Source organism: Coffea arabica, chromosome 11e (assembly GCF_036785885.1).
Source record: "Coffea arabica cultivar ET-39 chromosome 11e, Coffea Arabica ET-39 HiFi, whole genome shotgun sequence".
Classification (NCBI taxonomy): domain Eukaryota; kingdom Viridiplantae; phylum Streptophyta; class Magnoliopsida; order Gentianales; family Rubiaceae; genus Coffea; species Coffea arabica.
This window is the reverse complement of record NC_092331.1, coordinates 49,390,252-49,451,199: the sequence shown is the minus strand read 5'-3', so window position 1 is coordinate 49,451,199 and position 60,948 is coordinate 49,390,252. Positions and strand designations below refer to the sequence as shown.

The following is a 60,948-nucleotide window of genomic DNA, read 5'->3' as shown; positions in this document are numbered from 1 at the left end:
GGAACAGGGTGAATCAAGTAACCCATTGCACACCTAGAGTCCCTGCTCCAGTACTTGGAATTGGGTTTGGTCATTTTAACTGACAATTAGGTTTAATTTTATTATTGTACAGGCTTCGACACCCTGTCAATTTTTGGCGCCGTTGCCGGGGACTGGCGTTATTATTTGTTTCTTTTTAAACTCATTTTTTGTTCTAATTTTCTGGTATTTTTTTTTCTAGTGTATGCCTCGGTCTTCTCGTACAGGTGATTTGGTTTTTGACCCTGAAGTAGAGAAAACCGCGCGTAGGACAAGAAAGAAAACCAGACATCTCAGAGAGGAGCACTCCAGTGCTGTATCTCAGGGATCTGAGTCAGAAGTTGAACCAACAGACTCGTTTGGTGACACTTCGAGTGACTCTGACCAGGAGGAAGACACCATGGCTAATGCACGAACATTAAGGGAGTTGGCTGCTCCTAACTTAAATCAGCAGCCTTTGTGCATTACTTTCCCAAATTTAGATAATAGCACTCCATTTGAATTAAAATCTGGCCTTATTCATCTTTTACCTTCTTTCCATGGTTTACCAGGTGAGGAGCCGTATAAGCATCTGTAGGAGTTCGATGTTGTGTGCAATAGTATGAAACCCCCGGGAATCACAGAAGAGCAAATAAAAATACGGGCATTCCCTTTCTCATTGAAAGACTCTGCAAAGGACTGACTATACTACCTGCCACCAGGTAGCATTATCACGTGGGACCAGTTGCAGAAAAAATTTCTAGAAAAATATTTTCCTGCATCCAGGGCTGCAAGTCTAAGGAAAGAAATTTGCGGGATCAAGCAGCACCCAGGGGAGTCACTCTATGAGTACTGGGAGCGGTTCAAGAAGTTGTGCAACAAGTGCCCCCAGCACCAGATAAGTGAGCAGTTGCTCATATTGTATTTTTATGAGGGGCTCCTTTTCAAAGATATGAGTATAATTGATGCTGCAAGCGGAGGGGCACTGGTGAACAAAACCCCTCGGGAAGCAAGGGAGTTAATAGAGGGGATGGCAGAGAATTCGCTGCAATTTGGTACAAGGGAGGATGTCCCGGTACGCAAAGTGAACGAGGTAGAGACATCCTCTATCTAGCAGCAGTTGACTGAATTGACTTCTTTTGTTAGGCAACTTGCTGTAGGAAATGCATCTCAGGCCAAGATGTGCGGGGTATGCACGGGTATGGGTCATCCTACAGACATGTGCCCAATGCTCCAGGAAGAAAGTGCAGAGCAAGTGAACATGGCTGGTCACGCGCCCGCGCCACGAAGGCCCTATGCCCCCTATTCAAGTACCTACATTCCCGGCTGGAAGGACCACCCGAATTTCAGCTATAGAGGAAATATGCAGCCCAACTTTGCACCGAACAGGCAGTCTAATTTCGTGCCAAATAAGCAACCAGGGTACCAGCAGCAATACCAGCCCCGACCACCTCCGCCCCCAAGTTCTGGTCCATCTTTGGAGGAGATGATGAAACAGCTGATGGCAACCATTACGTAAAATCAGCAAAGGACGGACTCCGAAATGCAGGACATAAGGACTCAGATGAGTCAAATGACCACATCAATCAACCGTTTGGAGTCTCAAAACCAGGGTAAATTGCCCTCTCAGCCTGAGTTGAACCCGAAGAATGTGAGCGCCATGACCTTGAGGAGTGGCAAGGAAATTCAGGGGCCTGAACCTGTAATCCCTAAGGATAAGGATGAGGAAAAGATCGAAAATGAGTTTGAGAGGGAGGACAGCAGTGGTGCAGATCCAAAGGTACTTCCAGACCCAGTAATTACAGTTAAAACTAACCTACCTCCTTTTCCTAACAGGTTGAAAAAATCGAAGAAACAGGATAAGGAGAAGGAGATCTTGGAGGTGTTTCACAAGGTGGAGATAAATATCTCCCTCTTAGACGCCATCAAACAAGTATCAAAATATGCCAAGTTCCTAAGGGACTTGTGTGTCAACCGAAGGCGATTGAGGGGAGATGAAAGGGTCATTGTTGGGGAGAATGTGTCAGCGGTCCTGCAGAAAAAGCTTCCACCAAAGTGTGGGGACCCAGGTATGTTTACTATCCCCTGTAGGATAGGCAACACTGTGATTAGAAGGGCCATGTTGGATCTGGGAGCATCAATTAATGTCATGCCTAAATCTATATATGCTTCTCTGAAATTAGGTCCATTAAAAGAAACTGGAATAATCGTTCAATTAGCTGACCGAACTAATGCATATCCTGATGGGTTGGTTGAAGATGTGTTGGTGAAAGTTAATGATTTGGTGTTTCCAGCTGATTTTTATGTACTTGATATGGATGATGATCACTCCCCCGATCCCTCACCTTTGTTATTGGGTAGACCCTTTATGAGCACAGCACAAACAAAAATTGATGTTAATAAGGGTACCTTATCCATGGAATTTGATGGGGAAATTGTGCATTTTAATATCTTTGATACTATGAAATATCCCTCGAACTCCAACTTTAGCTCAATTTTCTCTGTGAGTGCTATTGACCCTGCGGTGCAGGAAGTGTTCGAAACTGTTGGCAGGGATGAGTTGGAGGTGACTTTAACGAAGCACCTCGAGTTGGGGACAACTCCTGAGGTGGAATGGAGCGACGATCTAAAATGCACAATAGGTGCATTACACTCATTGCCGACCACCACAAAAAGGTATGAAGTCCTACCTATCTTTATTCCCGAACCTCACCAGAGGGTATTGCCATCTGTGGTGTATGCACCTGAATTGGAGTTAAAGCCCCTACCAGAGCACCTGAAGTATGCGTATCTGGGTGACAATGAGACACTCCCAGTGATTATCTCATCGGCATTGTCAAAAACCCAGGAGGAGAAACTGATCCGAATCCTTCGAGAGCATAAAGAGGCGATAGGTTGGACAATCGCAGACATTAAGGGGATCAGCCCGGCCATCTGTATGCATCAGATTAGACTGGAAGAGGATGCTAAACCTGTTCGGCAGGCTCAAAGGAGGCTCAACCCCCTCATGATGGAAGTGGTAAAGAAAGAAATTTTGAAATTGCTAGATGTGGGAATTATTTTTGCAATATCAGATAGCCCTTGGGTGAGTCCAGTCCAGGTTGTCCCAAAGAAGGCAGGAGTGACGGTAGAGGCCAACCAAACGGGTGAGCTCGTGCCAGTGCGGAAATCCACTGGATGGAGGCAGTGTATTGACTACCGTAGGCTGAACGCCGTCACCAAAAGGACCATTTTCCTCTCCCTTTCATTGACCAAATGGTTGAACGTTTAGCTTGTAGGGCTTACTATTGTTTTTTGGATGGATTTTCAGGATATTTTCATATAGCAATTGCACCAGAGGATTAAGAGAAGACAACCTTCACGTGCCCGTTCGGGACCTTTGCCTATAGACAAATGCCATTTGGGTTATGCAATGCACCTGCAACATTCCAGAGGTGTATGGTAAGCATCTTTTCTGAGTATGTTGAGAAAATAATTAAGGTTTTTATGGATGATTTCAGTGTGTATGGTGATAATTTTGATACGTGTCTAGATAACCTGAAATTGATCTTGATAAGGTGTATAGAGACTGATCTCTTGCTTAATTGGAAAATGTCATTTTATGGTTGAGCACGGGATAGTCCTGGGTCATATTGTGTCGTCTAAGGGCATTGAGGTTGACAAGGCTAAAATAGACATTATATCTGCATTACCTTGTCCCGCGAATGTGCGGGAGGTGCGTTCTTTTCTTGAACATGCAGGTTTTTATCGAAGGTTCATCAAGAATTTTTCAAAAATTGGGGCCCCGTTATTCCAACTCTTACAAAAAGATGTGACCTTTGAGTTCGATGACAAATGTGAGAAAGCTTTCAACAAGTTGAAAGATCTACTGACCTCGCCCCCGATTATCCAGCCCCCCGATTGGAGTTTGCCATTTGAGATCATGTGCGATGCCAGTGATCATGCTGTTGGGGCTATACTGGGGCAAAGAGTAGGAAAGGTGGCTCATGTCATCTATTATGCATCCCGGGTTTTGAATGGGGCCCAGTTGAATTACTCCACCACTGAGAAGGAGCTTCTTGCAGTTATTTTTGCTTTAGAAAAATTCAGGTCATATTTGTTAGGTGCTAAAGTAATTGTATTTTCTGATCATGCAGCATTGAGGTACCTAATGACCAAGAAGGATGCCAAACCGAGGCTTATCAGGTGGATATTGCTACTACAGGAATTTGACTTAGAGATAAGGGATAAAAAAGGCTCAGAAAATCTAGTAGCAGACCATTTGAGTCGCATACCAGTTGGGAAAAAGGACGAGCCATTGAAGGATGCATTCCCTGAAGAGCATTTATTTTTCTTAAATTCTCAATTGCCTTGGTATGCTGATTTGGTCAATTATCTAGTAACGGGTAATTTTCCTGCAGGTTGGCCGAAATCGAAGAGGGATAAATTGAAGAGTGACGCCAAATATTTCATCTGGGATGACCCGTACTTATGGAAGAGATGTGCAGGTCAAGTGATGAGAAGATGTGTAAGTGAAGTGGAATTTCAATCGATTTTAGCTTTTTGTCATACTTTTACCTGTGGATGTCATTTTGGACCCAAGAGAACTGTTCATAAGGTTTTAGAGAGTGGATTTTATTGGCCTTCATTATTTAAGGATGCTTATGTGTTCTGTAAGTCATGTGATCGTTGTCAAAGGGTAAGTAATATAGCCCGTGGAGATCATATGCCCCAGGTCCCGTTGATTTTTGTTAAAATTTTTGATGTTTGGGGTATAGATTTCATGGGGCCTTTTCCTACTTCATTTGGTTTTCTATATATTTTGCTGGCAGTTGATTATGTGTCTAAATGGGTGGAGGCTAAGGCCATTCAGACTAATGACTCGAAAGTAGTTACAGATTTTATCAGGTCTAATATTTTTGTGCGATTTGGAATGCCAAGAGCTATTGTCAGTGATAGGGAAACGCACTTCTGCAACAGAACCATAGCAGCGTTGTTTCGCAAGTATGGTGTACTCCACAGGGTCTCAACGTCATATCACCCTCAGACCAATGGTCAAGCGGAGGTATCGAACCGGGAGATTAAGTCCATTTTGGAGAAAATGGTGCGCCCCGATAGGAAATATTGGAGTCAACGGTTGGATGACACACTCTGGGCCTATCGGACTGCGTACAAGACTCCTATAGGGATGCCACCGTACAGGTTGGTATTTGGGAAGCCGTGTCACCTTCCAGTGGAGTTCGAGCACAAAGCTTTTTGTGCGATAAAGCAATGCAACATGAGCTTAGAGTAGGCCCGTGCCCAACGGAAGTTGGATTTGCAAGAATTGGAGGAGATTCGGAACGAAGCCTATGAAAATGCACTGATTTATAAGGAGAGAAACCGGACATTTCATGATCAACAAATTTTTAGAAAAACCTTTGAAGTTGGTCAGAAGGTCCTCCTGTACCAATCCAGGCTCAAGCTATTCCCATGTAAGCTACGTTCCCGTTGGATTTGACCTTTTATTGTCACTCACGTGTTTCCATATGGTGTAGTTGAAATCCGGAGTGCTAAGACAGACAACAAATTTGTGGTGAACGGACACCGCCTCAAGCATTATTACGAAGGTTACTTAAGTGGAGAGGTTGAGACAGTAAGTCTAGACACACCACCGTGTCCTAATTAGTGACACTTTACCATGTCTAGCCAAAGACATTAAAGAAAGGCGTTCATTGGGAGGCAACCCAATCTCTTTTAATTGTTTGTTTGGCTTTGTGTGATAGTTTCACTTTGTTTTCCTTGAGTTTGATTGGTTTCGGGCTTGAAATTTTCGTTTTTGGTAAGTTGTAGGTGTCTGTCTGACTCGGCGCGCCCGCGTCGTGATGAACAGAAAGCTCACGATCAGAATCGTCAAAAGGGGTTCTTGCCTTTTGACGTGCCCGCGTCACGTTCGCGGGAAAGGTAAGGATTCAAAAAAAAAAATTTATTAATTTTCATAAAAAAAAATAAAACAAAAAAAAAAAAGAAAATATTTCTCACCGTAGCGCATATGGAGCCTAAATTTTTTTTTTCTTTTTTCCTTCTTTTCTTTCTTTTCTTTTCTTTCCTTCTTCTCCTTTCTTTCTCTTTTCTTTCTTTCTTCTCTTCTGTTTCGCCCTGCGCACGCCGACACCCGTGAGCCGCCCGCTGCGCGCCGCCGCTGTTCAGCCCTGCACGCTGCCGCTGCTCTACGCACCTCCCTCGCGCGAGCTATCCCTCTCTCAGCAGCGACCCACTTTACAGCGCCGCCGCTCCCCTATTCGCCTTTTCTTTCCTTCCCCCCACCTGCGCACGCCGCTCTTCTACCTCGCGCCGCCACCATCTTCGCCGTGAGCTGCAACCGCGTGCCTCGTTTCGCCAGGCGCGAGTGATCGGGCACGCGTCGCTTGCAGCCGGACGACTGTCGCCGCCACTCTCCAACTGGGGGTCGCGGGCTGCTGTCCATCATCTCTCTCTCCTCGTGCCTCCAGCAAGCCGACCAGCCCCACGCCGCCGCTGCCTCCCGAAGCCACAGAAGCACGCTGACCTCTGCCCGTTGCTCTGTTCGCCGCCCGACGTGGTCCTGGTGGAGGTATTTGGAATTTATCCCCCGATTTCTAATATTGTTTGGTGCTGTTTGAGCCCCTCCACAATTGGTATTGGTGGTCGTGGGAGTTATTTCTTCAATTGTGTGGTCAACCAGTGGTATTGGTTGTGTTATTTGCCCTGACTTTGTTGATTACTGGTTGGCCATTTTCTTGCATATTTTAGTCGCACTTTTGGGTGGGTTTGAGTTCTATTGGCTTAGGTCTGTTGAGCTGTATTGGTTGTGCACTGCCTGTTGAGTCCAGTCATTGCCTTGTTTGGGTATTTGGACTACATTTGATCCTTCCTCTCTTATTGGCTGGTTAATAGGAAGCTGAAGGTTTGGAATTCCTTTGTCACTGTCCGAGTCTGAATGCCTGAATTGTTGATTTTGTGGAATTTTTGCTACGATTTTGGTTGGCTAAGTTATTATTGTCAAATATCTAAGCTGTCATTGTTGAAATTGCTAATTCTGAGTTAAGGCATTAATTGGCCAACTGGAGCCATTTGTTGGGACTTTGGGTGAGCTGAATTGCAGTGGTTGTTTGCTAACTTTGGAGGAAATTTTGAACCTCATTTTGCTTGTGAAAACTGGTTGACTCGTAGTGAATTGCTGGGCACTATTCTGCTTGAATTGATGGAAGACTCGCTGAGGCTTCTTTTGGGATTTTGGTTGAGTTATTTCTGAAATTGCTTGTTGAATTAGAGAGGCTGGCCGCGTGAATTACTTGTTGATATTGGTAATATTCGGTTTAATTACTTGTTGAATTGCTGATTGGGAAGGCCTTACTATATCAGGCTACATATTGACTTCTGTGGACTGGCATACTTGCTGGGGTTACTTTCATTGCTATAGTCATTGAGCTCATAACAGTTTGTTCGCCTTCTGTGGGGCATTGGGCATTTTTACTTGCTGGAACTCTTTTGTTTGTTATTGATTGGGTTACTACTGGGAGATTTTTAATTTGTTTTTGCTGAGCTTCTTTTGCTAGTTGCTTTTGCTGGTTTCTATACCTGTTGGATCTTCTGTTGCTTTGAGCTGACTGTTGGGAGACATAGTGAGACCTAAATCATCCTCAAGGTTTAGGGCCCCTCGTTCTCAACCCCCTCCACATGCATCTATTCCTGTGAATACACCTACTAATCTACCCTTCTCTTCTAATGTCCGAACCCGCTTGAGTAGGGGTAGGGGTGCCCAGGTAGATACCCCAACTCACTTTGGAGGGCACCTAACCTTCACTAGACCCGCCGATCAGCAGAGATATGCTAAGGTCTGTGAGCGGCGTATCATACCTTGTAAATCTTGTAGTAAACTAGCTATGATGGGCCTAGGCATACGAGAGGAGGTCGAGCAGATGTTTACAGCCATCGGGTGGCGCCCGTATCTCTATATCTTCTGCCCCGCCTTTGTCGAGCTCACTCGGGAGTTTTATTCTACCTTTGAGTTTGAGTTGCCCACGAGGTACACCCTTGAGACACCCAATGTCATCCGCTTCCGTCTGATGGGTCGGGAATTTAATTTTTCGATTACCCAATTTAATCTGGCATTTGATTTATTACTCGGGAGTATGCTGAAACTAGAGAGTATGGTGAGAGTGCCTGTGATTACATAGAGCCTTTTCTCTCCCGCTACCGCACTATGTGGGAAGACATGTCTACCGATCGGCACCGCTACGACCCTTCTAGGTCTAGGAGCTCCTTTCTTAAGGACCCTAGCGCCCGATACGTTCAGCGATTCTTAGACTACAGCTACTCCGGTCGCAAGGATAGCTCAGGTATTCTCTCTCGACCCGAGTTTTTCTTCATCTGGAGTATGAAGAATAACAACAAGGTCAACTTGGGGTGTTGGTTGGCGGCACAGTTCAAGACCGTCTTAGCCAAAAAGAACAAACCCCTGATCCTTGGGTCCTATATCACACACTTGGCGACACAGTTGGGAGTTCTTAACCTGGAGGACCACGACCTACATTTGGCATTCGAGATGGAGCTCCTGGACGTGGACTGCTTAGAGAAAATGGGAGTCGTTGAGCGCCTACCCGATGGTTCTTACCAGTTTACCTCTCTGGGACCAGTTCGAGCTCCAGGGGTGCACCCTTCGACCCGAGCAGGGTCCTCTTCATTTCATGAGTCAGCCGAGGACACAGCTGGGCCATCATCTTCTGCGCCACCTCCACCACATGGGACGACTGAATGGCAGCAACTCCGGGAGCAGGTTCGGGCTTTGGAGGCTCGAATGGTCAACGTTGACGCCAATGTCGCAGGCATGGCACAGAATTTGGTGCAGTTTCTGTTTCACACGGGCTTCGCTGCTCCATTTCCACCTCACCCACCTCTTTGACCCTGCTTCAGGGAAGTTTGGTTGCTTTCTCTCTCACTTGTGCTGTTTATTTGACCCATTGAGGACAATGTGTCCATTGAGGACAAGTTTTTAGTTTTATTTCTAGTTGATCATTTGCTTACTTTCTTTTCTTGGTGCTTATCCCTCATGTGAAAAAAAAAATGTTAAAAAAAAATGGATGTTGGTTCATTGCCTCTAATTCTATTTTTGCCAAGTTTTTAAAATAAAAATGTATCAGGTTAATGTGGTTGGGTCCAAGATATCTCCTTGGTGAATATCGGATTGCTTGGCTCTTTTGATTTCTTTGTTAACTTTTCTAGGCATAGGGAATGGCTGTTGGCATTTTAATGTGAACTGGTCCAATATTGACTCCAGTTCTCCATGTTTGGCAATAATGAGGCGAGCTGCTCCTATGCGTGGTTATTAGTGTTGTTATCTTGCATTTTTGCATTATTTGGCTGTGAATAAGCTTGACTGTACTCCGCTAATAGTTGCTACAGAGTAACCGGGAATCTGCACCTAAAAGTGTTGATTCTCGCGTCAAAAGGTGGTACTTTTTATGAGTACGTGGTCGTATAGCGGTGAGAGCTGAGTAACCGGGCTCCTTCATCTAAAAATATTGGAGTTCGCGTCAAAAGGCTCCAACGGCTAGAGACTAAGTCTTTTGTGTATTGTTATTATTATTGGAAATGAAAAAAATGAAAAAAAAACAGAAAAGTGCAGGTTGTGTAATATGTTAGAGGTCAGCTTGCCCATTTATGGACTGAATATGGAGGCTTTGGTTAATATTTGAATTGTTTGCTGATAAGTGTTATGCGTCATTCCTTCTTCTTAGATTAGCTAATTTGGAAATTGAAGGAATTTGCAGTTTAGAGGCTAACTGGGGGGATGCTCCTCAGATTTTGATCACTAGTGCTCGATATATGGTTTTTCTTGATATCTTGGCAAGTTGGTAGAATAGAGTGATGACCATTATCAAATTTTGGTGTCTGTACACTTTTCTTATGCTTGAGGGCAAGCATGGTTTAGGTGTAGGGGGAATTGATAGGTTACAATTTATCTATTTATTTTATTATTAATTTCCCCTATTACCTGATCTGATGTGGATTAATTAGTAGATTCTACTTACTTTTCGTAATTTGCACTTATTTCAGGGAGTAGAACGAAAATATGATGACAGGTACACATTTGGCAGAAAAAGAGTCCCGATGATAGAGATTGACCCAGGGATATTTTTGGAAAAGAAGATGTTACGTCCATTTTGGTAAATTCCGCAAGGGAATGACGGCTGGAAGGGCTTCATTCTGCTGAGATGCCGCGGGGAATTAGGAGAAAAAAAAGAGAAGGAAGAGAGCAGGGGCTGGAGAGCCGCACTTTTTGACTTTTTCCTCTGAGCCTTTTGTAGGCATTCTCCACGGCTGGGAGAAAGACAATGAGGACTAGCTTAGCATTTCATTAGCTTCTTCCTTTAGAATTCCTTTTTGCTTGTTCTCACGCATGTCAGGAGAATTGGAGGCTATCTACTTTGACTTTTCCTCCTTGTACCTTTTGAGTAGCTTTGCTCTACGGATGCTAGAAACAATTAAGAGACTCAATTGTTACCTGTAACTTTCATTCGCCTTTCAATTGTTCGACGAATTGTGGCTTCCTGAAATGCAGACAATGGCCGTGACTTTTGCTGAAATTTCCCGCGGACTTAGTTCATCAAATATGAACTAATTTTCTCATTCTAGTCAAGAGACGACGGATGCTTTGGGTAGCCTAAAAATTGTGAGATCGTTTTAATTTAATCTTTCCCTTTTATTTATTGATATCCGCTTATTCCTTGTTTGCTATGTTTATGGTTATTTAATTAATTGATTATCTTGGATCCGGATAATTAATTGATTTGGTAACCTACTGTCAATTAAGGCATTAAATCCGTAATTGTCCTGAAATAGTGACAACTGGCACGATTAGATTCGTGTCAGGGGGATACGCGGGCTAATCTAAAATAACCCTGGTAGTGCGTTATTTGGTTAGAATAGGGCTCCTCTAATACGTAAGGCAATTGGAGAATTAAATCTTACGGGCGGACCTAGGATTATTCCTTAATTAGAGCAGTGATTAACGGACGTACCTTAATCATCGACACAGTAAGGAGGGGTTGACTGCTATCGCTTGTTTGGTAGTTATAACCTATTTATTGATAAACAATTGGGATTGCCTTTGCTTCGATGATCAATTAGGTGAACTATTGTTGAAGTCATTTCTTGGCTAGACTTTTAATTAATATTACCTTAATTTTGGTGAATTGCCATTTGACTTATAGTTATCTATTTTATTTTATTTTTAAGTGCTTCCTTGTTTTAATTGATTTGGGCCTTTAATTATTGTTACTCTGAGTTCAGTGAATTATTGTTTAATTTCTAGTCAGTTATTTATTTTCATTTTTATTTTCTTATTTGAATTTATTTGATTGTTATCATTCCTACAAAATCACCCCCTGTGTTGCTTTGAATTTCTTAAGAAACAAGTATACCCAGTCCCAGTGGATACGACCCTACTTGCCCTGTCTACGAATTCATAATTATTTGTGAAAAGAAATAACCATTCCATTCGGGTATATCGGACCAAGCAAACTCTTCGGGAATAGGGTGAATCAAGTAACCCATTGCACACCTAGAGTCCCTGCTCCAGTACTTGGAATTGAGTTTGGTCATTTTAACTGGCAATTAGGTTTAATTTTATTATTGTACAGGCTTCGACACCCTGTCAACAAGCAATCTCGCAAACGCCAGGTTGCGAGTAGATAATAAACATACATGTGACCATCTAGTTGATGCATCAATTAGCACCATAAAATATCGAAATAGTCCACATGGTGGATCTACAGGTCTACATATATCACCATGAATTCGTTCTAGAAATGTAGGGGATTCAATCTCAACTTTAACTTGTGATGGTCTAATAATTAATTTTCCTTGAGAGCAAGCAACACAGGACGGAACTGAGTGAATAGACGAAAATACCCTTTTGATATAAACGAAAATAGACGAAAGTAATTTTGCACTTTCATTCTATCGAAACCAATGAAGAGAGAGAGAAAGAAATAGGAAACCCTAGAGAGAGATAGAGCAGCCCCTTTGGTAGCCAATTTTCAGCAAAAATTTCGATTGTTATTTCAATCAAATATCAAGATCGACGGAGAATACGAGAAAGTGAAGATTTGCGGTAAAAAATCGAAGAAAAATGGGTTAGTATATCATCTCTCATCTATTTCGATTCGGGTTTTGGGGTATGTTGTACAAGAAAAATTGTTATTTACTGATTTCAGATTAAATTGGGAGGCCATTATTTAACAAAGATAGCTTTTTTGATGTATTTACGAATGTTGTTAATGAAGATAAAGGTTTTTGACGTATGCCCAGCAAACCTAGCTGCATAGATAGATAGTTTAAGCGTCCCTTTCAAATTGGTAAAGTTTTGATAATTTTTGAAAGATTAAAAAGAGACAGCTTTATAGAAGAGGTCCCTCCAAAAACGCGTTTAGCAGCTTTGGTTCCAATGCCTCAGTTGTTTGGGATGATAAGGCTACGTGTTTCAGGTCCTAATCTGGTTATCCCTTGTTTTTGGTCAGACTCAATTGTTGAGTCTGACAGTCCGTCTTTTTGGCTTGAAGTTATACTATCAAAGTGCAGTATTACTTCCATTGATCAATTACTACTGTTAAATGCCATGATTAGTCAAGCATGCCAGTTTCTGTAATCTGTCATTATCTTAATATGGCTTATATCGAGACATGTTGTGGTCCAATGTGGTCCCCAATTGTTTGTTCTGATTGTATTATGTTAGTTTTTTGTGTACTTGTGAAAGACTCTGAGAACTTTATTGCTTGTCAGGGTATCACAGAGGAGAAATCCAAGGACAAAGTTGAGATACACATGCATTTTGGTGGGAGATTTAGAGAAAAACCAAGGCTCCACTACACAGGAACCCACATGGCTATTTTCAAAGACAGAATTGAAGATCAGTTGTCGATAGTGAGCCTGTGCAGAATGTTTAAAAAAGTAGATGAAGGAGCAAATAAAGTAACGTTTTGGTTTTGTGTCCCAGATGTTGATTTAGAAGGTGGTCTACACCCAATTAGGGACAATAATGATATTAATTTAATGAAGCAGTGCTACTAGAACTTGCCAATGGAAAGGCTAATTTATGCTTGTAGTGGGGATGAGCCATTTGAAAAGGAGCCAGAAGATGGTGGGGTCAGTAATGGAATAAAAAATGAAGGCCCTGATACAACCTGTGGACATGAAAATAGTGGGGTCACTAACACTACGGGGACAGGTGCATGTGAAGATGATGAAGAGCCAGAATGGTTAAAAGATGGGTTGGAAACAATAGAAGATGAAGACATCTTTAGCCCCAAGAAAGATACTGCTGGACCCAGCAACTATAACAAAAAAGGTGGGGCAGGGGCAGATGGAGACATAAAAAAATTGCCAGTGCATATATTCTCATTTGGTGGAAAGACAGATGAAAAAAGTTCTCCTAAAAGGGGTTCTGTGAGAAAGAAAAGGGCCAGCAAAACTTCACAATCTAGAGGGCCAGATGTGATTCGGCAAATTAACCCTCCTGTTTCATCTCAAAGGCCATCAGATGCTGAAGATGTAAGCATTGAAAAAGGACCTGTATCATCTCAAGGGCCATTAGAAGATGAAGCTGCAAACATCAAAAAATCTTCTGCAATATTTAGAGAATCAGATTTGAGAGAAGAAGATGAAAGGGTAGGGAATACTGAGGTGACTGAAGAGGATTGGCAAGAACCTGTGGTTCCAGATGAAGATTTGCTGGACAGATTTAGATCTGATAGTGGAGAAGAAGATTACTGCCTTGACTTCAATCCTGAAGTTGAGTTTGGGAAGCCACACTTTGAGTTGAAAGTGGGGCAGAAGTTTACTAATTTTAGAGTGTTTAGATCTGTGTTGTGTGAATGGCTAGTAAGAGAGGGTTATGAAGTTACTTGGGTGAAAAACTACTCCAAAAAAATTATTGCCATCTGTGCAAAAGGTTGTAGTTGAAGGATTCGAGCAACACCAATTCAAAATGAATCGACCTTCCAAATAAAGTCACTGAAGGGTGAGCATGTGTGTGCTCGAGAATATCAAAATAAGCATGCAACAGCCTCATATCTGAGCAACAAATATCAAGAGAAGATCAGGGATAATCCAAAAGTTGATTTGATGGGGTTGAAGAATGACATCAGAAGAGATTTAATGATTAATGTGTCAATTGCTAAGGTTGGTAGAGCTAAACGTAAGGCAAAGGATATGATGCTAGGCACGGACATGGAGCAGTATCAAAAACTCTGGAATTATGCAGCCACAGTCCGAGACACAAATGCTGGAAGTACTGTAAAAATGCAGATTGACAAGCCTCCTGATGGTTCAAGGGGTACATTTCAAAGGTTATATTATTACTTATATGCCTGTAAGAAGGGTTTTCTTGATGGTTGTAGACCAATAATTGGTCTAGATGGCTGTTTCCTTAAGACAGCATTTGGTGGACAATTATTATCAGTACTTGGCAGAGATGGCAACGACAACATGGTGCCAATAGCATTTGCAGTGGTAGAGGTAGAGCGGTATGACTCCTGGAAATGGTTTTTGGAGTTGCTAATGGCTGATTTGGGCATGGGAAGAGATAACATTCCTTGGACCTTTATCTCAGATAGACAGAAAGGGCTTGTGCATGCTGTGAATGAACTGTTTCCAAATTCAGAGCATAGATTTTGCTTGAGGCACATGTACCAGAATTTTAACCAAAAGTTCAAAGGAAAGGAAATGAAAGACATGTTTTGGGCTGCTGCAAGCGCTGGCAATGAAAGGGAATGGAAAATGGCAATGATTGAACTAGAAAAGACAAACAAAGAAGCTGCTGAATGGTTGAGCAGAATTCCACCAGCCCTTTGGAGTAGATCACATTTTACAGGTTATAGTAAATGTGACATTCTGGTAAACAACCTAAATGAGTCATTCAACAACTATATATTAGAAGCAAGAGAGTTACCTATCATTGGGATGCTTGAATGGATAAGGAGGAGATTGATGCAGAGAATTCAAACAAAGAGATCTGGAATGCAAAAGTTTCAAGGAGAGATCTGTCCTAATATAGCAGAAAAGATCGACAAGAATCAGAAGTTGAGTAGGACATTTGTTGCGACTTGGGACGGTGGTCACAAGTATGAGGTCGACTGTGGTGTGAGAAAATGTGTGGTAGTAGACTTGCGTGAGTGGACATGTACCTGTGGATATTTTCAATTAACAGGTTATCCTTGTGCCCATGCATGTGCGGAGGAGTGTGTAGATTACCTATTAAAAATTATGTGCATGCTTGCTACACTAGAGCAGAATATCTGAAAACATATGCATATACTATCACACCTGTTCCAAGTGATATTTACTGGATAACAGCTGAAGAAGAGTCCATAAACCCCCCTGCGGTTAGGAGAATGCCTGGTAGACCAAAGAAACTACGCCGGAGAGCACAATATGAGCCTAAGAAGGGTCAAGTATCAACTAGAAAGGGGCTTGTGGTACATTGCAAGAGATGTTTTCAGCCAAGGCATAACTCACGGACGTGCAAGAATCCCATTCACCCTAACTCTAAATTTTATAAGGTAATTTTCCTTGTACACTTAAATGTCATTTGTATAGCATCTGTATGTATTAATAATGTTAAATATCATTCTTATAGGCACCTGAAGCAAGCGCAGCTGAACCAATTGCTGAGTCGTCCACTCAACCACAGTCAACTAGTAAAGGAGCTCCTACTGCACAAAGTACCACAATGACTAGCAAACAGGCTAGGAAGGTGTACACTCAACCAAGCTTTTACATTGATTTAATGAGTTTCATAAAAACAAATGGAGTTCTGATATACATCCAAGTTCTCTTTATATATGTAATTGCAGCCTGTGCATGGTACGAATATGAGTGGGAGTAACAGTGCTGATGCCACCACTGCAACAGCAACCACAACCACAGCTCCAACTATTACTGATGTCTTGCGCAAGTTAAGGCCAAAGAGATCAAAAGCTATCCAGCCTTAATTACCTGCCTAATAGTTGTCTAGCTGTAGTTAGACCTTCATTTTGGAATATTACATGCAGTTGCAATGATATCTGCAACTATCTGGAATGTACAATGATTGGTTGTCGATGAAAATGTAATGTCTACTGATATGCATACAGTTAGCTTATGTATTTACTATTTTTGTGGTGACTGGATGAAGTTCTTGGGTACCAGATTTTGGTTGTGTGAAATGGCAACCAGATTTTGTAGTTACTGAATGATTCTGGAAACAGTGATGGAATCTATGTTCTGCATACATTTGGCTTATGTATTTACTATTTTTGTGGTGACTGAATGAAGTTCAACAGTGCCAGATTTTGGTTCCCTGAAATGGCAACCAAATTTTGTAGTTACTGAATAATCTGGAAATAGATTTTGTAGTTACACTCTTTGTGGTGACTGCATGAAGTTCTTGAGTACCAGATTTTGGTTGTGTGAAATAGCAAGCTGATTTTGTAGTCACTGAATGATTCTGGAAACGGTGATGGAATCTATGTTCTGCATAAACTTAGCTTATGTATTTACTATTTTTGTGGTGACTGAATGAAGTTCTTAGGTACCAGATTTTGGTTCCCTGAAATGGCAACCAAATTTTGTAGTTACTGAATAATCTGGAAACAAATTTTGTAGTTACACTCTTTGTTCTGGAAATAGTTCTGAATCTATGTTCTTGGCAAGTTGAGATGAATGTTATGTAGAATGGCAACTGGCAACTAGATTCAATTTTGTCTTCTTTTGTTTGTCTTCTATATCACTTGCTGTCCAATCTTCTTTTGTTTGTCTTCTGTATCGGTTGTTGTCCAATTTTTAGCAGGTATATTTCTTACCCGTAGTGGAAACACCAGAACAAATCTGACCATTATTCGGTTGGGGTAGACACCAAACAAAACTCCACAACTAGTTGAGCTAAGACTACCTGCTGAAATGCAGCTAGTTGAGCTAAGACTACTAATGTGCAAACAAAACTCCAGCTAGTTTATTTCGTTCATTTTTTGGTGTTTTCAAAATGCAGATTACCAAAACAAAACTACAAAATGTCGATTACCAATTTTGTTCAATTTCACTGCAACAAAACTCCATACATCACCAGCAGCCTACCAACTAGCAATTTGATAGATGAAGAACTACATCATCAACAACAGCCTACCATTATCTTATCTGGTAGACATCAACAACAGTAAAATAGAAAAGATAGATACCATAACACAACCTCCAACTAGCAATTTCAAATTCTTCATTTCATTGTCCAAATTTTCCAGTTTCGAGAGCACGCCACCCAAATACGCATTTTCTTCAACAGGTTGGCTCACTACGGGAACAGGTGCATCTCGATTTGGCTCGTCTCTGTAAATTGGGTTACACCATGAAAAGAACCCACATTCATCTTTTTCACACACAAAATATAACAATCCTTTCGATGGCTTTTCCGACTCAACAATCTTTAGCTTTGCCTTCCTTCGACAATTACATACCTTGTACTGGTATCGAAGACCTCTGCCTCCATTTCCCCCGCTTGTTGGTCGAGAGCTTGATGAAGACATCTTGGGGTACTTTCTCCACTTTTCCTTCAGAATTTGCAGACCCAATATATACAAATACAGTTCACATTTTTACCTTAAGGCTTTGTTTCCTGCAATTCCTTTGCTAGCCTGCAAGCTCTGCTTGATTGAACTGCCTGGACAGATTTCGAATGCTGCCTTCAATTTTCAATTTTGGCCGAACATGAAGACTCGGAAGACTTGGAAGCTGGCCTCTTATTATTAAAGAGTGAAGGGTAAAGTAGGCATATCAGATGAAAGTTGGTGGTGGAAATCTGTTTTTCGCATATGCACGCGCCTTTGCAGTTCGTTTAAGACACACGCCGAATATTTGACGATTTCTGTCCACTTTTCAGGTTAATTCAAACCACGGGGTATCGACTGGTATGATATGAAATCACAGGGGGTTTTTATGTATGATTGCTTAATCACAGGGGACTTTTTTGTTGTTTACCCTTATTCTTTTGATTAATGAAATTTGTCTCAACGCCTTTCTCTTTCTTGTTCAATGATGCTTGATAGAGATCAACAAGATGTTCGGCCGTACGACAGGTACGAGACCAATGACCTTCCATACCACACCAATAGCATTTTTTTTTATAAACTTTCTTTCCTCCATTTTTCTGATCGTAGTTATTTTTCCTTTTTTAGGAAACATTTTGTTGTTTGCCACGGTTAAAATTTTCACGGGGCATAAATTTAATACGATCACCTCCATGTCCACGGCCTCTTCCACGGCCACCTCTACGGCCACGTCCACGACCTCGACCAGAATTTTGAAATTGAGTCGCATTCACTTCAGGGAATGGACTTGTACCAGTTGGTCGGGACTTATGATTTTTCAGCAATAATTCATTATTTTGTTCAGCCAAGAGAAGACATACGATAAGTTCAGAATATTTTTTAAATCCCTTCTCTCGATATTGCTGCTGCAGGAGCATGTTAGGACATGAAAAGTAAAAAATGTTTTCTCTAACATATCTTCATCAGTAACTTTTTCGCCACATAATGATAATTGAGAAGTGATTCTGAACATGACTGAATTATATTTATTGACAGATTTAAAATCTTGCAGCTGTAAGTGAAGTCAATCAAATCGGGCTTTTGGAAGAACGACCAACTTCAGATGGTCGAATCTTTCTTTCAAATCTTGCCAAAGGACAAGAGGATCTTTGACAGTAAGATACTCTATTTTTAATCCTTCATCTAAATGATGACGAAGGAAAATCATAGCTTTGGCACGGTTTTGGTTTGAGAATTCATTTTTTTCAACAATAGTGTTACCAAGACCCATTACCTCAAGATGAATTTCAACATCTAATACCCATAATAAATAATTTTTTCCAGAAATATCAAGAGGTACGAACTCTTGTTTTGTAAGATTAGCCATAAGAAATTAAAATAAGTTTTTGAGTTAGAAATTTACCTCAAAAGTCACTTGAAGAAATACAAGCAGAATTTCGGCAAAATCTTGTGTTTTACTTTTGTTCAAAGTAGCGCCTCCGTTTTCACCTTTTGCTCCAAAGTAGATACTCATGCTGATAACGTGTTATAAAACTAATAAAATAAGCTACTATAATATCAAGTGAAATATTGGAGAAAGAAGTAGAGAAATGGAGAGTGGTATTCTTGTATTCCAACAAAATACAAAAGTGCTCCCAAAGGGTGTCAATGTACCTCTATATATAGGTACTACAAGATCAAAGGTGCATAAATCCTATTAAACATCCACTACTACAATAATATGAAGAAACTTATGAAACGATTTTTCCACTACATAAATAGATTTATGGATTGTAATTTCTATACATAATGTAGCCATAAAAGCATGAATTAATCCCCTTGGGAATACAAAGGGACATCCACATTTTTTTTGTTATTTCATAACAGTTTTTTTAATGAGTACCCATATCCGTTAGGTACTTTTATTTTATTAAGACATTTAAAATTCACCTAACCTATCATATATACACATACTAACAGTTATTACTTTCCCTTGCATTTAATACTTTTCTCATCTAATCTTACCAATCATTTCTTGTATTTATTTACTCTTCTTAATTAATCATACATCCCCAACAATACTCCCTCATATTTACATACTTTCCTTAATTAATTTTACATTTTCAAAATATATTTTAACACCACAAATATATCTTAATGGTTACACAATACAAAAAAAAATGCACAAGGACATAGCACGCTAGACTCCTAAGGCATGAATTATCAAAAACACTAACCTTCCCTTGCATTTAATACTTTTCCCATCAATTTTACTGATTTTCTATCGTATTTATTTACTTTTTTAAATCGATTTTACATTTTCAAAAACACTCCGAATATTTATGTACTTCCCTTAATTAATATTACATTTCAAAAAATACACTATCTTGGCATTACAAATAGGTTGCCCAATACAGACAAAAAAAAACCAAAAAAAAATGGCACAAGGACATAGCACGCTCGACTCCTGAGACATGAATATCCCACGTACAATTTTGAAGGTTTAATCTGTTGATTAAAATCCTCACCTGGCGGCGGGATTCATGATCTCGGAGAAAACATTGTCAGACTTTAACATGTCACTACTGGCCGTGAATGTCCCAGACGTAATACTACGGCGGCTCTTCATCCTGGTGGCAGAATCTTTCTCAACTCCCGAGTCTGAGAACACATCCTCGTCGTCCTCAGTCGTAGCTTGCTCATCTCCTCCCAACCCATGCATACAGAAAGCAAATGGACGTCGACCACTCTCATTTTGGCTAATTGATTAGAATATATGTGTAAAAAAGAAAAGTCAGACACTTGCGGATCTGACAGAGTGCATGTATAAAACTATGGGTACCGGGCTGAGACAGCTCGGCACCTGACAGAAACTTTTTTTTTTTTAAAACATGTCAGGTGCCGGGCTGTCTCAGCCCGGCACCTGACACATTTAAAAAAAAAAAAAAAAGATGTCAATTGAGTGAATTGCAATTCACATCGAATTGAGTGAATTGCAATTCACTTTATTTGTTAAGTTAGTTGATAAATGCAATTCACTTTAATTAGTTTAGTGAATTAATTAGTTTAATTAATTGAGTGAATTAATTTTAAGAGATTCGATTAAATGCATTTAATTAAGGTGATGAATTAGGTTTAATTTGTTATTTATTAAATATTCATTTATTTGTTATAAATGATTTAATTATTTAATTATAATGCATTATTTGTTGTTATTTAATTACACTTTATTTGTTGTTATTTGTTATTATTTGTTGTTATTTAATTACCCTTTATTTGTTGTTATTTGTTATATTATTTGTTATTATTTCTTATAATTATAGAATCTCACCTGACAGGAAATTTTTTTTTAAAAATCTATCAGGTGTCGGATTGTGTCAGCCCGGTACCTGACCGAATTTTTCTGAAAAATAAAAAAAAATTAATAAGTCTACCAAACAAAATGTGCCGAGTAACAAAAAATTCTTAGTGAAAATTTCCCACTAGAATTCAAATCACTTGACTTGAAATACAATTATCTAGTATTCATATTCTTTTAATTTTGAATTTTCCTCTTTCATTTATAGCTTCTCATTTTATTCTCAAGAAAATATCGTAAGGCTGAAATTGTGATATGATTAGTAATTATCAATCGCAATTTGTGACATGTTGCATCATGCAAAAGATCAAAACCCTAAACCCTAATCCCTAAAGCCTAAAGCCTAAACCCGAAAACCCTAAACCTAAAAACCCTAATCCCTAATCCCTAAAGCCTAAAGCCTAAACCCGAAAACCCTAAACCCTAAAGATCAAAACCCTAAACCCTAAACCCTGAACCTTGAACCCTAAACCCTAAACCCTAAACATTTTAGATTTCGTATTCATTCTCGTGTTGGTACTTATATTGAATTTTTGCATTTTACCAATTGAACATAATGCATACTAATAGAACATCTATTTAAGTTCTGAATTTTTTTTCGTAGTTTGTATTGTGAAGATAATTTCATAAATCTCCCATACAAAATAAATCAAAAAACCAAAACAAGAAAAAAAGTTTAATAAAAAGCTGAGTCGACCTGAAGTACTAAATACTTTGAAATTTAAGTTAATTAATTTACATTTCAAAGTTGAAACATAAGAAAAAAAAGAAAATAGATTTGTGCAAAATCACTAATTACTCCTATAGGATGTTAAACTACGAAAATGTTTTTCAAACAAAATATACCATTCATTTTGTAATAAGATGTAGTTCTCAAATTGTTGAGAAATAATTTGTTAGAATTTTTATGTAATTTTTAATGTTCACTATAATTTTATAAAACTAAATTTATTGTGCAATATATAAAAAAAAGGACCAAAAAAAGAGGAAAAAATGCATAGCGTGACAACGGTGAAATGGCTAAATATAAAAATAACGATAAGCATTCAAATAATAAAAGGCTAAATTCCCATATTATAATATTTGATATTTAGCAAACATGTAATGAAGATTGTATATTTTGTCTACCCAGAAGATTCCGATCTAAACCCAAAAGATTGTATATTTTGTCTACCAAATCATCATAACCTACCATCTCTGTAAGGAACAACACTTGTTTCGGTATAGAAGGATCATATGAAATTGACCCTCCTTCGTTTATAATTTTTCCACCCCAATATACTTGAATCACCAAGCAATTATCACTTGACATGTTATACCTATTAGAGATGAGTGTTGATAGCATTTTAGAACCTCATTAATATGCTTATTTGAATAATTAATTAATTGAATCAAATATATATAATTTATAACAAATAAATAAATAATTGCGATTCTATAATTATAAGAAATAATAACAAATAATATAACAAATAACAACAACTAAAGTGTAATTAAATAACAACGAATAATAACAAATAGTATAACAAATAACAACAAATAAAGTGTAATTAAATAACAACAAATAATAACAAATAACAACAAATAATGCATTATAATTAAATAATTAAATCATTTATAACAAATAAATGAATATTTAATAAATCTTACATATATAAAGCATGAATAGCTTATGAACAGTGGACAATGGACCGGTTATACTGCGATTGTTGTGACTTTGAGGGGCATTTTGGGATTGGATGGCAATGGCTTTGCTGGAAATTCACTTCTGTCCGCGTGGCTCTCTTCGATGGCAACATTTTGACGGTCAGCAATTTCCTCTCATTCTCTTCTTCGTTCTGTTCTGTTCTGTTCTTAGCGTTCTTCGTTCTGTTCTGGTGAGTTGAGCTGAATCCAGTACGCGCCCTTTCAGAGTTTTGGGAGCTTGTAGACACCAAATTTTTGGCAAAATTTAATATTTTCTTAATTATTTTTCATTTAAGGTGTTATTTATTTTCTTACATTTTACGTGTATTATCTCATTTTTGCAGGTTTGTTTTTTAAAAAAAAAAATTTAAAAATTATGGTCTTTCTTTCCTTGGATTCCAAAAAAAAAAAATAATAATAATAATAATAATGAGCCATCATAATGACTCATGATGGCATCACCACCTTTTGACTAGAAAAGGCTCTCAACGGATCCAATAAGAAGAAAATTGCATAAAAAGGACTCAAGGGAAACTCATTTGAGGGACGACGGGAATCCTTCTTCTCTTGGGGGCTTGGGCAGAGCCAACGGACAGAAAACAAATTTTGCAGAGACACTGGTCCTTTGATCAAAGAAAGCTTGAAGGAGGTAAAAACAACAAACAAATAAACGGTTGAGGCTTAGGAATTTATTCAAAGCTTTAGCCAAGAAACTCCCCTTTCATTGAGGTATTTTTCAGTTTTTTTATTAGACATATTTTGGTTGTTTAATTTCTCTTACTGTTGCTGTTTTTATTATGGTTGTATTGGTGAAAATTTGGAAATGTGTTAAGTTAGATCAATGAAAAAGAAATGATTCTTGTGTAGGCATGCAAACTGTTTAAAAATATTTAAATGGAAAGTCGAATAAAAATGTTATTTTTGTGCATATATTGTTGTTAAAAATGAATAATCCTGACTATTCAATATTTGGAGAGGTTGTTTAGTTAAGTTTTGTCGATTTTGTAATCTAGACTTTTGATTTTTTTTATTTTTTTCATGAAATTAAAATTATAGTGGTATTTTTAAAAGTCATAAGGAATGTTTTATCATAAAATTTTGTTGAGGAAATGAGTCGAAGTTTTTGTGTTGATTTAGTTGACAAATGGTTGGCTTTTGTTTGAGTTTTCTTTGTATAAATGTGTCTGGGATGATGAACTCAGGAGTCGCATAAAACTTCCGATTGCAGAAATCTTCTTTGGATTTTTGGATGAAAATCTGGAAAAATTACACTTTTGATCCCCCAACTTTTACTTAATTCTAATATGGCCCAAAAACTTTTGCAATTGAACCATTTTGCAATTGAGTTCTGATCCTATTTCCCATGTTTAAATGCGTTTTTAAGTAGATTAATTCTGGGATTTAATGCATAATCAGAGTTTAGTAATTTTTTAGTTGAGTTTTTATCTTGTTGGGTTTTCATAAATAAGATGTGATTTGATTTGGAATTGTTGGTTGGGTTTGACAAATGAATTGATGACTTATTTTCTGGGTTGTTGACATGGGCTTTGGGAATAAAGCCCATATATATTTTTAGCTGGGTTTCGCTTGGACCAAAGATAGGCTGGCCTGCTTGTCTTCTTAGGGCTTTCAGTTGGGCTAGGAAGCTTTCGGCCCAAACAAATAAGAAAAATGGCCCAACGGCCTGTTTAGCCAAGTATCTGGTCAACGAATTTGTAGAATGGTCCCTGTACTTTTCATTAAGTATACTGTGACCCTAAGGCCTTTGATTTCTTTCAATTATGTCCCTATTTTAATTGCAAATAGGTCCCTTAACTTTATTTTTCTTTAATTTTGGCCTCAAAACTTTATTAATTTTTACAATTAAATCCTTACTTGTTTTAATTTCATAGACATGGTTTGTTCACCTTCATTTAAGTGCCTCGATTAATTCAATTTCATATTCATTCCCTTTTTATGTGATTATTGGTTACTTAAAGTGATGCCTTGACCTTTTCTTTATTTTTTGGAGGGTAAATAAGTAATTTTACTTCATTAGGGTACCAATTCAGGGGAGGTACACTCTTTCTCTTATTTTTGACTTTATTTGACCCTATGTGCCCTATGTGACTTTATGTGCTTAATTGCATGCCTCTTGAATGTTTTTATTTATTTATTTACTTGTTTTAATTTTGTATATTTATTTTAATTTGATTCGAAATTATTTGGGAAGGCAATTAAATGCCACAATTGTAATAGTTAGGTATTTATTTTAACTATTTATTTTATTTCCCATTTTAGATTGTAGTAGGCCCTCCCCCTAATGTAATAATTAGGGCTTGTTTGCCTTATTTGCTTGTTGTGATTTGCATGCTTACTTGCTCTGTGTTACTGCTTTTCTTAGGATATTTGCATTTAGATATTATGCTTATGTGTTATGTGCTACGTGCTCTTATGTGTTTATTTATCCTAATTTATACTTTATTTGTTTACTATGTACTGTTAATGCATGACGTCACCACACTACTGTTAATGCATGACGTCACCACACTAGTCCAACGCTAGTTGTGGTTTCTCCCTCCATTTACTTGCTAGTCCAATGCTAGTAAGGACCTTTAGAAATGGGTTAGTCCAACGCTAGACCCTTAGATTGTTCATGCATTAGATTCATCTTTTGTATGATATCCATTACATTTCCATGTATATTTTATTTTTTAGAATTTTCTCATTTGCATGATATTTTCTATTATATTATCCTCTACCCCCTACCCTCTATATGTGTTAATCAAATCATTTAGAATTGCACTTCATTTAAGAAATTATGAAATAAGTTAGTTCATTTGCTTGTTCATATTAGGAGAATTATTTTTGAACATGGATATAGGTGATTATAACTCTTTAGTTTAAATACCCCATTAATCCTTGTATAAGAAAATTATGTCACGAGTTTTTGTCTCCCGTACCCATTATGCTGCATTTCCTTTTTCTTTGATCACTTATACCTATGTATATAATTTAATTTTTTTTTATTTTATTTTCTTTCAATTTCATCATTTGCATATTCGTGACCCCTTCAATGAATTATTTTGGCCTTCGCAATCAATGCGATTGATATCAATTAAACCCTTGAATGGATATTTTGTCCTATTCGATATTTTATTTTTGCATCCATATAGGAAATATCCAAATGTGATAAATTTAAGGGTTAAATTAAGAAAATTTTGACTAAACCACGCAACTGGCTTAGACTAGGTTGAAAGGGTGCCTTAGGTTTGAGTTAATCGAACCTTTGCCTTCTCTTTCTTCAACCGTGACTCCCGAACTTATTTTCTCTGTTTTCAAAGACCTGGAGTCGTCAAAAAGGGTTTTATTTTATTTCTATTTAAAAAACACTTTTTTGGTGATTTGGTACACCCAAACTCAATACCAAGTGGCGACTCCTATTTTTTCTTAAAAACCCTTTTTAGACTGAATTTTGGACCCAAATTGTCGCATTTTTTTAAGTCCCATTCTTGGTCCTTTTCCATTTATTTTTTAATAAAATCACATCTTTTTTATAAACACCTTCTTATTTATTTTTCCATCGCGAAAAAATGGGCCGCGAAGAGCTACTACTTTTTCCTATTCTTTTGTCGGTCTTGTTTCTTCTCGTTCTTTTCTTCGCCTTGTTTACCAGTGTCTTTCCCGTTCCTCATTCTTCTTCTTAGCTTTCTCCGGGCGGTGTTTTTTCCTTCCCTTGTTTTCCTTTTGAATTTTCTATTAGATTGTAAATTAAGATCAGGGATTTTTTTTCATTCATAGATTAAACGTAATAGTTTCTGCAGAATTTAATGAGAAGTTGTTGATTTTTTTGAAGAAAAGGGGAGGCGGGGAATTTTGATGTATGGGGGATATGTGCAGAATAGAGAAAGAGAAGAGTGAGGAGAGTGTTTGGAGGAGGAGGAAGAACTGGGGTTTAAGGGGGCTAGGGTTAGGGTTAGGATTAGGTGGGGTGATGGGGTTGAAAGGTGGAAATATTATTCAACATAGTAGAGTAGAGAAGTTTAAAAATTCCATGGTTTCACGGTCGAAATGAAGCTATGGATGATAAGGGCTACTACATCTGTGATGTTGTGGAATTGCTTGGTTTAGTTAACGGCATTGGGTGAAAGTTTTGGTCCTAGAATTTTGAAGGGATGGCCATCTTGCTTTTCTCAGGATTCTGTTACTGGTTCTGCTTCCGCTTTGGATGTTAAATCTGCCCCTGAAGATGTCCCTGCTCGAGTTCTTCCTCCCAAGAATGAGTATTACTACTTGATTGATTCTGTTTTTGCTCTTTGATTTTTATTTTTGGGCGCTGTAATGAATTTGCTGTTTTGATGGTTGATGTTGATCGCTTTAAAAGATGGGAAGTAGAAGCTCATATTTTGGTGAATGTAAGCGGAAAGGATAGTGGATATGAGGTGGGTGTATTTGTGGTGTTCAGGGTGCTTTATAATGTAGAATCTAAGGGTCTTTGAATTTAGGAAAGTGGGGTTTAATTTCACACACCGATGGATGAAACGACTGACTTGGACTGCTGGTTGATTATTGAAAAGTTGAGAAGCATGCGGCAAGTTCCTGAGAGATTTGGTTGCTCCAAGCACTTGTAGAATTGAGAGTTTGCGGTGGTTGTTGATCTTTTGTTTTGTTTTGAAATGAAGTAATTGGTATAACAAACCTCTTAGGTTGTTTTACTGCATCAGTGGATTTTGCTGCATTCTCTATTTGCAGCGGTTAATCATAAATGTGTTGTTTGTTTTATTTGGAATAAGCATGGATCATTAATTTGTCCCTTGTTGGAATTGTATTTGGTATTTTGACTACTATTTTCCCCCACCTACAATCAGATTTGAAATTTGCACCTTTTGATGTAGGAGTTTACAAGAACAATGGTTATCTAATGGTTTCATGCAACGGAGGCCTTAACCAAATGCAGGCGGCGATTAGTAGATTCTTAATAATGTGGCTTGCATGTTTGAACTGGCTTATGACAGCAATTTTTGATAACCTATACTTTTCCTCTATGTTATTGGGGTACAGATACATGACATGGTCGCAATTGCCAGACATTTGAATGTGACGCTTATAGTTCCTGAGTTGGATAAAACTTCTTTCTGGGCAGATCCAAGGTCTCTTTCCTTGAACAAAATTATGGCTTTGTTCTTTTATTATGATGGAGGGCTATCCTTTTTTCCCCTCCTCTGTACTGGATCTTTGTTGTTTGATGTTGCAGTGAGTTTCAAGACATACTTGACGTTAAAGTTCGATTGAATAATTCTTTCCGCCCTCCAATTTTTCAAACTCATACTCATTATAATAAAATACCGGATCCAACCTACCTGATGCATAGCGTCAGGGCAGAATACCTAGTAACAAATAAAACCATCACTTTAATTAAATACAGTTAATCGAATCTCTTAAAATTACTTCACTCAATTAATTAAACTAATTAATTCACTAAACTAATTAAAGTGAATTGCATTTATCAACTAGCTTAACAAATAAAGTGAATTGCAATTGACTCAATTGGATGAATTGCAATTCACTCAATTGGATGTCAGGTGTAGCCCGGCACTTGACATCTTTTTTCAAAAAAAATGTGTCAGGTGCCGGGCTGACACTGACATGTTTAAAAAAAAAAAGGGTTTCTGTCGGGTGTCGGGCTGTCTCAGTCCGGTACCCATAGTTTTATACATGGGCTCTATCAGACAGCCCGGTACCCATAATTTTATACATGGGCTCTGTGAGATCCGCAAGTATCTGACTTTTCTTTTTTACACCTATATTCTAATCAATTAGCCTCTCTCATTTTCAGCCGCCTCCTGAAGCTGCAACGCGAATTCGAGGCTCCAGACTACATCATTCATTCCGGGTCGTTCAATCCCCTGATCTTTCAAACAGTTGATCGCCGTTTCAGCAAAACTCCTCAAACACTCGGGAGCAATCTCGCCCTTCATGTGAGGGTCTACAGTTTGATGGATGATCCCTTTAGCGTAATACCTCTTGCCCCACTCCGCCAAATTCACCTGCTCCTTGGGCAAGTTGGGAATAATGGCTCCCCGCCCACACAGCACTTCGAGCAAAACCACCCCGAACGAGTACACGTCCGACTTGTCCGTCAACTGCTGTCTCTTGTAATACTCGGGATCTACGTAGCCGAAACTCCCCTTCACCTGCGTGCTGACATGGCTGTGGATTCCACCGCTGGGGCCTAGCTTGGACAGACCGAAATCAGAAACCTTGGCCACCCATTTCTCGTCCAGTAATATGTTGGTTGACTTGACGTCCCGGTGGATGATATTGTGCTTGGCGCCGGTGTGGAGATAATGCAACCCTCTGGCTGCGCCGATGCAAATCTGAAGCCGTTGCTTCCAAGGGAGGGGTGGATTATCTGTTTTGTAGAGGTGGTCGCGAAGGGTGCCATTGGCCATGTAATCATAAACCAAGATCATCTCTCCCTTCTCGTCACAGTAACCTATCAGGGATACCAGATGAAGATGCCTTAGATTCGACAGCATCTCGATCTCGGTTCGAAATTCGCGGACCCCTTGACTTGACGAAGGATTTAATCGCTTAATAGCAACTGTGATTAGACTATTGTCAATGTACCCTTTGTACACGTTTCCGAATCCTCCGGTTCCGATCACAAACTTAGCATCGAAGTTGGCCGTAGCAAAGATGATCTCCTCCAGGGAAAATCTTCGGCAAAGATCTAGAGGCAGTGACGAAGACCTCGATGCACTTGTTGTCTTTGATGACCTGGACCTGGTTGAAAGTTGGACCCCGGATGACTTTGAAGCACTTTTCTGGTCAAAATCTTTTACCCGTCTCCTTAGCCGCCGGGAAATCAAGAAACCGATGATGAAAACCAAGGCAGACCCTCCGACCACCCCTCCCACGATAGGAAAAAGTACCGGAGATTTTACACCTCTCCCCTTTTTCGGTGACTTGCTGTTTGGCATCGGGGAATTGGGATCCGCCGCCTGATCAGGATTGGTCCCGGCAAGACTGCCGCTGTTGCTCAATTTGAACAATTCTAAACCATTCAAGATTGCATCAGCATACTTCGGCTTGACGTCGAGATTTGGGTACAGAGCAAGAAACAAGCCTTGCTTGCTCGGGCGACCATCCGGTGGGTGTGGAACGAACACGACGTAGTCTCTGAAAACCGGGATTCCGGGGCCGCCGGTCCAATTTATAATATCAGCCTCTTCCTCAGCTGTTTTGTTACTGATGAATATCCTGAACACCCGTTGGTTCTCTTGTGTAATCAAATCAGGGTCAATCTCGCAAAAATGCAACCTCAGGAGATAATTAAACCCAGAATCAACAGAGAACGTCCAGCTCAAGTTGAATCGGGTGCTAAACTTGCCCATCGCCCTTGCGGTAGTATAAACTATCGCTGGCGCAGTGTAATTTGGGGTTTGCGGAGTGTACTTGACAGCAATTTTATTATTGCTCCATGGATTCCCTTCATCTGCGCCCCAGGTGAAGCTGTCATCGCTATCCCACCCTCGGAACATCCCACTATCATCTAACGCAGTAACAGCTTGTCCTCCGACGTTAAGCCTGTAAAGAGCTTCGAAGGCAGTGTCGTTCTGATCAAGCTCGAACTGAATGTTGGGATCATTCACGTTTTTGAGGGGATTACTGGACATATCATGGTTGCCCATGTAGAGTCCGTCCGGGGTTGAAACAACTTCAATTCCATTAATGAACGCGTAGGCCTTCGGAGAGGGCGAAAAGGTAACGTTGAGGAATTGGTTCATAGCCTGAACATTAATGATGAATTCTTTAACAAGGGAGGCAGATGAGGATCCACCGAAAGAAACTGTTAAAAATGCGCTAAAGTTGCTCAGAAGGGTGTAGTTATTAGCCAAGACAGCGAAGAAAGATTCAGTTGCGTTGAAGTCGCTGGAGTAGGAGGCCGGGTAGAAGTAAAGGCGGACGAACTTTTTTCCGGGGGAGACAGGGAAGGTATAGGAGAAATTAGAACGAATGATACGGGCAGTTAAATAAGGGGCTCCGGAGACCGAAGAGTCTTGCTCGGTGGCTGTGACAGCTGAAGAAATAGTCGCCATGTCGTTAGGGGAGAATTTTGAGCCGGCGTCGCCGTACCAGTTCCGGCCATCGGCTGAGGTTGCGTTTGAGGATGATCCGCAGTTGATCAGGATGTAATCTGTGGGGCTGTAAGGTGGAGTATCGCTGGAAGTGATGATGAACAAGAGATTGAAGAGAAAGGAAAGGTATACAAGAGGAGTAAACATTGGAGCAAAATTAAGAGGGTACCCCAAAACACACAGATTACTCCTACATCGATGGAGATGATCGGTTTAAAGCTGGTGTAGGATTTGCAGGATGAGGTGGGAGGAATTATTGGTCCTTGGAAAATGAAGTGAGGATGGCTCCGTCACTGTAAACTCCTGCGTGGACTTGCCAAGTCGGAAAAGTCAAGTCTTTAGACTGATTCAAACTATACTATACTCCCATACTCCAAAGAGTAATTTCTATAATTTCTTTTGGAGGCAGGTAAGGAAAGGGACAAATTTCTGCTTGAAATTATTTCTTGGAAGTTAGCAAAATAGAAAAAGATTCTTGGGTTTATCAGTCTATCACCCTGGTTGGCAGCCGGCTGCCATGAGAAAAGAGTCCAATAGAGAGCTGGGGGGACCATGGTAATTGTGGTCGAGTCTGTGAAGAGAAAGCTGTGGGGTACTTGAGAAAATTCTGTGGATACTAAGACATTAATTTCAATGAGAAGACTAGCAGCAGCAGCAAGATTGCAACTTCATCTTTCAGTATCATTGCTGTACTAGCAGCGGATATGGACCGGTTAATTTGGAGCAACTCTGGCGGCCTTTCTATTAGAGCTTCAGTCATTTTGACTGTGTAATTGTAGTTCCTTCAGCTCAACCGATGTGAGTGGGGCAGTGCAGCAGTCATTTTGACTGCTGCTTTTGAGATCGCAAATAGCCCGTCTGGATACTATTTTCTGGAGTTTCTGTTAAAAAAATATTGTAACGATATGATATGAGGTAAAAAAAGTGATTGAAAGATGCATTATCGCAAAGTGTAAAATTTTTTGGGAAGAAATGGGAATCCAAACAAGGCCGACTCTTGATTTTTGCTTTACCTCAAGCTGTGAATTTTGTTTACATGTATAATTGATCAGGCAGAGAATATGAGTGGCATATCCACATAGATTACTTGTTTCGGTCTTATCAATTTGTTAATCAATCAAGCAGGTAAGAAGAGAGTGTACGAGCTTGTCATGGAACGGATGCAGAAGATCCCGGAAGCCGAAGCCCAACAAAAACACGGCTCCCCAGCGGCGCAGCCTATTCCTCAAACTGCCAAATGCTTGATCTAAAGGTAATTATTTTTTAGTTTTTTCTTTGACTTCTATTTTGGATAATTTTTCCTGGGATTTTTTGGAGGCTTTTTGACATTTTTCTGGGTTTCAAGTTTTATTTGGTTTAATCTTAGGGAAGGTAAATAAAATTTTTTTTCTTGGGTGACTGTTGGATAGGTTTTGTTAAGTGGGTTTGCTTTAGTTTTTTTAATTGACAGTCTTTAGGATTTATAATCTCTATGTTTGACAGCTTAAGGTTATCTCTGAATGGGGTTTTTGGCATAGAAATGTAATTTTTGGTTGAAGTGCTTGCAATTTATGAGCTAATGACTCGTATGATAGGCAATTTAATGACAGTTTTGGTCTTCATCCCATAAAATTTATCGCACTTCGGGAACTGTAATTTTTATGAAGAGTGGATAGAATTTGAAAATTGATGCTGTAGTTTCTCGTTTCACCCCCATGAAGAGCTTTAAGTGTTGTACTAAGACATAAAGAATTGTGGAGCCAAGATGTTTGTCCAATCGCAGATGTGATTGCCAACTAGCGCGTGCATCGGAACACTTAATTGCTTTAGTTTCTTAATGCCAGCTAGCGCGTACTACAAAAGAAGTTGTCTTAGTTTCGTTGGTAATAATCTGTGGGCTCATGAAAAGACACATGCATTGGACTTTTAGGGAGTGTTTGAACGGTAAATGGAGGAATTGAATGCAAATGTGTTTGCCAATTTATGTAAGTTATAAATATTTTGGGAGAACTTAAAAGGAAAATATGACTGTGTCAATGAAATGGAACGGAGGGAGTATTAATCAAGGATTTTTCTTGTTTTAGTTTTGTAAGTGGTCATTTACGTTTTCTCTAATCGAATGTGGTTTAATTCAAGTTTATGAGTTTCTTAGTGAATTTCTGTATCTGTTAAGAGTGTTGCATTGCTCATTTATGTGCTTCTTTGTGATAAAGCTTATATCCTTCTTTTGTACCTTACTTTTGTTGGTTGGAGATTTGCTTCAGTTGGTAGGCAAAGAATAGTGCCACTTTGGAGACAATGTATATGAACTTGTTTTAGGATGTATATGCTCTGTTGCAGCTCAGACATACTCAGTGAGAGAACTTTTTAGTTCCTTTGCTTTGTGTGGATCTGTGTTTAGCTTTTTGCTACCTTTGAATGTTCTAACCCCAAAGTTGTTTCTAGATGTGCTAACTATAATGGCCTGACTAGTTTTCTGTTGTCAACTGAACAAATTTTGATAATTTTGTACCTCAGAAGTATTGAAGCTAATCATTCTGTTGTAATGGAAAAGATTGCAAATGTAATGCCTTTGTACTAGATAATAAATGTTCACCTGCAGTACATCAGGTTTCTGTCTAGGTTTTTTCATTTGTACCTGAATGTTTACCAAATTCTGTCAAAGCATCAATCTGAACCTTATGAAATCATCAAGCTAAATGGATGTCTTCTTTTTTATTAAGAGCAGTTGTGTTTCGTGACTGCTTTTTAGTTATATTAAGTGAGTAGACTATTTGGCGTGTGACAAACTGGCTATAAGTGCAACTGCTCGCATGAAGAAAAAACCATGGGATTTGGCCAGTTACAGCTTTCATTTCTTGTATGAGCCTCATTTTTCACTTGATACTGGGCAAAAGGACTTGAAAAAAAAAGAAATAGGAAATTATCCATGTAGTGGAGCTAAGCTGGAAAACAATTGTGGCCTATTGAGGTTTGTAGCCAAAAGCTCTCTTCCAAGGGGCATGTAGAGATACATTGTATCCCCAGCTAGGAAAGAATCTGATTAAACAGCTTTTCCAGAGAAAAGATAGCTGAGGATAATACTCACATTTAAAAATAAGCTGTATTCCTGGGAATCTGGGCTTTTATTGAGTTTGAACTTCAGTTGAATGGAAAGTATGTTTGAGTTAGGGGCAGAGAGAGATATAGGCAAATAACAGTTGTTGAGTATTATAGTTTCTGATATCTTTTCCTTTCGAGGTTGGAACAAAGTTCAATTCTTAACAGTTGCTTGTTAGCAACTTTCATTGCATAGTGTTTTCGCAGCTCTCATACTGTTATTGAAGTCTGAAAACCCTACTGGCTAATTGCTGGTAACAAAACTGCTGTGAGTGCAAGTTGGCATGTTACTGGTTTGGTATCTACACTTGCATTGAAGAATGATACTCAAGCCTGTTAGAAGTGGTTTTTCTGATGACATTACTCGGCAAAGCTGTAGCTGGATTCATCATTCTTGTCATCAGTAAATTCAAACACGATTATAATCTTGAAACCGTTTTTTTGATGGAATTTGCTTTCCGTCCTCTTAAAACCCAAAGTTTTTGTGGGGCTTGGCTGTAGATATAAATAAGGTGTGTTGAAATGAGGGGTATATTTGGTTCCTAACACACATTAACTTTTTCATGACCAGTTCCATGGAATGGAAAGTTGATTCTTACGATCCAGGTAGAAAGGAAGAGAGAAGTGAGCTTTATTAAGTGATTGAAATTTCCAGCTATCACTCTCACCATCTATCTTTCTTGGAAGCCTGAGCAATGCACAAGATTTTCCAAGACATAGTCATCAAGTTATGTATAATTTTGTCAGGGTGAAAGCCATTGTTGCCATCAGGGGTATAAGCTGCACCATGCTTGTCAAACTGGTGACACTAACAGATTAGCTCTTTGTTTTACCCCAATGTACCCGTGTCGACATAACTTGACACCGGTACTGGTATGGGATCCGTTTGGGACAGTGGATTGTCCTAAAAAGTTGTGGTCTTCTTAGTCGTGTCGAAATTTTGTGGTCTTCTTAGTCGGTTATTGTTGTTTGCATATCTTTTTTTTTTTTTCGGAACAAAAAAATCAATAGGAAAACCAGTTTATAGTTCTTCTACTATTTATTGTGGTGACATTTTTCTTCTCTTTTTCTTTATTTATCTTTTTCACTTCAACGTATCTAATGGTGTTTGTTCAATGTTCTAACAGGTTGCTGAGGCTGCTGAGATTGTGTCATTATTAATCCGTGAAATTCTGTTCGAAACTCTTCGATGTAATGCGACCTGGACCTAGACTATCCTGTTCTGGAATTTAGTTTTTTCTAATAAGCATCTTGTGGACACAGTTTTTGGTTTATTTTGATGCTGTCTCCGTATCTCACATATTACTGAGTTATGTGTTTATAATGCAAATCTCATGGACTGGTTTTTGGCTACCAAACTCAAAATCTTGTGCCATAGTTGTGTCTCGCCATGTTTCTGAATGACCCCGTTGTGAATGTCTGGAACCTATAAACAGAGCATATGCCAAACCAAGTAAATGAATCAATGTAGTGAATATTTTGAAAAATACTCATATTTTTTAATTAATTAATTTTATGAAACACGTAATAAATTTTTGACGTATTCTTTACAAATTATACATCAATTTTTGAAAAAAAATTTTAAAATTTCAAGAAGGACAATGACTTATCCTCTTAGTTATTTATAAAATGACAGCAACATGTAGCCTAACTTTGTAGATGCACATACAAAAGTAAAAAGGTAATAAAATTTGGAAAACTTCTTTTATATATTGTCAATGTATAATTTTTTTTACACTATCATGTTTAGATCATATTACATAATATGAATTTAGATTTTAAATTCAAATTATGCGCATATGCGGCATACATTCAAAGCCGTTAGTGTTAAAAAAAAAAACACTACCCTTACGTTGTGAGTGTATAAAAAGTTAATTCATAAAATTTTGATAAATTTAACACCTCATACACAAAAATAAGAGTTAAAATTGGTATAAATGTGGTATAATTTTAAAAAAAACATATTCATAATATTCATGAATGATATTTCTCCATCCTTCCCTATCTCTTGTCAGGATAACTTTTTCCTTTGTCCCTAGTTCTAGGGCTACTTTTGCGTACTTTTTTTTTTAACGATAGAATTCTTATAATCTAATCTAAGAGGAGGGGAAGAAAGACTCGATATAAATAGAAACTGCATCGAAGATGATCAATTAAGACTATTATATATTGTGGCAATTTTTTGTGGGAGGCAAGGATTACCAAGACTTTTTAAAGGCTTGGTGGTGACTACCGGGCCAAAGGCCCAGTGGCTACTTCTGCGTACTTTAGATGATGACCTATGGCTGTAGTTGGGAGTTGGGACAGAGTAGAATACTTTAGGTCTCCCTTTCGGATAGAAACCTTTAATCAGAGCTCCACCATATTTAGGTGGCTGTCATCTTCCTTTTCTTCAAATTGATTTTTTTTATTTTCTCTGACTTGGAACTTTTAAAAAGAAAAGGTTTTTCAAGAGAACATATGTGGGTTATTATCATAACTAATGTTAGAATTGAAAGGAAACTAAAAATCAAAGTTTCAAAGGTTAGGAAAAACTCTTCAAACAAATTTTTATCACTCAGAGAAAGAATTAGATTCATCTGATGAGGACCCCAAATAAGAAAGTGATGGATCAGCCATGCCATGTTGGGTGGCACACTTTCTTCTCTAGAGACCCCGCCTTTATGAACACATTAAAAAAAATCAATAACTGAAGAAAATATTGAAAATTGACACGGTGCATTTGATAAAAATAAAATCTAAAATTTGAAATCTAAAGTTTTGAGATTTGAATCCATTAAATTATTGATTTGTTCAGTACTGAAATCCTAACATGTAAACGTATTCTGCATTAAGTAATAAATGAACAATTTATCACTTATATTTTGGAGTAAGTTTTGTCTAGATAATTTAGAGCCACTTAATTATTTTAAATGTTCTATTTTTTGGTTATAAAACACATTTGACTATGTTAAGATCATCTATTAAATTTCAGTGTAGAAATGAGTTATCAAACAAAGCCAAAGAAATAAATAGAATAGTGGATACAATAATGAGTTTATTGCCAAAATAACTCTTCTTCCAAAATATATACCCAAAGTAACCTAATTTTAAAATTTATTACCTTTGTGTTCCTTTTTTGCCACTTAGGCTGCATATGTGTCAGGATGAAGATAAAAACGTCCTCCATTTCTCTTTCTCATCTAATATTTTCTCTCTAAACCTTCCCACATTTTTTTCTTTCGTTATCTTTCCCTTGTCAAACATAATCTAAGAAGCCAATCTTTATATTAACAGTATCTAAAAAATATGTTTCGTGAGTCAATAATCTTAAGGCAGATGAAGATTATTCTCTTGTCTTTTCAAAGAGGAGGAAGGAAAACAAATATGATAACATTAAAGTTTTTGTAATTGCTTACAATTTTCGTTGCAATTTTTGTATTTTTAAAATTTATTTTTTGAAAAAAATATATGCAATAGATTTGATACGTTTAAAAAAATTCAGAAACCAATAATAGCAAGGTCAATAATGGTAGAATTTATTTTAGGTAATTATAAGGAAATTATAAAAGTTATGCAATCTTCTTATGCTGCTATAATAAAAAATTTTAAAATTTTAGTTCATGTTGGAAACCATAAACTGGATTAGAACTTTCCTTTCTTGTTATCCTACATGACAATCAGGATAACTAGATGGCAACAATAATGTCATTATGGTAATAAAATTTGAAAGTGAATCATATTTGGCAATATTTTTTAGCAAAAGTGTTATTTTGGCAAAAAACTCATACAACAATAGCAATTTGTGTATCTTAAATCACAAATAACTAATTAATATCCCTACTCAATAGCAATTCCTTTATGACATTTCAACTGAAAACATGCATATCCTCGTGCAAAGTATTATATTAACTAATGACACGGGCACATTCTATGTGTGTACAAATTTAAAATAAGTAAATTTTTAGACAGAAAGTTAATAAAGTTTTTGGTAGTTATTGAGGATTTATTTTAGACATATGAATGGAAATAATTTGTTTTTCTATTTCTTTTTTCGATAAAAATGTTATGGGCCATTATTACCATATTAGAAGTTTTGTTAGACTTAAAAAATGGGAGATATATGTGTGTGTGTGTGTGTGTGTGTTTATTTTTGGGAGATGGTAATACCATTTTTCCCTTTATTTGAAGGATAAAATAGGATTACAAAAAGTAATAGAAAAAATTTACACCAACCCTGTTCTCTCCTTATATGTACACTGTATGTATGGATAATTGTTTGCGTATTTGTAGGATTGCTTCTTCTAAATATGTCAATTATCCAATCACTACACAAAATTGTTGGTGAAATTTTTCCTTCAATAAATGCCTTTAGGTCTTGTTTGGAAAGCAATTTTTGGAAAGAAAAATTGCTACGTTTTTTTAACACATTTTCCAATCATCTTTTTACTTCATATATATCAAATCGAAATAGTAATTTTTCTACAAAAAATTCTGAAAAATGCAATCCAAATTATCATTTCATGTCTATTAATAACCTGAAGTGTTATTTTTTTCCCTTGAGAACTCAAAATTTGTTCCAATGTTACCCATCTTATCAATATTTTCCTATGATGGCAGAGTCACACAATTTTACAAATTCTAAGGGCACATTTGCATCCAGTATAGATTTATTTTTATGGGGTCAATTGTGTCCAAATATAAATTTCGACCAGAGTCCTTGAAGTTATCAAAGTACTGAGGACTTGTTTGGTTCATAGGATGACACAGGATTGGATTAATTATCCTGTGTTATCTCATATTTGATTACATTTTATATATAGGATGACACATCTTACTTAACTGAATTAATCCCCTATTTATGGGATAAAATAATCAAATAGGGGGAGGTGATATTAGTTATCCTGGGATAACTAACAAATAGGATGATCAACTTTTAGACTAATTAACTCTTAAAAAAAATATAAATTTATACTCTTATAATTATATAACCCAACTCCCACGTGATAATATAAAACGAATGGACTAATTTGCCCCAACTAATTAATTTTAAAGTTTTTGACTAATTTACTCCTACTACCAATATAATATAATTAGACTAATTTGCCCTTATGAGTGATACAAATTCATACTAACTATTATATAACCATACTCTCACATAATAATATGATAATAAATGGACTAATTAGCCCCTACCAACTATATTGAAATTTTTTGACTAATTTGCTCCTATTTATTATTTTAAAAATTTTGACTAATTTACCCCTATTAATTAATTTAAATTTTTTGACTAATTTGCCATACTAACATCATAATAGAAGGACTATATTGCCCTTGGACTAAATAATCCTTCCTAAGCTTATTTTCTAAACCAAATTCTATATAAATATATAACCTTATCAATTGGCCTTTATGAATGAGGATTTCAATAAACTCAAACTCGGTCCAAAGAAAAATCTTCTGTATTAGATTGAGTTCAACTCATTTAAAACTCTTAAATGGGTTAGGTTTTAATCGATTTAACCCTAACTTAGCAAAGCTCAACCCATTATTTAGTTGAATTTCAAATTTAGGTTAAAAACTTGGTCAAAAATCTATTTTTAAGAACCCGAATGGGTTGAGTTTGAGTGAATGCAAATTTTTTATATCTTAAAACCTGTGATTTACGATTTACTTTATAATTCTAAAGTTTCAAACTACTCTATTTTAATAAAAGTTATAAATGTGAAATTTTTTATTAAATTATTTTTAATATTAAAATTATTAAAATTATATTAAATATTAAATTATTTTATTAAAAGAAATTCTACAAATTAAGGGGTACTTTGGTCATTAAAATAGTAATCTTTTCTTATCTAATTTCCAACCAAACACGGGATAAGATTATTTCCCAACATATCCTATCCAATTTATAACCAATCAAACACTAGATAACTTATATTATTTATCTGAAAATGACTCAATTCAGGATTAATAATTCGAGCATGAGTCATTCTATCTTATTTGGTCCGTGAACCAAACGAATCCTAAGCGATCAAAACCGCACCATATTATACTTATTGACTTCGCAAGAAAAAATATTTAAGAAAGGGTTTTTTTTAATGGGTACCCATATCCATTAGGTACTTTTATTTTATTAAGACATTTAAAATTCACCTAACCTATCATATATACACATACTAATAGTTATTACTTTCCCTTGCATTTAATACTTTTCCCATCCAATCTGACCAATTATTTCTTGTATTTATTTACTCTTCCTAATTAATCATACATCTCCAAAAATACTCGCTCATATTTATATACTTTCCTTAATTAATTTTACATTTTCAAAAATATATTTTAACACCACAAACATATCTTAATGGTTGCACAATACACAAAAAAAAATGCACAAGGACATAGCACGCTAGACTCCTAAGGCATGAATTATCACCTTCCATTGCATTTAATACTTTTCCCATCTAATCTTACTAACCTTCTATCGTATTTATTTACTTTTTTTAATTGATTTTACATTTTCAAAAACACTCCCAATATTTATTTACTTTCCTTAATTAATATTACATTTCCAAAAATATACTATATTGACATTACAAATAGGTTGCCCAATACAGACAAAAAAAAAAAAAAAAATAGCACAAGGACATAGCACGCTAGACTCCTAAGACATGAATATCCCACGTACATTTTTGGAGGTTTTATCTGTAGATTAAAATCCTCACCTGCCGGTGGGATTCATGATCTCGGAGAAAACATTATCAGACTTTAACATGTCACTACTGGCCGTGAATGTCCCGGTCGTAATACTACGGCTCTTCATCATGGCGGCAGAATCTTTCTCAACTCCCGAGTCTGAGAACACATCCTCGTCATCCTCAGTCGTAGTTTGCTCATCTCTTCCCAACCCATGCATACGGAAAGCAAATGGACGTCGACCACTCTCATTTTCAGCCGCCTCCTGAAGCTGCAACGCGAATTCGAGGCTCCAGACTACATCATTCATTCCGGGTCGTTCAATCCCCTGATCTTTCAAACAGTTGATCGCCGTTTCAGCAAAACTCCTCAAACACTCGGGAGCAATCTCGCCCTTCATGTGAGGGTCTACAGTTTGATGGATGATCCCTTTAGCGTAATACCTCTTGCCCCACTCCGCCAAATTCACCTGCTCCTTGGGCAAGTTGGGAATAATGGCTCCCCGCCCACACAGCACTTCGAGCAAAACCACCCCGAACGAGTACACGTCCGACTTGTCCGTCAACTGCTGTCTCTTGTAATACTCGGGATCTACGTAGCCGAAACTCCCCTTCACCTGCGTGCTGACATGGCTGTGGATTCCACCGCTGGGGCCTAGCTTGGACAGACCGAAATCAGAAACCTTGGCCACCCATTTCTCGTCCAGTAATATGTTGGTTGACTTGACGTCCCGGTGGATGATATTGTGCTTGGCGCCGGTGTGGAGATAATGCAACCCTCTGGCTGCGCCGATGCAAATCTGAAGCCGTTGCTTCCACGGGAGGGGTGGATTATCTGTTTTGTAGAGGTGGTCGCGGAGGGTGCCATTGGCCATGTAATCATAAACCAAGATCATCTCTCCCTTCTCATCACAGTAACCTATCAGGGATACCAGATGAAGATGCCTTAGATTCGACAGCATCTCGATCTCGGTTCGAAATTCGCGGACCCCTTGACTTGACGAAGGATTTAATCGCTTAATAGCAACTGTGGTTAGACTATTGTCGATGTACCCTTTGTACACGTTTCCGAATCCTCCGGTTCCGATCACAAACTTAGCATCGAAGTTGGCCGTAGCAAAGATGATCTCCTCCAGGGAAAATCTTCGGCAAAGATCCAGCGGCAGTGACGAAGACCTTGATGCACTTTTTGCCTTTGATGACCTGGACGTGGTTGAAAGTTCGACCCAGGATGACTTTGAAGCACTTTTCTGGTCAAAATCTTTTACCCGTCTCCTTAGCCGCCGGGAAATCAAGAAACCGATGACCAAAACCAAGGCAGCACCTCCGACCACCCCTCCCACGATAGGAAAAAGTACCCGAGATTTTACACCTCTCCCCTTTTTCGGTGACTTGCTGTTTGGCATCAGGGAATTGGGACCCGCCGCCGGATCAGGATTGGTCCCGGCAAGACTGCCATCGCTGTTGCTCAATTTGAATAATTCTAAACCATTCAAGATTGCATCAGCATACTTCGGCTTGACGTCGAGATTTGGGTGCAGAGCAAGAAACAAGCCTTGCTTGCTGGGGCGACCACCCGGTGGGTGTGGAACGAACACGACGTAGTCTCTGAAAACCGGGATTCCGGGGCCGCCGGTCCAAGTTATAATATCAGCCTCTTCCTCAGCTGTTTTGTTACTGATGAATATCCTGAACACCCGTTGGTTCTCTTGTGTAATCAAATCAGGGTTAATCTCGCAAAAATGCAACCTCAGGAGATAATCAAATCCAGAATCAACAGAGAACATCCAGCTCAAGTTGAAGCGGGTGCTAAAGTTGCCCATCGCCCTTGCGGTAGCATAAACTATCGCTGGTGCAGTGTAATTTGGGGTTTGCGGAGTGTACTTGACAGCAATTTGATTATTGCTCAATGGATTCCCTGGATCTGCGCCCCAGATGAAGTTGTCATCGGAAGCCCACCCTCGGAACATCCCACTATCATCTAACGGAGAAACAGCTTGTCCTCCGACGTTAAGCCTGTAAAGAGCTTCGAAGGCAGTGTCGTTCTGATTTAACTCGAACTGATTGTTGGGATCATCCACGTCTTTGAGGGAATTACTGGACAAATCATAGTTGCCCATGTAGAGTCCGTCCGGGGTTGAAACAACTTCAATTCCATTAATGAACGCGTAGGACTGCGTAGAGGGCAAAAAGGTAACGTTGAGGAATTGATTCATAGCCTGAACATTAACGATGAATTCTTTAACGACGTAGGCAGGTGAATTGTCCCTGGCAGGAACTGTTAAAAATGCGCTAAAGTTGCTCAGAAGGGTGTAGTTATTAGCCATGACAGAGAAGAAAGATTCAGTTGCGTTGAAGTCGCTGGAGTAGGAGGCCGGGTAGAAGTAAAGGCGGACGAACTTTTTGCCGGGGGAGACAGGGAAGGTATAGGAGAAATTAGAACGAATGATACGGGCAGTTAAATAAGGTACCGAAGGGCCTTGCTCGGGGGCTGTGACAGCTGATGATATATTCGCCATGTCTTTAGGGGTGAATTTTGAGCCGGCGTCGCCGTACCAGTTCCGGCCATCGGTAGAGTTTGCGTTTGAGGATGATCCGCAAATGATCAGGATGTAATCTGTGGGGCTGTAAGGCGGAGTACCGCTGGAAGTGATGATGAACAAGAGATTGAAGAGAAAGGAAAGGTATACAAGAAGAGTAAACATTGGAGCAAAATTAAGAAGGTACCCCAAAACACGCAGATTACTCCTACATCGATGGAGATGATCGGTTTAAAGCTGGTGTAGGATTTGCAGGATGAGGTGGGAGGAATTATTGGTCCTTGGAAAATGAAGTGAGGATGGCTCCGTCACTGTAAACTCCTGCGTGGACTTGCCAAGTCGGAAAAGTCAAGTCTTTAGACTGATTCAAACTATACTATACTCCCATACTCCAAAGAGCAATTTCTATAATTTCTTTTGGAGGCAGGTAAGGAAAGGGACAAATTCCTGCTTGAAATTATTTCTTGGAAGTTAGCAAAATAGAAAAAGATTCTTGGATTTATCAGTCTATCACCCGGGTTGGCAGCCGGCTGCCATGAGAAAAGAGTCCAATATAGAGCTGGGGGGACCATGGTAATTGTGGTCGAGTCTGTGAAGAGAAAGCTGTGGGGTACTTGAGAAAATTCTGTGGATACTAAGACATTAATTTCAATGAGAAGACTAGCAGCAGCAGCAGCAGCTGCAAGATTGCAACTTCATCTTTCAGTATCATTGCTGTATTAGCAGCGGATATGGACCGGTTAATTTGGAGCAACTCTGGCGGCCTTTCTATTAGAGCTTCAGTCATTTTGACTGTGTAATTGTAGTTCCTTCAGCTCAACCGATGTGAGTGGGGCAGTGTAGCAGTCATTTTGACTGCTGCTTTTGAGATCGCAAATAGCCCGTCTGGATACTATTTTCTGGAGTTTCTGTGAAAAAAAATATTGTAACGATATGATATGAGGTAAAAAAAGTGATTGAAAGATGCATTACCGCAAAGTGTAAAATTTTTTGGGAAGAAATGGGAATCCAAACAAGGCCGACTCTTGATTTTTGCTTCACCTCAAGCGGTGAATTTTGTTTACATGTAAAATTGATTAGGCAGAGCATATGAGTGGCATATGCACATAGATTACTTGTTTCGGTCTTATCAATTTGTTAATCAATCAAGCAGGTAAGAAGTGCGAGTACGAGCTTGTCATGGAACGGATGCAGAAGATCCAGGAAGCCGAAGCCCAACAAAAACAAGGCTCCCCAGCGGCGCAGCCTATTCCTCAAACTGCCAATGCTTCATCTAAAGGTAATTATTTTTTAGTTTTTTCTTTGAGTTCTATTTTGGATTTTACCTGGGATTTTTTGGAGGCTTTTTGACATTTTTCTGGGTTTCACGTTTTATTTGGTTTAATCTTAGGGAAGGTAAATAAAACTTTTTTTCTTGGGTGACTGTTGGATAGGTTTTGTTAAGTGGGTTTGCTTTAGTTTTTTTTTAATTGACAGTCTTTAGGATTTATAATCTCTATGTTTTGACAGCTTAAGGTTATCTCTGAATGGGGTTTTTGGCATAGAAATGTAATTTTTGGTTGAAGTGCTTGCAATTTATGAGCTAATGACTCGTATAATAGACAATTTAATGACAGTTTTGGTCTGCTATTGAGAATTACTCGCTTCATCCCAAAAATTTATTGCACTTCGGGAATTGTAATTTTTATGAGGAGTGGATAGAATTTGAAAATTGATGCTGTGGTTTCTCGTTTCACCCCCATGAAGAGCTTTAAGTGTTGTACTAAGACATAAAGAATTGTGGAGCCAAGATGTTTGTCCAATCGCAGATGTGATTGCCAACTAGCGCGTGCATCAGAACACTTAATGGCTTTAGTTTCTTAAAGCCAACTACCGCGTACTACAAAAGAAGTTGTCTTAGTTTCGTTGGTAATAATCTGTGGGCTCATGAAAAGACACATGCATTGGACTTTTAGGGAGTGTTTGAACGGTAAATGGACGAATTGAATGCAAATGTGTTAGCCAATTTATGTAAGTTATAAATATTTTGGGACAACTAAAAAGGAAAATATGACTGTGTCAATGGAACGGAGGGAGTATTAATCAAGGATTTTTCTTGTTTTAGTTTTGTAAGTGGTCATTTACGTTTTCTCCAATCGAATGTGGTTTAATTCAAGTTTATGAGTTTCATACTGAATTTCAGTATCTGTTAAGAGTGTTGCATTGCTCATTTATGTGGTTCTTTGTGATAAAGCTTATATCCTTCTTTTGTACCTCACTTTTGTTGGTTGGAGTTTTGCTTCAGTTTTGTTGATTTGCATTGGTAATTCTCCTTGTGTGTTTGGGTTCTTTCAATGTCTGTCTGTGGATGTTGAGATTCATATGCGTTGAACGCATTATTTCCAACATTGTGCTTGTAGATTTTTTCGCAAAAGTTTGTTTTTCAAGCAATAGGTTTTCTCTGCGAAATATTTTGACTGGAAAGAAAATATTGATTCCATAATGCATGAAATATTATCTCTTGCACTTGTGGATTTTTCTCACTTATGTCAGGGAAGCTTTGGTTTCTGTTTAATGTTGTAGGTTTTATTTGATAATTTGAGGTACAGAATTCTGCATCAGAGTGCTGTCCTGGGGCACTGGCTGTTTTTCAGATTTAGGTTGGGTCCTGCAGCAGAGTTGGGGAGGAGGATGGGCCAAAAGGCACTGGTGCCTGCCTCCCCATGGTTATTGTCACCCAAAATAAGTTGGACACTCAAGGTCCTCTTTTTGGTTGAAATGAAGGATTCGGCACATTGGGGGACCTAGTCAAGAGACAACCAAGAAGTTTGTTGATTATCGGTTAAAGGGCAACATGTGGTGCTTAGATTAGATATTTCACAGTTTTCACTAGTTAGATGTTTTATTCAAGATGATTTAGTTTATAGGAGATGAGTCCATAGTTGGAGACGATCATGTGTAGGTCTATTGGTCTTAGAATTTACTTATGCATAGCTGCCCTGAAAATCTGAATCAAAGTAATCCTTTTTTAAAACTGAGAGCTTTCCTGTTCAATTCAATGGATGAAGTTAAATAGTTCCTAAACCACAAAATAATTGGCATAAAGTTAATTGCAGGATGCCGTAGTTTTGCAATCTTTAGTCGGTTGGTAGGCAACGAATAGTACCACTTTAGAGACAATGTATATGAACTTGTTTTAGGATGTATATGCTCTGTTGCAGCTCAGACATACTCAGTGAGAGAACTTTTTAGTTCCTTTGCTTTGTGTGGATCTGTGTTTAGCTTTTTGATACCTTTGAATGTTCATTGATATTACGTCTAACTCCCAAAGTTGTTTCTAGATGTGCTAACTATAGTGGGCTGATTAGTTTTCTGTTGTCAACTGAACAAATTTTGATAATTTTGTAATTGAAGCTAATCATTCTGTTGTAATGGAAAAGATTGCAAATGTAGTGCCTTTGTACATTTAGCCACTTAGTTCACCTGCACTACATCAGGTTTCTGTCTAGGGTTTTTCATTTGTACCTGATGTTTACCAAATTCTGTCAAAGCATCAATCTGAACCTCTTATGAAATCATCAAGCTAAATGGATGTCTTCTTTTTTATTAAGAGCAGTTGTGTTTCGTGACTACTTTTTAGTTATATTAAGTGAGTAGACTATGTGATGTGTGACAAACCGGCTATAAGTGCAACTGCTCGCATGAAGAAAAAACCATGGGATTTGGCCAGTTACAGCTTTCATTTCTTGTATGAGCCTCATTTTTCACTTGATACTGGGCAAAAGGACTTGAAAAAAAAAGAAATAGGAAATTATCCATGTAGTGGAGCTAAACTGCAAAACAGTTGTGGCCTATTGAGGTTTGTAGCCAAAAGTTCTCTTCCAAGGGGCATGTAGAGATACATTGTATCCCCAGCTGGGAACGAATCTGATTAAACAGCTTTTCCAGAGAAAAGATAGCTGAGGATAATACTCACATTTAACAATAAGCTGTAGTCCTTGGAATCTGGGCTTTTATTGAGTTTGAACTTCAGTTGAATGGGAAGTATGCTTGAGTTAGGGGCAGAGAGAGATAAAGGCAAATAACAGTTGTTGACTAGTATAATTTCTGATATCTTTTCCTTTCGAGGTTGGAACAAAGTTCAATTCTTAACAGTTGCTTATTAGCTACTTTCATTGCATAGTGTTTTAGCAGCTCTTGTACTGTTATTGAAGTCTGAAACCCTACTGGCTACTTGCTGGTAACAAAACTGCTGTGAGTGCAAGTTGGCGTGTTACTGGTTTGGTAGCTATAATTGCGTTGAAGAATGATACTCAAGCCTGTTTGAAGAGGTTTCGCTGATGGCATTATTCAGAAAAGCTTTAGCTGGATTCGTCACTCTTGTCTTCAGTAACTTCAAACACGATTATAATCTTGAAACCTTTTTTTGTAGGAGTTTGCTTTCTGTCCTCTTAAAACCAAAGTTTTTGTGGGGCTTGGCTGTAGAAATAAATCATGTGTGTTGAGATGAGGGGTATATGTGGTTCCTAATATACATTCATTTTTTCATGACCAGTTCCGTGGCGTAGGGATTTGATTCTTCCGATCCAGATAGAAAGGAAGAGAGAAGTGAGCTTTATTATGTGATTGAAATTTCCAGCTATCACTCTCACCATCTATCTTTCTTGGAGGCCCAAGCAATGCAAAACATTTTCCAAGACATGGTCATCGAGTTATTTATAATTTTGTCAGGGTGAAAGCCATTGTCGCCATAATGGGTATAAGCTGCACCATGCTTGTCAAACTGGTGACACTAACAGATTAGCTACCTGAAAATCACCCTTCCACCTATGTTACTCCAGCTTTTTGTTTTACCCCAGTGTGCCCGTGTCGACATAACTTGACACTGGTACTGGTATGGGATCCATTTGGGGCACTTCAACAATTTTTTGGGTACTTTCTTTTTTGTCAGTGGATGTTGATGGTGAAGGGGGAGGAGAGAAGTGAAGTGGAAAACTTTAGGACTTTCATGTTAGAGAGACAGAAGACCTATCTAAAATTCTGAATTTCCCTTGTATAAATGAAATCTGAAAAGCTCCCAAGGCAAAATGGCCCTGTTCGTTAACAAGTAAACAACAATCGATGTACATAATTTGTATATTTCCTAGAATGTCCATCATACCTAAGTACCAGTATCCAACTCTTTAGAAGTGTCCCTTTATCCTGATTTTAGATGATTAAAGAACTAACATAGTTGTCCACTCTGTTACAGCAAATTGCATGTGTTTTGGTGTTAAACAATTGCTGCGTTTAGGATGGCAAATTTCGTCTTTAATTGTCATGTAGCAGGAACTTGTTCACCATAGAGCATATAAATACACATTTGGAGGCCTGAAGTCTTTTTCTTGTGGAAGTTCTTGGACCAGGAAAAGGAAAATGGATTTACTGGTCTGATTTATGTTGGAGATAGTGGTTGAGAGCCCTACTTTATTCAAAACGGGAAGAAGATTGTGTAGAGTTGTGGTGATACTATGTGCAGAGCAGCATTGAGAAGTGGAAAACCAGTTTCTAGTTGTTCTACTATGACAGGTCGTCAGCCTGTGCAATAATAAATATCTGCTCAAACTAAAAATAATTTCTGTAGATAGTGGTGAGCAGGGTCGAATCCACAGGGACTGGGAGTAATTGTTTCTTTTCAAGTTCACGGTGACAAGGGGGTGTTTTTGTGCAGAAAGTGACAATCAAATAAATTCAAATAAAATCTAAGAAACTACTAAAAATTAAATAACAAATTACTAAAATCAAATGAATGATAATTAAGAATCTAGCCAAGAAATAACTTCAGCAATGGTTCACCTAATTGATCATCGATAAGCAAAGGCAATTCTAATTATTTACTAATAAACAGGTTATAACTACCAAACAAGCAATGGCAGTCAACCCCTCCTTACTGTGTCGGTGATCAAGGTACGCCCGTTAATCACTGCTCTAATTGAGAAATAATCTTAGGTACGCCCGTAGAATTTAATTCCCCAATTGCCTTACGTATTAGAGGAGCCCTATTCTAACCAAATAACGCACTACCAGGGTTATTTTAGATTAGCCCGCGTATTCCCCTGACACAAACTCAATCGTGCCAGTTGTCACTATTTTAGAGCAATTAAACAATTACGGATTTAATGCCCTAATTGACAATAGATTACCCAATCAACTAATTATCTGGATCCTAGACAGTCAATTAATTAAATAACCATAAGCATAGCAATCAAGGAATATGCGAATACCAATAAATAAAAGAAAAAGATTAAATTAAATCGATCTCACAATTTTAGGCGACCCAAAGCATCCGTTGCTCCTTGACTAGAAAAAGGAATTTAGTTCATAGTTAATGAACAAAATCCACAGGAAATAAAAACAAGAGTCGCGGCCATGGTCTGCGTCTTGGAAAAGTCCAATTCGCTTCAGGAAAGGAAAACGAGGCTACAAAAGGTGATTGCTTGTTACTAATTCTTCCTGACATACGCAGGGGAAAGGAACTACTACCAACCAAAAGAAAAGTCAAAGCTCAAAGCTATACTACAAGACGAAAAAACTAAAGAAGACCAGAGGATAGTGCTCTCCTCCTGCAATCTTAATTCCTATTCTAATTGCTACTCCTCCTGTGCGGCGTCCGCCGCACCCGAGAAAAAGAAGACCCTCAGGTTTGCTTTCTTTTCCCTTTTTCTAGTTGCTGTCTTCGGTCAAAATTACCAAAAAGGTCATGCATCTCCTTGTTCCAAGAATGCCCTTGATTGCCTGCTATTTGAACTCTTTCCCGATGACCGTCAAATTGGCCTTGATTGTGACATTTTTATTCTACTCCCTGAAATAAATGCAAATTACGAAAAGTGAGTAGAATCTAATAATTAATTCACATTGGGTTAAGTAATAGGGGAAATTAATTATAAAATAAATGATAAAATTACAACCTATCAATTCCCCCCACACCTAAACCATGCTTGTCCTCAAGCATGAGAACAAGAAACAAACACCAATATTTGATAGTGGCTATTGCTCTATCCAACAAATTGCCAAGATACCAAGAAAAAATAATATTCAAGCATCAATGGTCAAGTCCAAGAAACATCACTCCGGTTAGCTTCTAAACCATAAACTCTTCCAATTTCAGATTAACTAATCTAAGAAAAAGGAATGTCGCATAACATTTATCAGCAAATGGTCCAACTATTAATCAAAATCTCAACATTAAATCCATAATTCGGCAAGCTGACTTTTATTACACACTAACACAACCTTCACTTTTTTTTCACATTTTTTCTACTTTTCTCTCTTTTTTTTTATTATTCTTTTTTTTTTTCTTTCAATAGTAACAAAAGACTGGGTCGCTAGCCATTTGAGCCTTTTGACTCGAACTCCAACATTGGCCAGATGAAGGAGCCCGGTTACTCAGCTTCTATCGCCACGTGACCACGTACTCATAGGAACTACTACCTTTTGACGCGAGAATCAACACTTGTAGGTGCAGATCCCCGGTTACTCAGTAGTAACTAATAGCGGAGTACAGTCAAGTTTATTCATAACTAAAAATCACAAAAACTCAATATAACACAAGAACCAAAAGAAAACTTGCATCAGCTAACCTCATTTTCAAACATGGAGAACTAAAGTTAATAACCGGACCAATTCACATGAAAGTGCCAATAATCATTCCCTATACCTAGGAAAGTTAACCAAAAATTATAAGAGTAAAACAATCATTGATATTCACCCAAGAGATGTTTTTGGATTACCACATTAACTTGGTACCCCTTTATTACTAAAACTTGGCAAAAGTAGAAATAGAGGTAATAATCCAACATCAAACCTTGGCATGCACTTACGAGCCAATCACTAAAAAGAAGAAAAAATGAACGAGAGATGGACAAATAACAAACTAAAAATAAAGAACTAGTATAGCTGTCCCCCCCACACCTAGATCCTACATTGTTCTCAATGGAGGGATTAAAGCAATTAAAGTGAAGAGGGCAACGAAACTTCCCTCACGAGTGGCGAAAGGATAGGAGGGAACAATGGAGGGAAGCCGAGTTCTGAGACATCCTTGCCACTTGGCGGGTGATGTTCGTCATTCGTTCATCTACGTTGTGAACCTGTGCTTGTAAGTGGCGCCACTCACCATTGACGCCAATTATCACCCCAAACAACAAAAGACAGAATATCCAACAAAGATAGCAATCACCAACGCACATTCATAGTCACCAGTGTTCCCCAACTCAACAATTAAAAGCAAACACGGGCCACCCAAGCCCAAATATGGTCAACAAAGCAACAGTTGCACTCCAAAACTAACAACCAGCAATTATTATCAACACTAGAAACTAGCAAGGTCACGTCAATAAGCATAGGGGCTACCCAAATCAGTCAGTCAACAAGCAAACTCGGGCCATCCATAGTCTCAACAAATGCATTCTAAAATTTCAACAAATGCCTCCACCAGTCAAACTATAACAACTGCCCCAATAATATGCTAAATTCAGCAATAGAAGTGTTGAAAATTAGCAATAGCAACACAGTCACACAGTCTTGGCAATTGATCAAATATCCAACCAACTAGAGTTAACAAGTTCCAGATAAAATATTCCAATAATAGCACTTAAAGACTCAACAAATGCCCCCAACAGTGGGCCTCAAGAAGTGAACAAGTCAAGCAATAGTAGTGGAAAACTCTGACATTAACAACTGAATCTCAAACCCCCAGCTTCCAAGCAGTCAGCCAGTAGAGTAGAATTAATCTAGTGGAGTCAAAATACCCACCGAGTTGATGAAACAATTCCAACGGCTGGCCCAAAGTAATGAGAACTCCAACTCACAGTCAAAAGTAAACTCGGTCCAACTAAAATTTCAACAAATATCCCCAGAAATTTCAACAAATGCTATAGCAGATCAAAGCAGTAGTAAAGCAATAGCCCCAAGTATGTACTAATCCACCAGTTGGGAACCCCGGCCACTGAGGTCACAAACAATGGTCCCAAAATAGCAATATTAACCAATCACTAGGATGTCCCCAATAATTAAACGAAATTCTACTACCCTCAACAAGCAAATCAAGCAGCACAGGCTCCCAATTCAACAAATAAAAATAGGATTGATCAACTCAAAGTCTCAACAGATAGCTCAATTGATTCCAAACATCAAACCCAGCAACAGACATTCCAAATAAACAAGCGAGTGTTAAGGAAAGGAGGTACCACCACGTTGTGCGAAAGAGGGGGACGTGAGGTGAGAGCGTGTGAGATAAGCACGGAGCTGTGGTGGCTGCGAGCGAGAGGCTATGGCTGGTGGTCGGCGGACAGTAGCGGGGGCAGCAACATAAAGAGGCGTGCAGTGGGGGTGAGCTGGGGACAGCGGAGCTCAGCAGAGCTAGAGGGAGATGGAAGGAAGCTGCGCAGTGGGCGGCGGATCGAGCTTCAGCGGCGAACAAGCTGGAGTGAAGGCGGCGTGGGTTGCTTGGCCACGGTCTCGCAAAGAGAGAGAGAGAGATGGGAGGGGCGCGCCTCGTGCGTTGAAGCGGCAGTGGCTGCGCAGAGGGCAGCAGCTTGCGATGGCGCGCGATGGTAGCTCGCGGTGAAGATGGTGGCGGCGCGAGGGAGATGGGCGGCGCTGCTGCGGTGAAATCGAGCTGGTGGTGGCTGCTGGAGGCTCGCGTGGCAGCGGCAGGTGGCTGCGCTGGCGGCGCGCAGTGGGATCTTCAACAGCTGCGGCGGCGTGCGAGCAGGGTGCGAGCGGCGTGCGACGTAGAGAAAAACAGAGGAGAAGAAAGAAAGAAAAAGAAAGAAAAGAAAGAAGAGGGAAGAAAGAAAAAGAAAAAGAAAAAGGAAATAGTTTTTTTTTTCATTTTATTTTTTTCTCTTTTTAGAAGATTTTTTTTTTTTATATGGGAAGACTCTCCCCTTTTTTTTATATATATATATAACTTCTTTTTTTTTTTATGGACAAAATTTATTTTTGAAATCCAAAAGTAGAGATTAACAGAAAATCAATAATCGTTCTTGAGTTTTTTGAATACTTACCTTTCCCGCGAACATGACGCGGGCACGTCATGAAGGCAAGAGAGCTCCCAGAAGTTTCTGATCGGGAGCTTCATGCACGTCATCACGCGGGCGCGTCATGACTGAAGGGCACCTATAAATCAGCAAAAACGAAAACTGAAACCCAAAATCAGTCGAATTCAAGGAGAGCACATCTAAACTACCACACGAAAATGAACAAACAATTAAAAGGAACAATTGGGTTGCCTCCCAAGGAGCGCCTTTCTTTAATGTCTTTGGCTAGACATTATCATGTTTTGCTCATGGAGGATAAAATCTTGTGGCTCGTCTTACTGCTTCATCCTCTATATAGTCCTGATAACCCTCGTAAATAGAATAATCCTTGAGCACACGAGCTATGGGCTTCCATGGACTAGTGAATGGCGCCAAACGAGTCGATGATAATTTGCATTCTCCATTCACTCCTCCCTCACTTGCATTTATTGCTTCAAGATATCTCGCCATCGCCACTCTTAATTTATTCCTGTCATGAAATTCAAAATTGTCTGGTATAATAAAGTCAATTTCGTTAACAGGAATTGAAGAGTAAGAGTCAGGAGAATATTGATGAAGGAGTGGAGGAGATGTCACCTCCTTTGGAGATTGTTCACTGGATTCTTTCACTTGAATGGGTTGCGGTTGGGGTTCCATTTCTTCTTTTGCAGCTTCTTTTTCAACTGCATCTGTAGATTTCTCATTTTGACACTCTTGCATCTCCTCATCACTAGTCAAGCAAATTGCACTCTCATTTTCTTCTAGATCAACAATGGTTTTCGAGGGCAATTCTTCCATTTGAGAAGCCAATTGATTCATTCTGGATGTCAATAGACATAGTTGATCTGCCAGATAACTCGTTGCATCTTTCGTCATCTCATTCCTCATTTGTGTCTCCTGTTGAAATTTATATGTATTAATAAATAATTCACCCAATTCCTGAAAAGACATACCTGACATGGACGATGGTTGTTGAGACTCTTGCTGTTGAAAATCCATTGGCCCTGTTGTATAATCATAACTGGAGTTATCCCACCATCCTTGATCATACCCGTTTGGATTAGGGTTATACCACGTTTGAGACCAGGGTGAAAAATCTCCATAATTTTTGAGTGGGACACTCAGATTATCCTGATATTCGGGGCACATACCGGTTGAATGATCCCTGGCATAACAAATTTTACAGGTTGCAGCAGCCATTCTTTTTCTAATAGATTTTAGTGCCTCTGCATATGCAAACTCAGGAAAAAAACAAATCTCATCGCCTTGCCCGGAAATAAAATCCAATACATCACCAAAATACGGAGTGTTAGAAGCCATAAACTATATCAAAAAAAAATAAGAGGAAAAAATAAATAAATAAAAAATGAAAACAAAATGAACTCAAAAGGAAACAAATTAATCTGACACCAGTCCCCGGCAACGGCGCCAAAAATTGACAGGTTGTCGAAACCTGCACAATAATAAAATTAAACCTAATTGCCAGTTAAAATGACCAAACCCAATTCCAAGTACTGGAGCAGGGACTCTAGGTGTGCAATGGGTTACTTGATTCACCCTGTTCCCGAAGAGTTTGCTTGATCCGATATACCCGAATGGAATGGTTATTTATTTTCGCAAGGAATTATGAATTTGCAGACAGGACAAGTAGGGTCGTATCCACAGGGATTGGGTATATTTGTTTCTTAAGAAATCCAAAGTAACACAGGGGGTGATTTTATAGGAACGATGACAGTCAAATAAATTCAAGTAAGAAAATAAAAATAACTAACTAACTAGAAATTAAATAACAATCCCCTGAACTTAAAGCAACAATAAGTAAAGATCCAAATCAATTAAAACAAGAAAATAATTAAAAGTAAAATAAAGTAGGCAACTAAAAATCAGATGGCAATTCACTAAAACCAAGATAATATTAATTAATGAGCTAGCCAAGAAGTAACTTCAGCAATGGTTCACCTAATTGATCATTGATGCAAGCCAATTCCAATCATTTACTGATAAATAGGTTATAACTGCCAAACAAGCGATGACAGTCAACCACTCCTTACTGTGTCGGTGATCAAGGTACGCTCGTTAATCACTGCTCTTCTGTAATGCCCGGGGGTTTCATACTGTTGCACACGACATCAAACTCCTGCAAATGCTTATACGGCTCCTCACCTGGTAAACCATGAAAAGAGGGTAAAAGAGAAATCAGACCAGATTTTAACTCAAATGAAGTGTTTTTACTCAAACTCGGGAAAGTAATGCACAAAGGCTGCTGATTTAAATTAGGGGCAGTCAACTCCCTTAATGTTCGTGCATTAGCCATGGGAATTTCTTCCTGCTCCGAGTCACTCGAAGTGTCACCAAATGAATCTGTTGGTTCAACTCCTGACTCAGGTCTCTAAGATGTAGCACTGGAGTGCTCCTCTCTGAACTGTCTGGTTTCATTTCTCGTTCTACGCGCGGTCTTCTCTACCTCAGGGTCAAAAATCAAATCACCTGTACGAGAAGATCGAGGCATACACTAGAAGAAAACCAGAAGATTAGGACAAAAAATGAATTTAAAAAGAAACAAATAATAACGCCAGTTCCCGGCAACGGCGCCAAAAATTGACAGGTCGTCAGCCTGTGCAATAATAAATACCTGCTCAAACTAAAAATAATTTCTGTAGATAGTGGTGAGCAGGGTCGAATCCACAGGGATTGGGAGTAATTGTTTCTTTTCAAGTTCACGGTGACAAGGGGGTGTTTTTGTGCAGAAAGTGACAATCAAATAAATTCAAATAAAATCTAAGAAACTACTAAAAATTAAATAACAAATTACTAAAATCAAATGAATGATAATTAAGAATCTAGCCAAGAAATAACTTCAGCAATGGTTCACCTAATTGATCATCGATAAGCAAAGGCAATTCTAATTATTTACTAATAAACAGGTTATAACTACCAAACAAGCAATGGCAGTCAACCCCTCCTTACTGTGTCGGTGATCAAGGTACGCCCGTTAATCACTGCTCTAATTGAGAAATAATCCTAGGTACGCCCGTAGAATTTAATTCCCCAATTGCCTTACGTATTAGAGGAGCCCTATTCTAACCAAATAACGCACTACCAGGGTTATTTTAGATTAGCCCGCGTATTCCCCTGACACAAACTCAATCGTGCCAGTTGTCACTATTTTAGAGCAATTAAACAATTACGGATTTAATGCCCTAATTGACAATAGATTACCCAATCAACTAATTATCTGGATCCTAGACAGTCAATTAATTAAATAACCATAAGCATAGCAATCAAGGAATATGCGAATACCAATAAATAAAAAAAAAAAGATTAAATTAAATCGATCTCACAATTTTAGGCGACCCAAAGCATCCGTTGCTCCTTGACTAGAAAAAGGAATTTAGTTCATAGTTAATGAACAAAATCCACAGGAAATAAAAACAAGAGTCGCGGCCATGGTCTGCGTCTTGGAAAAGTCCAATTCGCTTCAGGAAAGGAAAACGAGGCTACAAAAGGTGATTGCTTGTTACTAATTCTTCCTGACATACGCAGGGGAAAGGAACTACTACCAACCAAAAGAAAAGTCAAAGCTCAAAGCTATACTACAAGACGAAAAAACTAAAGAAGACCAGAGGATAGTGCTCTCCTCCTGCAATCTTAATTCCTATTCTAATTGCTACTCCTCCTGTGCGGCGTCCGCCGCACCCGAGAAAAAGAAGACCCTCAGGTTTGCTTTCTTTTCCCTTTTTCTAGTTGCTGTCTTCGGTCAAAATTACCAAAAAGGTCATGCATCTCCTTGTTCCAAGAATGCCCTTGATTGCCTGCTATTTGAACTCTTTCCCGATGACCGTCAAATTGGCCTTGATTGTGACATTTTTATTCTACTCCCTGAAATAAATGCAAATTACGAAAAGTGAGTAGAATCTAATAATTAATTCACATTGTATCCCCAGCTGGGAACGAATCTGATTAAACAGCTTTTCCAGAGAAAAGATAGCTGAGGATAATACTCACATTTAACAATAAGCTGTAGTTCTTGGAATCTGGGCTTTTATTGAGTTTGAACTTCAGTTGAATGGGAAGTATGCTTGAGTTAGGGGCAGAGAGAGATAAAGGCAAATAACAGTTGTTGACTAGTATAATTTCTGATATCTTTTCCTTTCGAGGTTGGAACAAAGTTCAATTCTTAACAGTTGCTTATTAGCTACTTTCATTGCATAGTGTTTTAGCAGCTCTTGTACTGTTATTGAAGTCTGAAACCCTACTGGCTACTTGCTGGTAACAAAACTGCTGTGAGTGCAAGTTGGCGTGTTACTGGTTTGGTAGCTATAATTGCGTTGAAGAATGATACTCAAGCCTGTTTGAAGAGGTTTCGCTGATGGCATTATTCAGAAAAGCTTTAGCTGGATTCGTCACTCTTGTCTTCAGTAACTTCAAACACGATTATAATCTTGAAACCTTTTTTTGTAGGAGTTTGCTTTCTGTCCTCTTAAAACCAAAGTTTTTGTGGGGCTTGGCTGTAGAAATAAATCATGTGTGTTGAGATGAGGGGTATATGTGGTTCCTAATATACATTCATTTTTTCATGACCAGTTCCGTGGCGTAGGGATTTGATTCTTCCGATCCAGATAGAAAGGAAGAGAGAAGTGAGCTTTATTATGTGATTGAAATTTCCAGCTATCACTCTCACCATCTATCTTTCTTGGAGGCCCAAGCAATGCAAAACATTTTCCAAGACATGGTCATCGAGTTATTTATAATTTTGTCAGGGTGAAAGCCATTGTCGCCATAATGGGTATAAGCTGCACCATGCTTGTCAAACTGGTGACACTAACAGATTAGCTACCTGAAAATCACCCTTCCACCTATGTTACTCCAGCTTTTTGTTTTACCCCAGTGTGCCCGTGTCGACATAACTTGACACTGGTACTGGTATGGGATCCATTTGGGGCACTTCAACAATTTTTTGGGTACTTTCTTTTTTGTCAGTGGATGTTGATGGTGAAGGGGGAGGAGAGAAGTGAAGTGGAAAACTTTAGGACTTTCATGTTAGAGAGACAGAAGACCTATCTAAAATTCTGAATTTCCCTTGTATAAATGAAATCTGAAAAGCTCCCAAGGCAAAATGGCCCTGTTCGTTAACAAGTAAACAACAATCGATGTACATAATTTGTATATTTCCTAGAATGTCCATCATACCTAAGTACCAGTATCCAACTCTTTAGAAGTGTCCCTTTATCCTGATTTTAGATGATTAAAGAACTAACATAGTTGTCCACTCTGTTACAGCAAATTGCATGTGTTTTGGTGTTAAACAATTGCTGCGTTTAGGATGGCAAATTTCGTCTTTAATTGTCATGTAGCAGGAACTTGTTCACCATAGAGCATATAAATACACATTTGGAGGCCTGAAGTCTTTTTCTTGTGGAAGTTCTTGGACCAGGAAAAGGAAAATGGATTTACTGGTCTGATTTATGTTGGAGATAGTGGTTGAGAGCCCTACTTTATTCAAAACGGGAAGAAGATTGTGTAGAGTTGTGGTGATACTATGTGCAGAGCAGCATTGAGAAGTGGAAAACCAGTTTCTAGTTGTTCTACTATGACAGGTCGTCAGCCTGTGCAATAATAAATATCTGCTCAAACTAAAAATAATTTCTGTAGATAGTGGTGAGCAGGGTCGAATCCACAGGGACTGGGAGTAATTGTTTCTTTTCAAGTTCACGGTGACAAGGGGGTGTTTTTGTGCAGAAAGTGACAATCAAATAAATTCAAATAAAATCTAAGAAACTACTAAAAATTAAATAACAAATTACTAAAATCAAATGAATGATAATTAAGAATCTAGCCAAGAAATAACTTCAGCAATGGTTCACCTAATTGATCATCGATAAGCAAAGGCAATTCTAATTATTTACTAATAAATAGGTTATAACTACCAAACAAGCAATGGCAGTCAACCCATCCTTACTGTGTCGGTGATCAAGGTACGCCTGTTAATCACTGCTCTAATTGAGAAATAATCCTAGGTACGCCCGTAGAATTTAATTCCCCAATTGCCTTACGTATTAGAGGAGCCCTATTCTAACCAAATAACACACTACCAGGGTTATTTTAGATTAGCCCGCGTATTCCCCTGACACAAACTCAATCGTGCCAGTTGTCACTATTTTAGAGCAATTAAACAATTACGGATTTAATGCCCTAATTGACAATAGATTACCCAATCAACTAATTATCTGGATCCTAGACAGTCAATTAATTAAATAACCATAAGCATAGCAATCAAGGAATATGCGAATACCAATAAATAAAAGAAAAAGATTAAATTAAATCGATCTCACAATTTTAGGCCTTGACTAGAAAAAGGAATTTAGTTCATAGTTAATGAACAAAATCCACAGGAAATAAAAACAAGAGTCGCGACCATGGTCTGCGTCTTGGAAAAGTCCAATTCGCTTCAGGAAAGGAAAACGAGGCTACAAAAGGTGATTGCTTGTTACTAATTCTTCCTGACATACGCAGGGGAAAGGAACTACTACCAACCAAAAGAAAAGTCAAAGCTCAAAGCTATACTACAAGACGAAAAAACTAAAGAAGACCAGAGGATAGTGCTCTCCTCCTGCAATCTTAATTCCTATTCTAATTGCTACTCCTCCTGTGCGGCGTCCGCCGCACCCGAGAAAAAGAAGGCCCTCAGGTTTGCTTTCTTTTCCCTTTTTCTAGTTGCTGTCTTCGGTCAAAATTACCAAAAAGGTCATGCATCTCCTTGTTCCAAGAATGCCCTTGATTGCCTGCTATTTGAACTCTTTCCCGATGACCGTCAAATTGGCCTTGATTGTGACATTTTTATTCTACTCCCTGAAATAAATGCAAATTACGAAAAGTGAGTAGAATCTAATAATTAATTCACATTGGGTTAAGTAATAGGGGAAATTAATTATAAAATAAATGATAAAATTACAACCTATCATACTATTTATTGTGGTGACATTTTTCTTCTCTTTTTGTGTATCTTTTTTCATTTCAACGTATCTAATGATGTTTGTTCAATGTTCTAACAGGTTGCTGAGGCTGCTGAGATTGTGTCATTATTAGTGCATCAAATTCTGTTCGAAACTCTTCTATGTAATGCTACCTGGAACTAGATTGACCTGTTCTGACATTTTGTTTTTCTATTAAGCATCTTGTGGACACAGCTTTTGGTCTATTCGGAGGCTGTCTCAGTATCTCACAGATTACTGAATTATGTGTTTATAATGCAAATCTCATGAACTGGTTTTAAAAGATCAGATGCAAAATGGACCTTTTCTTGTGAAAATTTGGCAACCATACTCAAATCTTGTGTCATAATTGTGTCTATCCATGTTTCTGACCCCTGAAGCAGTACCAAACTGCATGCAGATGAACCTATAAATAGAGCATATGTTAGACCAAGCAAATGAATCAATGCAGGGATTGTTCTGCTGTTTCCCGGCATCCCAGTAACTATAAATACAAGGTGTGAAAGTAAATGTGAATTCTCATATCCCAGCCAAAATTTTAGATTACATGAATATGGCTGTGGAGTCATATCCTTGTTCTGTATGCTTAATCACCACTATATTTTTAAGTATGAATTACCCTTTATTCCCTTCCCCATGGTGTGGTATGGTGTTTTACCATGCAACCCCCTTATGGTTAAAAAAATCTATATATAATCTTCTCATAATTGAGATTAAAGTGTTATTGCTAGTTTTTCCGTTAAAACTAATGGTCAATAATAAAATATCAAAGTCAAGTAATAAATTGACAATTCATCCTTTCACTTTTTTTTTTCCTTTTCCCCTTTTCTTTCTCTCACTCTCTCTCTCTCTTTTTTTTTTTTTTGGAAGAGAATAGATGATTTTGAAAATCTATACTTTAGCCTACAAAA

At 38.4% G+C, this 60,948-nt stretch overlaps 4 protein-coding genes and 1 long non-coding RNA gene across 7 annotated transcripts; 3 read left to right on the top strand and 2 right to left on the bottom strand.

The window, feature by feature from the left end:
• Nucleotides 1–1,540: 1,540 nt before the first annotated feature.
• On the top strand, nucleotides 1,541–3,268 carry LOC140021342 (uncharacterized). The gene has a single exon (XM_072072100.1). The coding sequence runs from the start codon at nucleotides 1,541–1,543 to the stop codon at nucleotides 3,266–3,268; it is 1,728 nt and encodes a 575-aa protein (XP_071928201.1).
• A 10,853-nt stretch (nucleotides 3,269–14,121) lies between these two features.
• LOC113718387 (uncharacterized) lies at nucleotides 14,122–15,989 on the top strand. Its single transcript, XM_027243293.2, has 4 exons — nucleotides 14,122–15,119; nucleotides 15,206–15,473; nucleotides 15,635–15,751; nucleotides 15,852–15,989. Exons 1-4 carry the CDS (start codon nucleotides 14,122–14,124, stop codon nucleotides 15,987–15,989), a joined length of 1,521 nt encoding a protein of 506 aa, XP_027099094.2.
• A 6,618-nt stretch (nucleotides 15,990–22,607) lies between these two features.
• Nucleotides 22,608–27,398, top strand: LOC140021005 (uncharacterized). Of its 2 annotated transcripts, none has more exons than XR_011824964.1 (2): nucleotides 22,608–22,787; nucleotides 23,073–27,398. It is a non-coding gene; the product is annotated as an uncharacterized lncRNA (long non-coding RNA). The 2 variants fall into 2 exon arrangements; XR_011824963.1 differs by having other exon boundaries at nucleotides 22,941–27,398.
• A 611-nt stretch (nucleotides 27,399–28,009) lies between these two features.
• On the bottom strand, nucleotides 28,010–31,745 carry LOC113718944 (receptor-like protein kinase FERONIA). The gene has a single exon (XM_027243880.2). It carries the CDS (start codon nucleotides 30,861–30,863, stop codon nucleotides 28,392–28,394), a length of 2,472 nt encoding a protein of 823 aa, XP_027099681.1. The 5' UTR covers nucleotides 30,864–31,745; the 3' UTR covers nucleotides 28,010–28,391.
• Nucleotides 31,746–40,291: 8,546 nt separating this feature from the next.
• On the bottom strand, nucleotides 40,292–43,496 carry LOC113718942 (receptor-like protein kinase FERONIA). Of its 2 annotated transcripts, XM_027243878.2 has the most exons (2): nucleotides 43,196–43,493; nucleotides 40,292–43,111 (listed from the first exon to the last, which is right to left on the bottom strand). In XM_027243878.2, exon 2 carries the CDS (start codon nucleotides 42,985–42,987, stop codon nucleotides 40,495–40,497), a length of 2,493 nt encoding a protein of 830 aa, XP_027099679.1. In that variant the 5' UTR covers nucleotides 42,988–43,111; nucleotides 43,196–43,493; the 3' UTR covers nucleotides 40,292–40,494. The 2 variants fall into 2 exon arrangements, with proteins under 2 accessions (XP_027099679.1, XP_071928622.1); XM_072072521.1 differs by having other exon boundaries at nucleotides 40,292–43,496.
• Nucleotides 43,497–60,948: the final 17,452 nt, after the last annotated feature.

Excerpts from the sequence above, each read along its gene's own strand:
- LOC140021342 (XM_072072100.1), top strand. The coding sequence starts at position 1,541 with ATGCAGGACATAAGGACTCAGATGAGTCAAATGACCACATCAATCAAC.
- LOC113718387 (XM_027243293.2), top strand. The coding sequence starts at position 14,122 with ATGGGGTTGAAGAATGACATCAGAAGAGATTTAATGATTAATGTGTCA. Across the intron at positions 15,120-15,205 it reads ACTTGGGACGGTGGTCACAA|GTTATCCTTGTGCCCATGCA; the intron begins GTATGAGGTCGA and ends TTCAATTAACAG. Across the intron at positions 15,752-15,851 it reads CTAGCAAACAGGCTAGGAAG|CCTGTGCATGGTACGAATAT; the intron begins GTGTACACTCAA and ends ATGTAATTGCAG.
- LOC113718944 (XM_027243880.2), bottom strand. The coding sequence starts at position 30,863 with ATGTTTACTCCTCTTGTATACCTTTCCTTTCTCTTCAATCTCTTGTTC.
- LOC113718942 (XM_072072521.1), bottom strand. The coding sequence starts at position 43,173 with ATGTTTACTCTTCTTGTATACCTTTCCTTTCTCTTCAATCTCTTGTTC.